Source organism: Cnephaeus nilssonii, assembly GCF_951640355.1.
Source record: "Cnephaeus nilssonii genome assembly, chromosome: X".
NCBI lineage: Eukaryota > Metazoa > Chordata > Mammalia > Chiroptera > Vespertilionidae > Cnephaeus > Cnephaeus nilssonii.
Genome location: NC_137071.1, coordinates 75260530 through 75332618, shown reverse-complemented (window position 1 = coordinate 75332618; position 72089 = coordinate 75260530). Strand labels below are relative to the sequence as shown.

Below are 72089 nucleotides of genomic sequence, written 5' to 3'. Positions count from 1 at the left end.
TAAAAATCATCAGTGTTTTATTGTTATTAGTATCATAGGTGAAAATTGTTGTTTTAATCTGTATTTCTCTAATGAGGTCAAACCTTTATTCATAGGTATACTGGCCTAATTGGTGTTCCTTTAGCTGTGAATTGCCTGTTTGTGGCCTTAGAGCATTTTTCCATTGAGTTATCTTTTTTAAAAAACAGTTTTATTTATTTCAGAGAGGAAAGGAGAGAGAGAGAGAGAGAAAAAAAAAAAACATCAATGATGAGAGAGAATCATTGATTGGCTGCCTCCTGCATGCCCCCTATTGGGGATCAAGCCCGAAACCCAGGCATGTGCCCTTGACCGGAATCAAACCTGGGACCCTTCAGTCCGCAAGCCGACGCTCTATCCATTGAGCCAAACCAGCCAGGGCGAGTTATCTTTTAATATTGTAGAAATTTATAGTTTATGAATCTGGTATATACATCATAAATACTTTCTTTCAGTCCATCACTTTTAAAAAATTATCTCCTTACCAGAGGGAAATGGGGGTGGGGGAGGCAGAAGAGGATAAAGGGGGGTTAAATGATGATGTGAAGAGACATGACTTGGGGTAGTGAACACACAATAAAATATATAGATGACATATTATAGTACATCTTAAACCTATATAATTTTATTAACCAATGTCATCCCAATAAATTCAATAAAAATAACATTTTAAAAGTATGTTTTTTACCATAAAGAATTTTGCATTTTGTTGTAATTAAATCTAGCAACTTTTTTATTTTGTAGCTTCTGAGTTTCATATCTTCCCTAAGAAAGCCTTTCCCAATCCAAGACTATAGAAGTACCATTATATATTATCATATCATTATATTCTTTCTAATGCTTCTATAATTATGTCCTGACTTTCAGTTAGGGCAACTTTGTCCTTCCATTGCTCAGGCCAAAAGTCTTGTGTTATCCTTGACTCTTCTCCTTCTCTCATGTACCACATTTAATTAATTCATCAGCAAATTCTTTGGGGTTTGTGTTCAAAATATATCCAGACTCTGACCACTTTCTCACTTCACTGCTAACACCCTGGTTTGAGCCACCAGCATCAGTTGCCTAGATCATTGAAATAGTTTCCTAACTGGTCTCTGTGCTTCCTCCATCTTCCCTTACAGTCTATTATTACAGCAGCCAGAATGATCCTTTTATATATAAGTCAGATAACATCTCACTTTTGCTCAAGATCCTCCAATAGTTCCCAATTCCTCTCAGAGTAAAAGCCACAAAGTCTTTAAAATATCTTAGAAGACCCTAAAATAATATGCCTCACCCACTCCACCACCTCTCTAGCCTCACCTCCTACCATTCTTCCCCTTCTCACTCAGCTCCAGCCACACTATTCTTGTAGATCCTTGAACTAACCAGTCATGCTCCCACTTTTTAATGCATTTGCACTGGCAGTTGCTTCTGTTTGTGACACTTTAACCCCAGATATCAATAGGGCCAACTCCCTCATCTTCCTCAAGTCTTTGCTTAAATGTCAGTTTTCAACTACACCTCCCTTGTTCACACATTTTAAAACAGCAGCTTTCTTTACTCCAGTCTTACCTTTCTCATTTTCCGTAGTACATATTACCTTATAACATATACAGTTTACTCATTGTTTAGTTTTTCACTAGAATGAAGTTTCAAGGGGGCAGATATTTCTGTTTGTTTTATTCTCAGTTCATTCTAAGGGCCTAGAATAGTGCCTTTCACATAGCAGGTGCTTAATAAATATTTGTTAAGTGAATAAACTTGTGAATCTGGAATTGATTTATTTGGAATTTTTTTTGTATTGTATGAGATAGGGTGAAGTGCTTTTTAATGTTCTAATGTCCTAAATAAGGAGAAAATTATTACCCATTGAGGGAATCTGCTCTTTGGAAATAACGAGGTCATTCATGGCTCATTCTAATGAATAAGATAGGTGATTAAGTTCAGTAATGCTCTTTTGTGGTCAAGAAATGAGGCATAATTATAAAGTAATGAGCCTGCTGTCTTTGTGTGGCTTGGGAGCTGGCTCAGAAGGCAGTCTTGGGTTTCCAAGAGACAGGCCAAGGCTATTCTTATGGCACCAGAATCAGAGAGAGAGAGAGAGAGAGAGAGAGAGAGAGAGAGAGAGAGAGATATGAAGATCGACACAAAGATCTGGGAGTAATGCTTTTCATATGCAGTTTTTGATCATTGAAGTAGTCATCATGGAAAATCAGAATTTATTAGAATTCTTTATACATATTTGTATGATCTTTAAATTTTTGAATTACATATAGGATGGTGCAATATAGTCGGTACTTAGAGTCTAAAGATTTTAATTAATTCTTGTTGGAATGGTTCCAAAGAAGGTATTTCAAAAGTTCTCTGTACAATCATAGAACCATTCGAGGTTCATTGATTTTCCCAACTGCCTGCCTGGCATATTCACTTATATCTCTGTCTCTAAACCTGTGCTTCCAACCTCTGTTGCTCATGTCCCTATTATAATTCTTCACTGGGGTATTCTTGATTCCTACTTTTATTCACCCTGCCATGCCACTAGCATAAAATCCTACTGAAAGCTTCTCTTCAGTCCCTATTCTCCTTTCTATCTCCTGCCATACTTTTATTCACCCTGCCATTCCACTAGCATATAATCCTACTGAAAGCTTCTCTTCAGTCCCTATTCTCCTTTCTATCTCCTGCCATAAATAGGGGTTAATAGAGACTAGTTCAGTCTCTATTAACTCCTATTTAGATGGTTTCAGCAGCATGCTAGTCTCCCTCCTGGCCTCCAATATTCCTCTCCCTCAGTTCGTTTAGAACCCTGCCATATACATTTTCCTAAAGTTCAATTTAATTGTGTCATTCTCATACTCAAAATGTTTCAATGACTTCCCATCACTTTTGGCTTACACATAAGCATTTTTATCTGGCATTCAATAAGCAACCAACCTACCTTTCCTGTCTATTTTTTGTTATTTGTAACACCAAAGAATGCCAGAGCTGGCTGAAGTTTTACAAGTGGTCAACAAACAAAACTGAATATTCCCTGTTCCCTGAACATATGCCTCACTTTTTCACCCCTGTGCTTTTACAAGGATATCCCCTCCTCCTAGATTGCCCACCCCACCAAGTCTAATTGTCCAAAATCTACTCAATTGTGGGAGCCTTGTCACAAAACTAAATCCTTCATATATTGTCTCCTAATTCTCACATAATATGATCTCACTTTTACAGCTTCAGTTACAAAATACCTTTTTCACAGCACTTAAAGGATAACATAGCTATTTATATACCGGTCCTCTTCATGCCTCAAAGAATGCAAGCTCTTAAGGAGAATAAGTACTATGTTTAGGTGGAGAGAGAGAGAGAGACTGAGAGACACTTAATCCTCTTCACAGCCTGATGAGGTAGGTAGTATTATTATTCCCATTTCATAGGTGAAGAAACAGAAGCACAGGGAAAGTAAGCAATTTGCACAAATCTCATGTATAGCAATAGTAGACTCAGGACTCATATTCTCACCTCTCTCAGTTAACTTCAAATATTTCTATTGTATAAGCCACATCCTATTTCCATGCACAATTAGGTCGTTTTTCATTTTCTTTAGCGGCAGTACCTGTTGGCTCCTGCTCCTCCTCCCTGTCCTTGATTGCCACATTTAGTGAGCAGCCATTTTTATTTTGCTTTACCATTTTCTTATTGGGAAATGACTGCCAGTGATCTTTTTCACAAGTAAGGCTGTTGCTGATCAAAGCCTCAGTCCCTGGTAACCACCTTATGGCTAAAAATTAGGCTCAGAGAGACTTTTTTGGAAGATCACATAAATGCCAGAAACAGGACCTCAGCCCAAGTCAGCTGGCACCAGGACATGTGCACTTAATTTATGGTATACTGTGACTTTAAGGACATGGCCTAATAATGTTTGGTGAATTCCCTTTTTCAAGTTCATGGTATAGCAAAGTGACTATTTGAAAGGGTAACACTTATTTGAATATGCATTACCTGGTATATTTATTGAAAATCAAACCTAGAATAGCATTATCATCATAATCAACAACCAATTTCCTTATACCTAGTTATAACCAAGTTGCCTTGGAAGCAATAAAAAGAAGTGGCACAGCCTGGCCGGTGTAGCTCAATAGTTGTGCATCAACCTATGAACCAGGAGGTCATGGTTCAATTCCAGGTCAGGGCACATGCCCGGGTTTGGGGGCGGGGGGCATGCAAGAGGAGCCAATCAATGATTCTCTCTCATCATTAATGTTTCTCTCTCTCTCCCTCTCCCTTCCTCTCTGAAATCAATAAAAATATATTTTAAGAAAAGAAGTGGCACATAATTCTACAATTCTATAACCCAAAAGGCTGGGACTTCCAGACTAGGGATTCTAGAATAAGAAACTCTCAAGTGAACTCTGTGATGAGCTTGTGCAGTGAAAAACTCTCCCTTCTCCCTCCCATCCCCATGTGTAAGAACTGGAATTTCTCCTGGAGACTAACCTGGTGTGAACACAAAGTCCCTAAATGTGCTGGACACCTTACTGGTATTCCTTCAGAATCTTCCAGAGAACTGCCGGAAGTGGCCTCCAGTAAGGCTGTGAAGCAAAGACACTTCAGAAGTATATTTGGATAGAGCCATGGAGGTTTCTGTCCTCTTGAATTTTGGAAATGTTTGTTTCCTGTCCTGGAAGGAAGAATCATGCAGAAAGTCTCTTTTGAGAAGTCGTGTTTTAACACTAAGTATGAGTCAGCTTGTGTTAAGTAGCCTGGGATTGCTTACCTAGCGATAGTAGGGAGACTGGAAAGGGTTAGTACCAGGAACTTCATGTTAACCGATAGTGTGACTCAACCTACTGTGTACATTAAAATGTTTGAGGAAGCCTACCCCTAGGCAATTTGTGTTGACGCACTGTACAAACACATGTCATAGATTCTGCTTTGAAAAAACACATATGTGCAGGCACAAGCATGTGCATATGTACATGAGCATGCCCACATGCACACACACACGTACATACCTATTTCACCCGAAGAGGTTCTAGACTCTCTAATTTTTTCTAATTGGGAGAAGCCAAACTTGATTTGAAGGGGGAACAATCACATTCTAATTGTATACGTGCAGGGCTCTGTATTTTTTTTCAGCCAGTCCTATTTGACATGTCTGAAAATGTCATACCCGAGTGAAATTAATCATAAAAACCAGAGATCCTTTTGGATCCAAGAGATTGAAGAATTTCACAGCTATTGAGCTGATTGATGGTACCTGTGACATAGTAATAAAAGCTGCCAAATGCTGAAGGCTCACTAAATGACAGGCCCTAGGTTAAGCATTTTATACGCATTATGTCTCATAATAATCCTATTAAAGAGGTATTAGTTATACTCCTCATTTTACATATGAAGAAAAAGTTCAAAGAATTAAAATTTGTTTTTATTGGTCACACAGTTTGTAAGTGGTGGAGGCAGGGCTTGGACCCAAGTGTGACTGCTTCAAAGCCCATGCCCTTGCAGATTACGTGATGTGACCTCTCGGCACTGAACAAAGGACAGTAAAATACATAGTCAACACAGTCCCAGCTTTCCTGGCTCACACTCTTGCTGTGAAGAAAAGACAAATACACACATATCAGGGATTAATATTAAGAAATATCTATACTAATAACAGACTAGGGCTGTCACAACCAGACTGACAACTGGTCACCATGAGGAGACCCACCTGGATCGAGGGTGTGGCCTGCCTTCAAACCGCCGGTGGCCTCTAGCCCAGGCTGGCCTAGCACCCCAGAGGGGATCCCCGCCAAGATTGTGGGTACTACCGGCCTGCAAACCGCTGGCGGCCCCTCACCCAGGCTGGGGCAGCGCTGGGGGCCAGGCATATGTGGTGCAGTCTTTTAAAAATAAAGAAAGGGCAGTTTCTTGAAATGCAGTCAATGAGACGCAGCTCCAAGCAGGGGCACTGGGCCCACCTCCAGGCACAGGAACGCGGAGTCCAGGCAGGAGGATCCGAGTGCCTGTGGCCGGGCGGCCTCAGAGGGCCATGCAGATGGATGGACCACGCTGGACGGACTGCACTGGATGGCGCCGATGGGCTGCGCAGAGGGCAGCAGAGTTATGGAGCTGTTAGGGCAGTGACCCGGGGGGTTAGCGAGGCTGGCGTGCCAGGTGGGCCCCAGGTCCTTGAGTGCTGGAGCGCCAGCTTGGCATCCCACACAGCCAGATGCCACCAGGAATCACAGAAATTCCAAAGCCCCAAAGTACCCCGCCGCGAAACAGACCCCAGTTCACATACTTGAGCAGAAACAAGAAAACAGTGGCACCTGTTGGACCTCAGCTGGGACTGTGCCCGCGGGTCTGTCTGCAGGGTTCCTGCACCCTGGCCATGGCCCTATGGCCGAGGAAGCTCTGAAAGTCTTGATTCTGGAGTTACTGATCTTAGCAAGTAGAGAGGTTCACAAAGGTGGAGTCAAAAATAGCAAGGTTAGACTGTGTGTGAGTGTGTGCATTTATACACATACTAGAGGCCCGGTGCACGAAATTCGTGCACGGGGGTGTGTGTCTCTCAGCCCAGCCTGCACCCTCTCCAATCTGGGACCACTTGAGGGATGTCTGACTGTCCGTTTAGGCCCGGTAGGATCAGGCCTAAATGGGCAGTCGGACACCCCTCTCACAATCCAGGACTGCTGGCTCCCAACTGCTTGCCTGCCTGCCTTCCTGATTGCCCCTAACCGCTTCTGCCTGCCAGCCTGATCACCCCCTAACCACTCCCCTGCCAGCCTGATTGCCCCTAACTGCCCTCCCCTGCAGGCCTGGTCACCTCTAACTGCCCTCCCCTGCAGGCCTGGTCACCCCTAACTGCCCTCCCCTGCAGGCTTGGTCCCCCCCAACTGCTCTCCCCTGCAGGCCTGGGTCCCCCGCAACTGCCCTCCCTTGCAGGCCCGGTCGCCCCCAACTTCCCTCCCTTGCAGGCCTGGTCCTTCCCAACTGCCCTCCCCTGCTGGCCTGATCGCTCACAACTGCCCTCCCCTGCTGGCCATCTTGTGGTGGCCATCTTGTGTCCACATGGGGGCAGCCATCTTGTGTGTTGGAGTGATGGTCAATTTGCATATTACTCTTTTATCAGATAGGATATGCCCATTTCCCCCAGTCTTTTTCTGAGCTGTTTGAGAGCATGCTCTACACATGGCAGGATGCCTGGATACTCCCTTGTGTATTTCCCAAAAGCAGAAACTCCTACATAACAATTCTCCACCCAACCACGTGAGGAAATCTCCATTTCAATGGTATTAAGGTTCAATCGGCAGACCCCATTTGAATTCTGACAACTATGTCAACAATGTTCCCCACTCCCCACCCCCAGGATCCCATCCACCTAGGATGGGTCCTCTGTCATTCTTATCCCTGACAGTGTTTCAGTTTTAATTAAAAATCATAGACTTTTGCCCTAAAAGAAAATTAAATAAATAAAAATAAAGACCCGCTGGCACTCTGAGTTAGGAGCCAGCGGTCCCGAATTGTGAGAGGGATGTCCGACTGCTGGTTTAGGCCTGATCCCACAGTCAGACTTCCCCTGATGGGTCCCAGATTGGAGAGGGTGCAGGCAGGACTGAGGAATACCCCCCCCCCCGTGCACGAATTTCATGCCCCAGGCCACTAGTATGATTATAAAAGGCTGCCTTATGCAACACAGAAAACAAATAAATACATATACATAAAGGGGAATGTGGGCCATTGCAAGGCATGGCTATGAGCCCCAAAATCCTCATTGCAGAATGAGTTTCATGCACGGGTTCCAAATGGCAGAAGAGAGGGGTTCTGGGAGGATTGGGGCAGGATTTTTTAAGGTAAAGCTCTAAAATGGACAATAAAAAGAGAGAGGTAGTATTTCAGAGGGCAAGAATGACACAAGGCAAAGCATCCAGGTTGCTTTATAGAAGGGCTGGAAAGAAATCAGTGTTGGGAATATCTACAAAAGAGCATCATTAAAATGGGGGTCAGGTTTGAAGGAGTTTGTCTCCATAAAAGCAGGAGAAAATGTCAAAGGTGGAAAATTCTGTTGAATTTTGGTTTAAAACAAGGGAAGCATGCAAAAGACCTGTTTTATGTTTGCTTGTCTGCTTGGTTTTTGTCCTGTGCTTGGTTTTGTGTGTGCTTTGCTTTTGCTTTTTTTTTGTGTGCTAGTTAGCTAGGGTTTTTTTATGTTTTTTAAAAAATTATTTTAGAGAGAAGGAAGGAAGAGAGAGAGGTAGAAACATTGATGAAAGAGAAACATTGATCTACTGCCTCCTCCAGACCCCTACTTTTTGGATCAGCCTTCAACCCCAGCATGTGCCCTGACCAGGAATCGAACCAGCCTTCCTCTTGGTGCATGGGTCAATGCTCAACCACTGAGCCACGCTGGCTGAGCTCGTTAGCTAGTTTTAATGAGGCAGCACAGCATACTGACAAAGATCATTGACTACAATCAGTAAGCCTGGCTCTATAAACCAGGAGGTCACGGTTAGATTTCGGGTCAGGGCACATGGCCAGGTTGCAGGCTTGTCCCCCAGCGGGGGATGTGCAGGAGGCAGCCAATCAATGATTCTCTCTCATCATTGATGTTTCTATCTCTCTCTCCCTCTCCCTTCCTATCTGAAATCAATAAAAATGTATTTTTAAAAGAATTAGGTAAGTTAATTATTTGCAAAGTGCTTAGAGTAGTCCCTTCACATAGTAAGCACAATAGACATGCTTGTTGTATAAATACAAATGTAATTCATCAGCATTGAAACATGGGAAATTTCTAAAATCATTGTGTAAAGATCTTTCTCTTAAAAATATCTGGTGGTGCCCTAGCCAGTTGGTTCAGTGGATAGTGCATTGGCCTTCAAACCAAAGGGTCCCAGGTTCAATTCTGGTCAAGGCTCCTCCCCGGCCTAAGCCCTGGTTGGGGTTTGTGCAGGAAGCAACCAATCGATGTGTTTCTCTCACATTGATATTTCTCTCTGTCTGTCCCTCTCTCTAAAAATAAATGGAAAAATATCCTCAGGTAAGGTTTAAAACAAACAAACAAACTGGTGGATGGGGCCATCCAGGCAGATTGAAGCATGGCAGGAATTGAGGAGAGCTGAGGAGGGGTTGTTGCCTTCAAATGGGGTGTGTACCTTCTTGCTGCCACAGTCCTCACCACCCCTTGCTGCTTACTACTGGCTCACTTACCTTGATCTTGTGATTACTAGTTTTTTTAAAAAAGGTACATCCTGGTTCCTAATATGCCCCTCTATTTACAAAGAGAACTCATAAAAAAGCGATTTGGGCTTGGAAGCCAGACCTGACTGAGCTCACAGCATGCACTAAGTTTTAGAGTCTAAGGCAAGTATTTGTCCTCTTCCCTCACTCGGAGTCCCTCTTTGGTTCTCGGTGCTGGGTCACTGGGCTGCACCAGGACTCATTGTCCCCAAAGTATCCTCCACTCCCTCAAGTTGTCCTGTTCAGTTCACTACTTATGATGGGAAAGAGGACTTAGGGCTCCCATAAACCTCTGCAGCAGTAGCTCTGGGGGAAGCACAGACCTAAGATCAGCAAAGCAGGAATGTGCAGGCTTTCCCTGAGTTTTCAGGCCTTGAAAAATTGTGTCCTCCTCCTCTTGCACATTTAGGAGATTAAACAATGCCTTAAGGTCTGAAAACTCCACAGCTGAGGAAGAATTTGCACAGCAGTTAGCCCAAAACTAAGCTGTGAGATCAACTAAGTTTCTCTTAAGAGCCACCATCCATAACAACATTCCCAGGCACTGAGCTTCCTAATTGCCCCTGGGTCTTTGTGCTCTGGAGCTGCTCAGGGCCACTCAGTAGTGAACCTGCCTGAATCTCCCCTGGCAGTTTTCTGACAGTCTCAGAACCTGTTTGTATGTCTCTCAGAAAAGATATTCTTTCTTTCTGTTTTCCAGGAAGATGATGAAGTCCTGCTTGGGTGCGATGGGTGTGTGGGCCTGCTGGCTCCTAGATGTCACCCTTGGTGACGGCCTTTCACCTTTGCTCATGAGAAATGATTAATGGAATAGCAGGTAAAGGAGAAGCTGTGGGGGTGGAAACATTGGGAGAAGAGACCATGGGGCTTCAGTCAAAACCTATCCTGATCACTGTTCTGAATAAGCAACATAGCTATACTCACACCTGGGTGCAGCTATGTGAAGAGAGCCATAAAAGGCCCACTTCACATTTAGAAAGCAGAAGGCCCATCACACAGAAAGAGTCAAGACAGGCATGGTGTGACAGTGCTAAAACATCAAGTCCAAATTCTTCATTTTCAGGGCACCAAATTTGTCCTGGGTCTCACAACTCATTTTAGAGGTGTAGCAGAGTAGAGCATAGTTCTGACTCCTTTGGTATGCTTTCTTAGAACAGGAAAAAGTGTAGAGGTAATAAACTCAAGACTAGTTCTAAATAGCAGTGTATCTGATGAATAACAGCTCCAGAGTTCTTTCCAACTGGGTGGAGGTATGCAGCCTGGTCCCAGCCCCAACCAGCAGGAAATAAGTTTGACCAATCTCCATTAGTTCATGACCCTCCCAAGACAAACAGTGCCTGGTCTCCAGTAGGACCTGCATCTGAGAGCCTTGTGGTAACAACTCTGGATAGAGAGAGCACTAAAAGAAGCATATATATGTGTGGAAAGCTGTTTTGCCCTATGCATATCTTCCTGGCACTGCCATCACAGATCTTAGTAGGGCTGAACTTTCTTACCCCATTTTTCAACTAGGCTTTGCATTCAATGGGTGGTTGGGGGAGGAGGGTGATGATAACATGGTCTAGCCCTTCATTATCTCTCTGATCTCATCTCTCACCACTCTCCCCTTTGCTCATTCCTCTGTAGCTATTCTGGCCTCCCTGCCATTTCTCAAACATTCCCATTATGCTCCCACCTAAGGACCTTTACAATTACTATTCCTGCTATGCTCTTCTCCAGGTATCTGTATGGTTTGCTCCCTCCTTTCCACAAATCTTTGCTCAAATGTCACCTTCCCCAAATATACTATCTGAAAATGCACTTGTCATTCTATAAGCCCTACCTACTTTTATTTTCTCCTCATAGCATTTGTCACCATCCTACATTATATTACATATCTTTATTGTCGTCTCACACTAAAACATGAGATATGTGAAGACAAGGACTTTGTCTGGCATGTTTATTCTTTTATGTCCATCACCTAGAAGAGCCCCTGATACATAATAGGTTCTGAACAAATATTTGCTGGATAAATGGATGAGTGGATAGAGAAGGGGACTTCTATATTTTTCTTGGTGCATTATTCAATATAGCAAGTGGCAGTGTAAACATATATTCATTCTGTTTATTCATTTACCAAACAAATCTTTTTTGCATGCCCTTATGTCCCAGGCATAGTATATTCCAACTAGTGGAAAAGTAGACAGGGAATGACAATACAGTATAGTAAGTACTACCCAGGGGTTTTGGAATCACAGAGAAGGAGTTAGTGAAGGCTTCTCAAAAGAGATGGCTCTTAAAGAATAGGAGATGCTAGTCAGGAGAAGATAATTGAATTGAGGATGTGGAGAAGGGCACTTAAATAACACGTTTACAAACAGAGGCTCCTCTAGGCAACAATTTTATAGTGTTGGGCCAAAAATTGGCAGGGAAGGAGAGACATAGGGAGAAACAAGGCTGGAGATGAAGCAGAGGTGCTAGATGGAGGGTCTTGACTACTGTAATAAGTACAAAGTTAAGACAGTAAGCCAGAGGAGACAAACATGTCAAGTGCAGAGAGAACCAGCCAACAGATGTGTATAATTTGACCTATAAACTTATTCTTTGAAATTTAGTGGCTAATACTTTAAAAATTAAAACACTTCACATAAAATCCAGAATTTTAGCTTTTCTTGAAACATCAGAATATCACACCTGACTAACCCACTAGGCTATGACTACCAGCATCTGAGCACAAGTGTTTCCCTTAAACAGGGCTTTTGCTCTCCAATCCATTAGTCTCCACTCAGACTATTTCATTGATTATGTTATGTCTGATCCCCAACCCCAAGTATGGCCAGGAAGTGGCAAGGCTTGGAGTTTGAGTCTTTGTTCTCAAAACCCATACTCTTACCCAGTCAGTGCCTGACAACGTTTGGCACAAATAAGGCCCTTCATAATACTTTATTTGAAAAATGAACAAATTCAATACTATTGTTTCCTACTGGAAGGTCTTTCCTTCTCTTTCTGCCCAGACAGATCCTGTCCAATCTATCAAGGCCCAGCTCAGATGCAGCCTCCCTCATGAAGCCTTCTCTGATTTCATGCTCTGCATCCAACAGATATGACCTCTCCTGTGACTATGGGATGAAGGATATGAAAGCAACAAAATTGGGGTGAAGAGGAGCACTGAGGGAAGCACTAGAATAATTAGAAATGGGTAGAGGGGAAACTCCAAGATTTGAACTTGAGAATTTGTGTACCTGAATGGAGAGTGCATAAATGGTGGAAGCTGAGAACAACTGTAAAATAATTAAATAGACACCAGATTTTCCTTGCTTGGAATATTGTCTTCTTTTTGTTTTCCTTCTTTTCTAGCTCTATCCCCTGTACCTTAACTGGAATTAAACAGTTAACAAACAACCCACAGGCTTACAGAGATAGCTTTCAGAAGAGCTGTTCTGAGAGCAGCCAAAATGAGATTGCACCAACAATCCTGAGAGAGTTGTGATAAGCTGAAATAATTCTGACTGCAAGTTGTGCAGCATTTACAAATAAAGAAAACTGCAATTGAGACAAGACCATAGTCCTGTACCTCTCTCTTCTCTTTGTTCTATAAAAGACCCAGTCCTGCTTCGGCTCAAGGAGTTGCATATCGATGTGCTCCCAGAGCGCGTCACCTGAATAAAGCCTGTAACCTCTATTTGAGTCACTTTAACTGTTTCTGTCTTTGACAATCTGGCACTATGACTCAGACTGGGTCTGGAGAAGCCCTCTAGCTTACTAAGGTTTCAGATAAGGACAGAGCAAGTCCAGAAACCATTTCCTCCCTTCTTGGAGGCTCCTATTGGATCAAGTAGTAACTCTGGATGTGCTCCAGCTCTTTGTTGAAGCACACAAGTTGCAGGCTTTGCTTCTTTGAAAGGGTTAAATCTTTTGTCAGATTGAAATCATTGCCTCTATTTCCTTTTTGTCTTTTGGGGTTCTCTGGACTTTCAGGTTCTCTGAGACCAGAGAATGAGATGACAATTCTAAGGTAAACAGAGTCCTGTCTCCCTTCCTCTATGTTGGATTTCTTATATTATGGGCTATTATGGGCTAAGTGGAGTGATTTTTGAGGTAGGCAACTTTGCTTTTTTAAAAATCTTTACTGTGGAGAGTATTACAGATGTCCTCCTTTACTCCCCGCATTGCCCCTGTCACCTGAACTCAGCACTCTAGATGTGCCCCTGTGTGGGCTGTGTGCACAGTATTGTTGTAGTTGAGCCTTGATTGCTGTTGGTGTGAATGGGAGGAGTTGACCTCTAGGCCAATTGGCTGTAAAGAGTAGCTGGTGCTAGTGCCCGGGTCTTGGGCCTCTTATTGATAGGTATGGGGCACCCTGATGCCAGCTGCTGCTTGTTTGAGAGATTTTAGGAAAGTCTGAAGCCTAAACCAGGACAGGCCATTCATATGGGAAAACTGATGCAAACAGCTTGGGTAGGTCTGCAAATTGGATGGGGCGGGGTCTCAGGGAATCACCAGGGTGGAGCAAACAGTGTGAGCCAGGCTGATAGAAACGCAGATGTGGCTGTTAGTCAGCTCTGCAACAGGGGAGGTCCCAGCACAGGAACAATGAACCCTGAGAGTACCTCCATCTCAGAGAAAGCTGCCCCTGTGTTCCTGCCCAAATGCCAGACAATCCAGTTCCTCCTTGTATATTCAATGCTGCTGCCCAGTGTTGGAGCTCAGAGGGAGTGAGCCCATTTAAGTTCATGCACCAGTACTTTAAGAGTAACTCACTGCAACTCCAGCAGCCTCGGTGTCACTCAGCCACAATCCCCACTGTTTTTTACAGCCCAAAGTTACAGGGACATCTTTTCCCAGCACTGGAACCCTGGATCAAGGAGTCTGGTGTGAGGGTCAGACCCCTTGCTTCTCAATGAGGCCTCTGCAGTGGAGCTATCCCTCCCAATTAAAAAAAAAAAAAAGGCACACTTGGGTGTCAGGCAAGCCCATTCAGCGCCTCTGCACCACCTACCAGTCTCAATGTACTTTCTTCTTTACTTCTCTATGTGTAGGACTTCCATTCAGCCAGATTTCAGGTGTTCTGAATGATGGTTTTTCTGTATTTTAGTTGTAATTTTGATGTGGTTGTGGGAGGCAGCGAGTACTGTGTTTACCTACGCCGCTAACTTGGTTCTCCAAATCACTTGAGAAAGACAATTTTGAATTGCAGTGGTCCATTTGAGACTCTTGGGACATGTCAAGACATATGCCTTAGAACAAAAAGGAAATAATATGGCTACCTAACAATGGACAACTTTAACTGGTATGGAGAAGATGAGAAAATAAACATTTCAAAAAGATTTCAATCTATTGAGTCCTCTCTTAAAACAACCTCATCCTTCTCCTTCCCTAAAGACTTCCTCCTTTCTAACTCTGTGTCTGCCCCTTACAATTAGATTCGGTCCTGGCCTTCTTTCTCTCCTGTTCTCTGTCCTCTGCTATGTCCTCTTTCTCCTTATTTTCCCCTTTCTTAGCTCCCTCTCACCTTTAGATCCCTACCTTTATCTATCTCTGGATACACAGCCATAGAGATAGGAGAAAGTATCTTCAAAGTAATCCCTGAAGTTTTTTTCCTCTTCCATTGATTGAGGAATAATCCAAACCTGTTAACAAGGGTATGATGAATCTGTCTCTAAATTTAGGGACTGATTAGAAACCACTTTAAAGTAGTACTCAGGGTTGGCCAAAACAATCTGGATATTTTTTGTTAATGGCCTTAGCCTGAAACATCAGGTGCTATTCTGAAGCATAACATAGGTTGGCAGATCATACCCTTTCATGAGTTACAACATTTGGAGTCCAGACTTTTTAGTCTAGCATTTTGTGGAGAGAATAGTAAACAAGAGAAAACCACACACCACAAATTTGTCATTAATAACTTAAGCAGCTTGAAGGAAATATGAGACCCTCCACAAATACAACACAAAAAGATATGGATACTGGCAGATACTGCAGAGAACATGATACTGAGTTTGCAATTGTCCTGCTTTGGCCAGGCAACAACACTCAACTAGGGTTGCCAGATTTAGCAATATATATATACTAGAAGCCCAGTGCACGAAATTCGTGCACGGCGGGGGGTTGTCCCTCAACCCAGCCTGTACCCTCTCCAATCTGGGACTCCTGGAGGGATGTCCGACTGCCCGTTTAGGCCCGATCCCCCCAGGATCGGGCCTAAACGGGCAGTCGGACATCCCTCTCACAATCCAGGACTGCTGGCTCCCAACTGCTTGCCTGCCTGCCTTCCTGATTGCCCCTAACCGCTTCTGCCTGCCAGCCTGATCACCCCCTAACCACTCCCCTGCCAGCCTGGTTGATGCCTAACTGCTCCCCTGCCAGCCTGTTTGCCCCCAACTTCCCTCCTCTGCCAGCCTGGTCACCCCTAACTGCCCTCTCCTGCAGGGTTGATCACCTCCAACTGCCCTCCCTTGCAAGCCTGGTCCCTCTGAACTGCCCTCCCTTGCAGGCCGGGTGCCTCCCAACTGCCCTCCCCTGCCGGCCATCTTGTGGTGGCCATCTTGTGTCCACATGGGGGCAGGATCTTTGACCACATGGGGGCAGCTATATTGTGTGTTGCAGTGATGATCAATCTGTATATTACTCTTTTATTAGATAAGATAGAGGCCTGGTGCACGGTTGGGGGCCAGCTGGTTTGCCCTGAAGGGTGTCACAGATAAGGGTGGGGGTTCCCTTGGGGTGTGGGGCAGCCTGAGCGAGGGGCCTGTGGTGGTTTGCAGGCCGGCCACGCCTCCTGGCAACCCAAGGGGAGGCCCTGGTATCTGGGATTTATTTTCCTTCTACAATTGAAACTTTGTAGCCTGGGGCGGCAGCCATTTCTGGGGCGGCAGCCATTTCTGTGGCAGTTAATTCACCTTCTACAATTGAAACTTTGTAGCCTTAAGCGGGTGAGCCCCGCCAGGGTGTGCGGAAAGCTTTGCTTCCCCTGTTGCCGCCGGCAACCCTGGCCTGCTCTCTAAAGCTCCATTCTGCTGCCATTTGTTTGAATTTGTTTACCTTCTATAATTGAAACTTTGTAGCTTGAGTGGAGGCTTAGGCCTGCAACGGCTATGGAAAGCTTGGCTTGCTCTGTTACCTGGGAAACCTTGTTCTCTGTGGCTGTAGCCATCTTGGATTGGGGTTAATTTGCATACTCGCCCTGATTGGTTGGTGGGCATGGCTTGGCTGGTGGGCGTGGCTTATGTAGTGGAGTGATGGTTAATTTGCATATTACCATTTTATTAGAGAGGATATAAATTTTTTTTTCTGCAATATAAATTTTAATAACTGAATAGTATACATTATATGGCCACCCCACAATCTATCCATCAATCTCCTACTGTTGGACATTTTTTTAAATAAATCTTTATTGTTCAGATTATTACAATTGTTTCTCCTTTTTTCCCCCATATCTCCCCATCACCCGGTACCCTCCCCCCCATTGTCCTCATCCATAGGTGTATGATTTTTGTCCAGTCTCTTCCCATAACCCCCACACAGACACCCCTGGGAATTATCAATCCACTCCCATTCTATGCCTCTGATTCTATTATGTTCACTAGTTTATTCTGTTCCTTAGATTTTGAATTCACTTGATTTTTAGAATCACTTGTTGATAGATATGTATTTGTTGTTCATAATTTTTATCTTTACTTTTTTCTTCTTTTTCCTCTTTTTAAAGAATACCTTTCAGCATTTCATATAGTACTGGTTTGGTGGTGATGAACTCCTTTTTCTTATCTGTGAAGCTCTTTATCTGCCCTTCAATTCTGAATGATAACTTTGCTGGGTAGAGTAGTCTTGGTTGTAGGTTCTTGCTATTCATCACTTTGAATATTTCTTGCCATTCCCGTCTGGCCTGCATAGTTTCTGTTGAGAAATCAGCTGACAGTCGTATGGGTGCTCCCTTGTAGGTAACTAACTGTTTTTCTCTTGCTGCTTGTAAGATTCTCTCTTTGTCTTTTGCCCTTGGCATTTTAATTATGATGTGTCTTGGTGTGGTCCTCTTTGGATTCCTCTTGCCTGGGGTTCTGTGCGCTTCCTGAACCTGCAAGTCCATTTCTTTCACCAGGTGGGGGAAGTTTTCTGTCATTATGCCTTAGCCTTAAAAATTTTGAATTTAGATAAACAAGTAAGGCTAAGGCATAGTATAGTTCATAAAATATGTGGGACAGACACTAAAATATCATTCATTGCTTATTTAACATTGAAATGTAACTGAACTTCCTGTATTTTTATCTGGCAACCCTTTAAAGTTGCTCAATCAGGAACAAAATTATTCCCTTCTTCCAAAAAAGGCATCCTACAATATTCCCAATTACCTTTGGATCAGTAAGGAGAGAAAACTATCTATATATGTATAAAAGCCCAGCAACCAAACGGTGAAACAACCAGAACAACCGATCGACCAGTCGCTATGATGCGCACTGACCGTCAGGGGACAGATGCTCAACACAGGACTACCCCCTGGTGGTCAGTGCACTCCCACAGTGGGAGCGCTGCTCGGCTGATCAGGATGAGCGGCGCTCCCACAGCAGGCCAATTCCCGCAGGCCATGCACCCCCATCAATGCACGAATTTGTGCACCGGGCCTCTAGTTTATTCATAAATGGTCATCTAATCTCATTTTTAGTAGACACCAGAGTCACACTATCTACCATTAATTCCTTCTAGTTTCCTACCACCTTCCTTCAAGAATCTAAAAAAAATCACAGTGGTGGAACTTACCAATTGAATAAACACATCCTCTTCTTTTCTTCTAACACTTTGTCTCTGTGGATCCTTAACTTCTCAAAATATATTTCTCTTCAGTCCTTCCACCCTCCCTAACCTATTCAGATGGGACCTTTCAGCTCAATGGTAAACTACTAGTAGATGTATACCTAAATGACTTTTTCTCAATCTCTTAGACTCTGATAACCCAGTATGCCATATTATGGTGATTTCCTTCAACTACGTGGGTAATACCCCTCAGAAATACTCCTGAATCCTCCAGTCACTTCCCCCTTAAAATTCCCTTATTTTTTTCTGACTTAATTTCTTCAGTACCCAATGTCCTCTGGGCCTCCTCATCTACAGGCATGGGAAAAATAAAGGACATAGAACCCTTTACAAGTCAATATTGACTCCCCAATTACTTGCCTAAATTGGTCAGTATTCCCTAAAACCTGAAGCACATTTCATAGTTAAAGGCTTAATCATTCCTTGTGCTAGTGCCTTCAACACTCCTATCCATTCAGCAAAAACATCCTAATGGACATAGGTACTACTTTTATAAGATGTAAGGGTTATAAAATCATATAGTATGCCCACATTTCCCTGTGGTCCTCTACCCAAACATTATCCTGGTTTCTATACCTCCACATTCAACTAACTTCACAGTAGTAGATGTCTGTACAGCAAGCATGTCAAACTCAAAGGCTAACACGGGCCAAATAAACAAGGTTTAAGTTTATGTGGGCCGCAAAAAAACAAAAGCTTCAATTTTCATAGAAATGTAGATTTATTTCGATAGAGACATGCTGAATACAAAAGGCTGAAATAAATGAGTAATTGTTAGCATAAAAGAACATTTTAATAAAAATTAATATTTTTCTTGAACATTAACTTACCAGACACTGAATAACTGCACAAATAAGCATAACACAAAGAAACCTATTTTTCTTGTTCTTTGAAAATGAAATATTTCCTGTTGCACACACCAAACAAGTCAGTCTGAGACTAATGATGTGGCAATCAGCTGCTAAAATATTTGCTGCTAGTATTAGTGGAGAGAAATGGTGCACCAGCGCATAAGGCGCGTAAGGGAAATGAATGCAACACGATTATAGTAATCAGTCATTAGCGAATATTGTAGTTCATTATGAATAATTATGTATAACAGGATACTGTAAAAATTAAGTTACAAAATTTTTATTAAAACGTTTCTTACATACTGTTATATTGGCTGGGCTGCAAAAATATTAGTTGTGGGCCACGTGCAGCCCACGGGCTGTGAGTTTGACATGCTTGCTGTACAGCCTTCTTTAATATTTCCTTACATCCTGATTTCCAACACCTTTTTACTCAACATGGGAAAATAAACAATACCCCTGGACTGGATGCAACAAGGCCTCACTGACACCCCTTCATACTTATCTCAGGTTTTCAGTCATAATCTCCAAGACTTAAAATTTCTTTTTTCCTCTACCTTGACCTAATACGCAGGTAAGTTGCTCTTATATTCACCTGATTTAACCTCTTCTCAAGAAGGCTTTATTTATTTCTTGGGAACTTTAGCTATAAAATACAAGCATTTTATAAAGACCCTATTTAATAAAAAGAGAATATGCTAATTGACCCCCACACCATCACAAATATGGTTGCACTCACAGCCAATAAGGAGGGACTATGCTAATTGACTGACATGCCCTCAAAGATGGCAGTGCCCACAGCCATAAGATGGTGGCGCCCAGTCCCCTCAGCTCCACGCGCCTGCCTCCGGAGGTCCCCAGTCCCCTAAGCCCCCCAGCTGCCCAGAGCTGGCCCGAGGCACAGGCAAACTTTGGATGGTGGCTGTCTAGCCACCCAGGGCCGGCCCAAGGCACAGGTAACCAGGGACAGCTGAGGCTTGCACTGTTGGCAGTGGCAGCAGCAGAGGTGTGATGGGGCATCGCCTTCCCCTGATTTCCAGGTCGCCTCCTGCCCCTGAGGGCTCCTGGACTGTGAGAGGAGGCAGGCCAGGCTGAGGGACCTCCCTCCAGTGCATGAATTTTCATGCACCAGGCCTCTAGTCTATATATATAAAAGCCAAACGATCAGAATGCTGGAACAACTGGAATGACCAGTCACTATGAAGCACACTGTGGCCGGCCAACTGGCCCGATTGAGGGGCGACCCCTCCCCTGGGCCTGCCCTGGATGGATCGTGGGCGGGGCCAGCCAGCCAACTGCCCACGGCCCCTCCCCCTGGCTGGCCCCACTCCCAATAGCCCCACCAATCGGGGGCGGGGCTGGCCAGCCAACTGACCACAGCCCCTCCCCCAGCCAGCATGGCCCGATCGGTCCCCATTGGGGTGGGCCAGCTGGACCCCACCCATGCCCCAATTCATGCACCAGGCCTCTAGTAAATTATAATTTGTTAGACTCAGGTTTACAATCTAAGCTATAATTTATCCTAAGAAGGCAAAACCCCCTAATCAGATAGAAATAGTTATTCAAAAATGTCTTTTACTTATTACCAAAGATTCCTTAGTGGATTCACACCTTTTCTGCTGTAACCTTTTATGATATAACTAAAAATGGGATTCCTGAATCTTTGCCTTCAGAGGTCACTATAGAGTTATCCTTTGACCAACTCAAGGTTATTATCCACAGCCCTACCATTCTGGGTCACCTCCAAATTATACTAAGCCTTTCCCCCCTGGTTATACATAAAAGGGAATGGTCAAGTTCTTGGAGTTTTATCTCACAAACATAATGGAAATCAGAGACTCATTGGTTATTACAATCACTCTCTCTACCAAGTAGCTAAACATATCCTTCTTGTATAAGAGGAGTAGCTACAGCTGCATTTAATGTAGGGGTCACCTTTTGACCTAATGGTACTTCATACAATTAAAACTTTCTCAACAAAAGCACCCAATGTTTCTTTCTTTATCTTTGCTTACACTTTTTTATCTTTATTTAATTTCTTGGGATGACATCCTATCTAACAAAGAGGGAATGTGCTAATTGACCCTCATGCCGTCGCACAGATGGCAGCACCCACAGCCAATAAGGAGGGAATATACTAATTGACTGCCATGCCCTCAAAGATGGTGGCGCCCACAGCCACAAGATGGCAGCGCCTAGTCCCCTCAGCCCCGCCGGGGCGGCAGGCGCACAGCAAGGCCAGGCTCACCCACAAGCAGACCTGGCCGCTCTGTGCACCTGCCTCTGGAGTACCCCACTCCCCTCAGCCCCCCAGCCACCCAGGGCCGGCCCAAGGAGCAGGCAAGCCTCGGATGGTGGCTACCCAGCCACCCAGAGCCCCCCGAGGCTCAGGTAACCAGGGCTGGCCGAGGCTTGCACTGCCAGTAGTGGCAGCAGCAGAGGTATGATGGGGCATCACCTTCCACTGATCGCCGGGTCGCCTCCCGCCCTGAAGCCTCCTGGACTATGAGAGGGGGCAGGCCAGGCTGAGGAACCCCCCCCTCCAGTGCATGTGCACTGGGCCTCTAGTCCTATATAATAAAGATGTAATATGCAAATGGTTGTTACACCGTGAAGCGTAATGACCGACCGCGTAATGACCACATCATGGATCAGCAGGAGGGTGGGGCAGCGAGCTACAAGCAGGTGGCGGAGAGCTATAGGAGGGGCCACGGCAGCAAGCTATAAGGAGGGCAGGGGGGCAGAGAAAGCTACAGGAGGGCGGGACAGTGGGCAGAGAGCTACAGGAGGGCGGCAGCAACCTACTGGCTACAAGTGGGCGGCAGAGAGCTATAGGAGGGGGCAGGGCAGCAAGATATGAGTGGAGGTGGGGGGGAGAGGGGCGAGGGGAGCTACAGGAGGGTGGGGCAGCAGGCGGAGAGCTACTGGAGGGCAGCAGAGAGCTACTGGCAAGCTACTGGTGCATGGACTTGTGTGCAGGGCTACTAATTGGTTAATAAAATTATATAGGTTTCAGGTATACAATTCTACAATACATAATCTGTATATTGTATTGTGTGTTTACCACCCCAAGTCAAGTCTCCTTGCATCTCCCTTTATCCCTCCCTACCCCCATTCCCTCTGGTAATCACCATACTGTTGTCTGTGTCTATAGTAGATGAGTGGAAGCTGTGGTACATTTACACAATGGAATACTACTCAGCCATAAAAAAGAAGGAAATTTTACTTTCTGCCATAACATGGATGGACCTGGAGAGCATTATTCTAAGTAAAATAAGCCATTAAGAGAAAGATAAGTACCATATGATTGCACCCAACATTTCTTTGCATTTAAACTCATTCCCTATAAAATGCTGCTTCTGTCCCCAGCTCATATTACCGTCTACAGAAGTCACACTCTTTTTTTTTTAACTGAGATATAAATCACCATAAAATGTATGCTTTTATAGTGTGCAATTCAGTGGTTTCTAATACATTTGCAGAGCTGTGCAACTACTATCTAATTCCCAAAGATTTTCAACATCCCACAAAGCAAAGCTGCACCCATTAGCAGTCACCTCTGAGTCCCTCTTCCCCCTTCCAGCTATGGTCAAACATTAATACACCTTTTATTTCTATAGATTTGCATGTTCTGGATTTTTTATGTCAATAGAATAATACAATATGTGGCCTTTTGTGTCTGGTTTCTTCACTTAGTATGTTTTAAAGTCATTTGTGTTATAGCATGCATCAGTATTTCATTACTTTTCTTGCTACATAATATTCCATTGTATGCTTATACTACCTTTTATTTAGCAGTTACTCAAAAAGTTAAACATAGAGTTAACATAGGACCCAGAAATTCCACTCCAATGTATATACTTATGAGAATTAAAAGCTAATGCTCAAATAATCTATGCACAAATGTTTATACAAACATTATTCATAATAACTAGTCATTTTTCAAAATTGGATACTAGCTAATTGTCTATAAACTGATAATTGGATACATAAAAGTGGTATATCCATATGATGGAATATTAGCCAGCCATGTAAAGGAATTAAGTGCTGATATGTGCTACAACATAGCTGGCCCTTGAAAACCATATGCTAAATGAAATAAGCCATACACAAAAGAACACATATTATATTATTTCATTTATATGAAATGTATATAATAGGCAAATCCATAGAGACAGAAAGCAGATTAGTGATTGCTAATGGGAGTTGGGAGCACCCGCTTAATGGATATGGCATTTATCTTTGGGGTAATGAAAATGTTTAGAATTAGATGGTGGTATTCGTATAATATTGTGAATATTCTAAAACCACTGAATTGTCCACTTTAAAATGGTTGAAATAGTGAAATTTATCTCAAAAAATAATCTAATTTTATAAATAGAAAAATGACGCATTTACAAGAGTCTTTACACCTAAAAGGCATATGTAGATGTAACAAAATAAGTTTTCTTTTAAAATGTTGTGGGGAAAGTTAAGAGCAGCTTTTCAATTATATACACAGACTTCTAAAAAGGAACAGAAAATCTTCTGAAAATGTAAGGTACACTTCCTATTGACCAAATGCGGCATGTTGGTTTACCCTTTCTTCTTCCATTATCAAGGTCTGGTAGAATGAAGACTACCAATTGGCTGTTGACTCGTCCACTTATCTTCTTTCAGGATTCTATCAATGCACCTAGCCTAGCAAGGCCTTTGTCCAATATTTCCAGGGCTAGGTAGCATCTCATCCACCTTGGAAAAGGTGGTCACACCAGATCCCAAGACCTGTGTGGGTCCATGTTCTGAAGCTAAGGTGGCCCCATCTGGCCTGCCACCCTTCTTATTGCCCCACCAAGCCTACCACCCAAAACAGCCACAGCATTGGCAGCCAGTGTAGGCCAAGAGTAAATTAGCTGCAACTGCAGTCAGGTCCCAGGGAGACTACAGCACCCATCAGAGCACAGGGTGGGAGTGGGTTGGGTTGCTACTGCCTCAGGGCCAGGACTGGTTCCCAGGGCAAGGTTTCCAGATCACTGAAGTACTGAAGCCATTGGACACCATGAGCATGGATGAGACCACCCAGGGACAAGGCATATAGAATCAGAAGAGAACAAGTCACAGGACAGAATCCTAGAGATCACTGACATTTAAAGGGGTACCTGAAATGAGAATTCAGAGAAGTAGAAATAATAATTCTACTAATGATACTATCATTTACTACCACTTGCCATGTGCCAATGCCTGTGCTAAGTGCTTCACAAGCATCATCTCATTTAATCCTGAACAAAAGTTTATGAAGTAATCATTACCATTCTCATTTTCCTGAGAAGGAAATTGAGGCTCAGAGACATTAAGGTAGATTGCCCAAGTTTATGTTGATAGTTAGTGGGAGAGCTAGGATTCAAACCCATATTTGCCTGCCTTTTCAGTTATCCCCTTGCTGCTAGCAATCGTAGGAAAGTGTGTGGTCATGGGACCCAAGAAATAAAGGAGCATAAGGAAGAACAGAATGATCCATAGTATAGTATCAAATCCAGTCAAACAACTAGGGCAGGTCAGATAAGTACAGAAAATGTCCAGTAGATTAGCAACAAGGATGTCATGGACGACCTTGGTGAGAATGGTTTCAGTAGGTGGTGGGAACTCAGGCCCAAATGCAGACATTTGAGGAGGGACTTGGGGAGAAGTGTAAACAGTGAATAGAGACTATTCAGAAGTTTAGAGTTAAAGGAAAGAAAAGGGATAAAGTGGTAATAACAGGAAGGGGACAATCTGGTTCCTGGAGAAGTTGTGTGTTTTTTTCTTGTTACAAAAGTTATGTTTAATGTAGAAGATTTAGAAGATATTGGTGAATCAAAAGGTATCCCACAAATCAGAGTTAATCAAGGGTAACATTTTAGCATTTGTCTTTCTGGCCATTCGCTGTTCTATACACACATTTTTTTTTTTGCCAAAAATGTATCAAATCATTTATATTGTTTTGTTACTTGTTTTTCAATTAAAATACATTGGGAACACTTTGCCATGATAATAAATGTGCAGTGTAAGCATCATTTCAATAGCTTCTGATATTCCTACAGGCCATATTGAAACAATTTCTTTCACTGTCAGCATCCATCCTCTCCTCTCTTCTCCTGTCCCTCCCCTCCCCTCCTGTCCCATTCTCTCCCATTCTCTTCCCTCCCCCCACCCCCCATAAGCTATTGTCTACCAGGTGTGGAAGTATAATTAATTCAGTCAAAATAGACTTAATATTGAAGAAAGTGTAGACAATATCAGAGAAATACTTGTTTAAAAAAGGAATTTCTTTTAAGCTGAATGATACTTGAGCATTTTTATACCTAGCAGTGTGTGTGTGTGTGTGTGTGTGTGTGTGTGTGTGTGTGAGAGAGAGAGAGAGAGAGAGAGAGAGAGAGAGAGAGAGAGAGAGACTAGTGGAGAGGGAATGGTTGAAGATACTGGGGAACTAGAAGGAGTGATGTCAGTGAATCAAGGTTCTAGGAAAGAGAGAGGATACAGAGCATATATGCCATGATTAATCTCAGACAGGCGCCTATAAGTCTGTGAGGGGTGTATCAGGTTGGATGGCAGGAAGATGAGGCTATTTCTGGCTTCTGTCTTTATGATAAAGTGGGAGTCCAAGATATGTGCTGAGACACAGGGGAAAGGGGGCTTAAGAAAACTGGTGAAGAGCTGAACTGGCTTCCTAGGTAAATGAGAGAGAATGTTGAAGAAGAGTACACAAAGGATCCATGGCAGTGTGCAAAGCCATGTTGAGACTGAAGCCAATGCCCAGGCATAGGAGGAGCACATTTAAGGTTGGTCTAGGTGTGGGGTTCTGCTACTATGCAAGTACAATGGATGGGCCAGCTGTAAGGCAGTTTGAAAATATTGGTGAGAAAGTTGTCTGCAGTGGAAATGAAGGAGAGCTGCTAGATTGCATGGGAAATAATGGAGGGAACAAATAAACAGAGGATTAAATGAGTTAGAAGAATAACTGTAGTAACAATACAGACAAAGACTAGAGAGACAGAAGGTTTTGGTAAGAGAAGTGGAACTCTAGCCACCAGGGATGCCACAACTCCAGGCCACAAGGATTGAGACTGAAGCCAGCGCTTTTGGGACCAATGCCAGTCCAAGCCATGCCAGTGAAGAAACTATAACCTCTGAGTTTGCCACTTTGTTAATCCATATAGGCAGATACTCTATAGGGTGGGGCAAAAGTTAGGTTACAGTTGTGAGTATATGAAAGAGAGTTTATTCTTGTATTGTTATTATTTTCCATACGAACAACTGCAAACCTACTTTTGCCCTACCCTGTAGATGCAAGGCTGAAGGAACTCTGGTTATTAGGCCTAGTTTCTACTTTCCTCTAATATCTGTTGAGACTAAATTCACAAGGCTCTAATCCTGGTTGTCATCACTCCTCCTCCCCTGGTATCTATTCTACCACCATCCCCATAATGTTATGTACTTCGTTACCCTGATTCAGCACTCCACACTTCTCCCACCTATTGGCTGTTGACTACTCCATTTACCTTCTTTCAGAAATTTATGTAAGTACAGAAATTTTCCTCTGTAATTATGTAACTGCCTTACCATACTCAGCAAACACTCCTACCAGCATATCCTCAGACTCTTCATTCCTTGATGTTAACTGAAACCTGGTGGCCACCAGTGTAGCCCTCTGGATTAGGGCTACACTGTCCTCCAAGCAAAATTAAGGATGGTATTAATGTCTGCTTGCTTCCCATTTCTGCTTTCAAACCATTACTTTCTTATGCTCCTGAAACAAACAAAAAAACTATAAAACACAAATTCTATCCTTTAAGGCCACTTAATTATATGCCTCTTCTCTTCCTTGTCACTCATTTAATTACTTTCCGGTCACTCCTCTTTATTTACCAATGCCTTTGGCCCCTGTCCAGTCTTTCTTCCTACTTCAAGCTCTGGCACTGTCCTGAGTAATTTCAACATCCCCAGGGATAACCCATCTGACAGCTCCATTTCTTAATCTCCTCATCTCAAAAGATCTCTTTCAACTTAGTTCTCTCTCTCTCTCTCTCTCTCTCTCTCACACACACACAAACTATAGCCATACACCAGATCTTGTTATTACCTGACACATGACACAGCTTCATTTCCAAAGTCATGATCGCAAGTACCCCAATCTCTAACCACAACCTCCTATTCCCAGTTTTTCAACTAGCACCATGATCGTTCTTTAGCTCCTGAAGTCTGTGGATTCTCCTTCCTCCCAATCTATCAGGGCTCTTCTTTTTTATTTCCTTCATTATTTAGTTCAGATGTCATGGTTCATCATTTCAGTAACATTATGACAGTACTAAGCTTCCTTGCCTTGATCTTGTTTTATAAACCTTACCCTGCTAAACCCAACTCTGTTTTCTCTGTACCTGCATATGAGCACTGCTAGAGAAATTCACACAACAGAGCATAATGGTTTACACAGGAACTTCAATATCATCAATCCTGCATGGGCCCACAACACTATCAGATGATCCTAATAAATATTTTTGGTAAACCCATCCTCCAGAACAAATTTTCAAACCTTCAGTCTCCTTAAATCCTAGTTCTCCCTCATATAACTCCCTCCTCCCTCACATACCTCCCTCCTCCCTCACATCTACCCCTGCTCTCAGCAGTTCTTCCTGCATCACAGAGGAAACAGTTCTTCTATCATCATTTTATTCTCTCCTGTTACATTATAAAAAGCTGTTACACTTCTCTCTAAGACAATCCCTCTCTGTGTATTTTTTTAAATTGTTGGCTCCCTCTGTGTACACTTTTGATCCCATTGTCTGCTATCTTTCAGAAGCCTAACACTGTTGATGATCCCTTATCTTTTCTGTTTGTTCAAATTTTTCCTCTCTGTTGGATCCTTCCCAACAGGTTTAAATATAAAGAGTCTCCATTAAAAAAAAATCAAGCAAACAAAAAACATTGCTTTACTCCACACTTCACTCAAGCTACTACTTTCCCCTTCACAGCCAAACACTTCTTGACTGAATTGTCTCTTCTTACTATCATTTTTTCTTTGCCTCCTGTTTACACCTTAGTCTACTTCTGTTTTACAGCCCCCCCCCCCCCCCTGACTACAGCAAAACAGTTTCTGCTCATGTCACAATAATCTTCCTATTGTCAAAATGAATGAGCATTTGTCACTCACCTTTCTAGATGTGTTGGCAGAATTTGATCAGTTAATCAACTCCTCCTTCTTGAAATGTTCACCTCCTTGTCCTTTTTAAATTAAACTTACTATTCTGAGGTAATTGTAGATTCACATGCAGACATGCAGTTGTCAGAATATAGAGAGATTTTAGATATGCTTCATCCAATTTTTCCCAACAGTAACATCCTATAAAACTATAGTATATCATAACCAGAATATTGACATTGAAACAGCCAAAATACAGAACAGTTCCATCACCACAAGGATCTGTTGTGGTGCCCATTTATAGCCACACCCACTTCTCTCCCGGATCCTTGATTTTCCACATCCCACTCTGAACAAGGAATCTGTCCTCTGCTTCTAAATTTTGTCATTTGAAGAATCTTATATAAGTGGAATCATAAATTATACAACCCTTTGAGATTGGCTTTTTTCACTCAGCATAATTCTCTGAAGGTTCATCCAAGTCATTGTCTATATTAATATTTCATTTTGTTTTATTGCTGAGTAGTATTCCAGGGTATGGATTTACTATAGTTTGTTTAACCTGCACTCTGCACCTGTTGAATAATATTGTTTCCAGTTTAGAGCTATTATAAAAACGCCAATGAACATGGACATAGAACGTTTTGTGTGAACATAAATTTCCCTTTCTCTGGGATAAATGCCCAGGAATACAATTACTGGACCATATAGTAGTTATATGTTTTGTTTTATAAGTCACTGCCTAACTGTTTTCCAGAGTGGCTGTGCCATTTAATATTCCTACCAGCAATGTATGAGTGACTGTGTCTCTGCATCATTATCAGCATTTGGTGTTATTATTGTTGTTTGTTTGCTTGCAATTCTAATAGGTGTGTAGTGGTATTTTATTGTGGCTCTATTTGTATTTCTTTAGTGGATAATGATAATATTATTCATTGTTTATTTGGCATCTGTGTATTCTCTTCAACGAAATGTCTGTTTATAGGTTTTTGCCCATTTTTTAATTAGATTGTCTTTTTTTTTTTACTGTTGAATTTTCAGTTATTTATGTATTTTAGATATGAGTCCTTTGGTAGGTTTGTAGTTTGTCTTTCATCTTCTTGATGGTCTTTTACAAAGCAAAAGCTTTTAATTAAGTTTTACTTTTTGCCTAGCTCTAAATCACAGACTTTTCTCCCATGTTTTCCTAAAGTTTTATCGTTTTTACATTACATTTGTGATTCACTTAAATTCTTATATAAATTTCATATTGGGGGGACACCTATGAATGTCTAATTGTTCCTCCATTGAACTGCTTTGTAAAAAACAGTTGGGTGTATTTGGGTGGGTAAATTTCAAGGTTCTCCATTCTGTTTCAATGATCTATGTGTCTATCCCTCTTCCACTGTCTTGATTACTATAGCTGTACACTGAGTGGCCAGATTATTATGATCTCTGAACGCATAATAATCTGGCCACTCAGTATATATATATTAGAGGCCTGGTGCATGAATTCGTGCATGGGTGGGGTCCAGCCAGCCTGGCCAGGGGGAGGGGACATGGGCAGTTGGCCGGCCTGCTTGCTGGTCGAACTCCTGGTCGAGGGGGCAATTTGCATATTAGCCTTTTATTATATAGAATATACACTGAGTGGCCAGATTATTATGCGTTCAGAGATCATAATAATCTGGCCACTCAGTGTATAATAAGCCTTAGTAAATGATGTCTGTTTTGTTCATCATTGTATTCTCAACTCCTTAAACAGTGCCTAGCAAGTTGTAGATACACAACACACTTTAAAATATTTTTGAGGTACAACAGTGTCATGAAAATTTTCTCTATCTGTGTTATCTAATATGGTAGCGAATTGCCCCATGTAATTATTCAGCACTTCAAATGTGGCTAGTGAAACAGATGAGCTGATTTTAATTTTTTTATTTAATTCTAGTTAATTTAAATGTCAATAACCACCTGTAGATAATGGCTACTGTATTGGGCTACACAGGTTTAGAGGGTAGCCATGAAAGTGGGTGATTAAAATGGAGGCAGGTCAAGGTCATTAGGTTTTAAGAAGTCAATAACTGCTCAGCCAAAGTTTTGGATGAATAAACCAAGTGAACATTGAAGTCCCTCAGGACAATGAGTTGAATGTTGGAAAAGAAGGCTCTGTGTTAGAAGCTCAAAGGCCTGGATTACTTTGGGGGCATGATCAGTGTCTAGGCAACAAAGATGAGGTGTGGTAAGTGATTGATTTGGCTGTTTTGTGCCTAAAATGTTGTCTTTCCAGCAGGACAGAGAAACAATAGCCTGGAAGCTGCCTCAAAAAAGCAAGAGGACACAAGTCTCTCTTGCAGTCCCTATAAATGAGTGTCCTTGGTGAAATGCCAGAGTCAGGGCAATAAGGAGTGAAATAGCATTTGTTGACAAGGAGGAGCAATATAGGAGAGCTTGGTTATCAGACAGAAAAGAATTGAAGGGGCACAATAGAAATATTTGTGAGGAAGGGAGTCATGGAAAGAAGGGCTGGGGAGAAGAGGCACAAAATAGTGTGAGAGATGACTCAGCAAGGTGGCTCTCCAAAGCTGCTGAGGTGGTAGCAAAGTTAGTCTCAGAAAAAGGCACTGTTACCCTGATTATGAACTCTATTAATAGATTATTTAGCTTTTGAACCGTTTTTGCAGCAAAGTGACTTTCTGTAACCACAAGATATATATTAGACTTTGTAAAAGTGAACATTTTTTGTGTAATAAATGTTTTTATTGGGGAAAAATATACATAATATAAAATGTACTATTTAAATCATTTTAAAATATACAGTTCATTTGCACTTAGTACAGTCCTAATGAATAATTGTGGTTTTTTAAAGGGTGGTGGTGCACATTTATGGTGGAGGCTAATTATGGAACTACTAGAGGCCTGAAGCACGAAAATTCGTGCAAGAATAGGCCTTCCTTCCCCTGGCTGCCGGCACCGCCTTCGCTCTGGTGGGAGCCGCCTTTCCACCTTCATTCCGGCCCAGAGTTGCCTTCTGCCTCTTGCCTTGTTGCATCAATTTGCATATTCCCTCCTTATTGGCTGTGGGTGCCGCCATCTTTGTCACAGAGTTACGGTCAATTGCATATTCCAGCTTTATTAGATAGGATGGTGGCCTTCACTATTCTCAAGGTTCCAAATGCAATGAATGTACAGTGTCAAGCTGTTGCAGATAAGGTGCTGGCTGAGGTACATGTGATCTTGAAGTAGCTGTTGGCTCTAGTTTGCAGGCTCTGAGGTGGGTGCAGATATTTTAAAAATTCACTCAAAAAGGAACCCAGTAACACACTATTCTGAGCCATAGATGTTAATAAAGCCTTACTAGCCTCATTTCCTTATCTGTAAAATGTAGTAATAGTCCCAGGATTGTCATGAGGATTAAATACGTATAGAATGTATTATCATAGTACATAGTATGCCCTCAACAACTGGTAGCTATTATTATTATGCCATAGTCATGATTTAACTCTGCCTTTTGTTAGCACTATTGGAACAGTGGAGATATCCCCTCTGTTCAATTATAACTTCCTTAAGGGCAAGGACTATGCATACTTTTTAATGTCATATTTATTTATGTTTTATTTATTTTTACTTTTTAAAAAAATTCTTTATTGTTGAAACTTTTACATGTCTCTTTTTCCCCCCATTGACCTCTCCGCACCGGCTCCTACCCCGCAACACATGCCCCCACCCCTCTAGTGTCTTTGTCCATTGGTCATGCTCATATGCATGGATAGAAGTCTTTTGGTTGATCTCTTACCCCCCACACACCCTCCCTTGCCTTCTCTCTGAGGTTTGATGGTCTGATGCTTCTATGTCTATGGATCTATTTTTGTTCATCATTTTATGTTGTTCATTATATTCCACAAATGAGTGAGATCATGTGATATTTATCTTCCTTCAACTGGCTTATTTCACTTAGCATAATGCTCTCCAGGTCCATCCATACTGTTGCAAATGGTAAGAGTTCTTTCTTTTTTACAGCAGCATAGTATTCAATTTTGTAGATGTACCAGTTTTTTAATCCATTCATCTGCTGATGGCTGTTTCCAAATCTTAGCAATTGTAAATTGAACATAGGGGTGCATATATTCTTTCTGATTGGTGTTTCTGATTTCTTGGGATATAATGGACTATGCATACTTTTTATATCCCATCAGCCTGGCATATAGTAGGAAGTTCACACACTTTTGTTGAATGAAATAATTCCTTTTTTTATGTCTACTTCCTTCTTCCTCCAGCCCTAGCTAGAGTCTACATGAAGTGGTATTGTTGTTCAGAGCACAGGTTTTCCAGTTAGATAGGTATGGATTTTGGCTCTGCCACTTACTACCCGCATGCCCTCTGACAAATTACTTGAAAAATATGCATCTCACATATAACATGAAAATAAATATCTACTTTGTAAAATTGTGAGAAATTACAGCACAGCACAATGCCTGTCACAACTAAGTGCTTGAACAGTAATAATTACCACCACTACTTCTACTACCACCATTATTATGATGCTGTTTCTTTAGAAAAAGGAGGCATGCCTCCTGAACTCCCCAAGGTTAAGGAGTGACTTGGTAAGAGAGAGTGTGATACATTCACACTAGTGAATAAAACTTTTTAAAGGAAGACTTGTTAGAGTTGGAAAAGCAAGAAAGAGACAAGTAAGCAAGAGAAACTGAATCAGCCATAAATAAAACTGGGAAGTGGGTGACATTTGTTTGTGGTGTGCCCCATCCATGCTTAGGCCATACCTCTCTCTCCAATTTAGGCTCTTAACTAGTGTGCCAAGTTGTCTCTTCCATGTTGTCTGCCAATGCTCCAGAACTTTTCCCTATCTTCTTCTCACTTGTTCTGTATATTCTAAACTCTTGGTAAATAGTCAGGAAGTAATTTACTAATCTAAGGTCAGATGTTAATGGTCTGCTAATAGTTTTGTTTCCTCAATCCATAGTTACTGAGTACCTTAACTCATGAGAGAGTCTGACTTGTGAAAATTGCAGGTCTGGTTGGTGGTGTGGGAAAGAGGAGCCAGGTCTTTGGACAGAAAGAACCTTCCCATAGTAAGCATCTGCCTACTCAGCCCTTCGGTGGAATGAGGTTTGAACAGAAGTAATGGATATCTAAGTGGACTGAGAATGTATTTTCCAGTAAACTCCTTTGATGTCCTCAAAATGCTAAAAACCACAACAAACACCTCAAAGTTGCAGGCTTTAGTGTTCACATCATTATCACATTCATGGACAGTGTATCTTTTGATCCTTTCTCTTTCCAGGCTTTCCCAACCCCTGCCTGCCTCATATTCAGAGTCTGCTGCCACCTGCAGTTGCCACCAGCTAGTAGGCCAGACTGTAGCTTTCCACCATTTGGGGACCTCTGTTCCCATTGCAAGCCTGCCTCTCTACAATCATCTACCACCAATTAATATTTCTTGAGCACCTCCTCTGTAAGGTCCTGCCTTCCCTCCTGGATACTGCTGAGACTGTGTAATATTTGTGGCTTTATGCACAAATATGCCACTCTTATTTTCACAGGAGATATATTTGGGCTATTTTCCATAAAAGAAGAGAACTTTCAATTCATTTACCCACCTGGTTCCTTTTTTAACAAACAGTGCAAACACACTAGGGTGACCAACCATCCTGGTTTGCCCAAGACTAAGAAGTTTCCTGGGATGTTCAGAAAGCAAGAGAGTCTTGGACAAACCAGGATGGTTGGTTACCCTAAAACATTTATTGACTGTCCACTGTTTACCTAGCATAATTTTAGGCACTGATTGGGTTGCCTTCCAAGCTAGGGAAAAGTCTTAAATGAATGCCAGAGCAAAGTGATGCTTTAAGGTACAAATATACTGGCAAATACTTAACAACCAGCTCTCTGGGGAAGAAGGAAAAGCATCACTGATTTGTAGCATTTGCCAATTTCTGTGCTATAAACACTCTTACCATGGCCAATTTCAAGTTACCAATGTGATATCATTGAATGTGGAATAGAGAAAAGATGCAGAATAGAAAACATTTAACAAGTAGTGGCACGGTGCACGAAATTTGTGCATGGGGGGTGGCCCCAGCCCGGCCTGCACCCTCTCCAATCTGGGACCCCTTGGATGTACAACTGCCAGAAGATGTCCTTGTGGGATCAGGCCTAAACCAGCAGTTGGACATCCCTCTCGCAATATGGGACCGCTGGCTCCTAACCGCTCATCTGCCTGCCTGCCCAATCACCCCTAACCACTCTGCCTACTGGCCTGCTCACCCCCAACTGCACCTCCCCGCTGGCCTGCTCACCCCCAATTGCCTCCCCCCCCGCTGGCCTGATTGCCCCCAAATGCCCTCTCCTGCCAGCCTCATGCCCCCAACTGCCCTCCCCGGCCAGCCTCATGGTCCCCAACTGTCCTCCCCGGCCAGAGGCCCTCCCTCCGCGGCCGGGTGTGGAATGCTTGCCTTGTCACCGGGGCAACAACGCAAGTGTTTCTCAACCCCCCTACCCCCCCAGCTGCTCCATGCCCGCTACCCAGAGGCCCTCCGCGGCTGGGGTGGAACGCTTGCCTCATCGCTGCGGTGACGAAGCAAGCATTCTGCCAGGCTGCTCAAGCTGCCTGCTCTCAGTGGCCATCCCCCTCGGACTGGGGGACTCCGGCGGGGCTGAGAGGACTGGGTGCTGCCATCTTGTGGCTATGGGCACTACCATCTTTGTGATAAAGTGACTGTTAATTTGCATATTACCCTTTTATTATATAGGATATCACCAGATAAAATCCTACCTAATAATAGACAAATATGCAAATTGACCATACCTCCGACACACCCACAAGCCACACCCACCATCCAATCAGAGTGAGTATGCAAATTAACCCATCCAAGATGGCTACAGCCACAGAGAGCAAGGTTTCCCAGGCAACAGAGGGAAACAAGCTTTCTGCCAGCCGTTGCAGGCCTAAGCCTCCACTCAAGCTACAAAGTTTCAATTATAGAAGGTAAACAAATTCAAACAGAAATGGCATCAGAATGGAGCTTGAGAGAGCAGGCCAGGGTTGCCACCGGCAACAGGGGAAGCAAAGCTTTCCGCACACCCTGGCCGGGCCCACCCGCTTAAGGCAACAAAGTTTCAATTATAACCCCAACACAAATGGCTGCCGGCCTCGGAGGGAGCCCCAGGCTTGGCTCCGCTCCAGGCTACAAAGTTTCAATTGTAGAAGAAAAATAAATTCCAGATAAGAGGGCCTCAGTTTGGGTTGCCAGGGGGCATGGCCGGCCTGCAAACCACCACAGGCCCCTCGCTCAGGCCGCCCCACGCCCCAAGGGAACCCCACCCTGATCAGGGACACCCTCAGGGCAAACCAGCTGGCCCCCACCCATGCACCAGGCCTCTATCCTATCTAATAAAAGAGTAATATGCAGATTGATCATCACTGCAACACACAATATAGCTGCCCCATGTGGTCAAAGATGCTGCCCCCATGTGGACACAAGATGGCCAGCAGGAGAGGGCAGTTGGGAGGCACCCGGCCTGCAAGGGAGGACAGTTGAGAAGGACCAGGCCTGCAAGGGAGGGCAGTTGGAGGTGACCAACTCTGCAGGAGAGGGCAGTTAGGGGTGACCAGGCCAGCAGAGGAGGGAAGTTGGGGGCAAACAGGCTGGCAGCGGAGTGGTTAGGGGGTGATCAGGCTGGCAGGCAGAAGCGGTTAGGGGCAATCAGGAAGGCAGTCAGGCAAGCAGTTGGGAGCCAGCAGTCCTAGAATGTGAGAGGGATGTCCGACTGCCCGTTTAGGCCCGATCCCATGCACCGGGCTTCTAGTAGATATAAATAACCTCAAGAGCACAGATAAGCCCTAGCCAGTTTGTCTCAGTAGATAGAGCGTCAGCCTATGGACTGAAGGGTCCCAGGTTTGATTCTGGTCAAGGGCACATGGCTGAGTTGGGGGCTCCATCCCCAGTAGGGGATGTGCAGGAGGCAGCCAATCAATGATTCTCTCTTATCATTGACTAGAGGCCCAGTGCACGAAGTTCGTGCACGAGGGGTGTGTGTCCCTCAGCCCAGCCTGCACCCTCTCCAATCTGGGACCCCTAGAGGGATGTCCAAATGCCCGTATAAGCCCGATCCAGGTAGGATCAGGCCTAAACAGACAGTTGGACATCCCTCTCACAATCCAGGACTGCTGGCTCCCAACTGCTCGCCTGTCTGCCTTCCTGATTGCCCCTAACTGCTTCTGCCTGCCAGCCTGATCACCCCATAACCACTCCCCTGCCAGCCTGATTGATGCCTAACTGCTCCCCTGCCAGCCTGATTGCCCCTAACTGCCCTCCCCTGCCAGCCTAATTGATGCCTAACTGCTCCCCTGCCAACCTGATTGCCCCTAACTACCCTCCCCTGTAGGCCTGGTCCCCCACAACTGCTCTCCCCTGCAGGCCTGGGTCCCTCCAACTTCCCTCCTCTGAGGGCCTGGTCACCCCTAACTGCCCTCCCCTGCAGGCTTGATCACCCCCAACTGCCCTCCCTTGCAGGCCTGGTCCCTCCCAACTGCCCTCCCCTGCTGGCCTGATCGCCCACAACTGCCCTCCCCTGCTGGCCATCTTGTGTCCACATGGGGGCAGTCATCTTTGACCACATGGGGACAGCCATCTTGTGTGTTGGAGTGATGGTCAATTTGCATATTACTCTTTTATTAGATAGGATAGAGGCCTGGAGCATGGGTGGGGGCCTGCTGGTTTGCCCTGAAGGGTGTCCCGGATCAGGGTGGTGGTTCCCTTGGGGCATGAGGCGACCTGGGTGAGTGGCTTGTGGTGGTTTGCAGGCCAGCCACGCCCCCCAGTGACCCAAGCTGAGGCCCTGGTATCTGGGATTTATTTATCTTCTATAATTGAAACTTTGTAGCCTTGAGTGGAGGCCTGGGCCTGCCAGGGTATGCGGAAAGCTTGGCTTCCCTCATTGCCGGGGAAACCCAAGCCGCCTGCTCACTCTGTGGCCTCAACCATCTTGTTTGGGTTAATTTGCATACCCGCTCCTGATTGGCTGGTGGGCATGGCTTGTGGGTGTAGCAGAGTGATGGTTAATTTGCATATTACCCTTTTATTAGATAGGATATTTCTATCTCTCTCTCCCTCTCCCTTCCTTTCTGAAATCAATAAATGTATTTTTTAAAAGAGCACAGATAATAGTAAAATGTAGTAAAATAATTAGGAAGTGATGACTTTAGAGTATTACCTTTATTTTAATAAAGTTTATTTATTTGCAAGTTTATATCATTTAATTTTTAATAATGGCTTGCAGAATTTCCAAAAATTTAACCATCAATTTTCATAAGTCAGTATGAGCCATTTCTAGCACATCACTGAGAGAACCCTAGAAGTCACCTGTTTTCATCATGCACATGTCTCTTTCCCACTGGCATGCCACAAAAGACTGAAAATCCATCATTTATAATCTATGCCTTTAATCTAATCTCTGCCTTCAGTATACTAAGATGAGAAAGACCAGAAATAAAGACACTTGTTCTAATCCAAGTCTGATCATAAACTGGCAGTGTGACCTTGACCTTGTTGACCCCAGATTCCTTATAATATGGGGTTATGGGGGTTAGACAACTAGAATTCTTAAATGACTCTTTCAGACATTAGTGTGTGTGTGTGTGTGTGTGTGTGTGTATTTACAGCCTGTTGAGGTATAATTCATACACAATAAAACTATTCTATCACACTTCCTACATGGAACATTCTCACAGGCCACTGGCTCCCCTCTTGTCTGCCTAATCGTGGCTGCCTTGGCTAAGAAGCACTGTCACAAGACACAAAGCATGGCACATTCCAGGCAAGGAGGCCCTCTCCACTGAGTAGGGCTGTGGTTGTACGGACACCGCCCCCCCCCCCATCCCCCGGATTTCTTGGCTTCTCTTGTTTTAGCAAGTAGACTTTTCTGAACATTGAAGAGGAAACATTAGCCACAAGCATATACAGGAAGACATTCCATTTCTGGGTAATGGAGGATTTTGAGGATTATAATCAGGAGAAAATATTTTTTCAGCAGTGATGTCTCAGAGTTTTGCCCTTCAGTCTCCTTGATTTGAAAAACCAGTCCTCCAAAGCCATGCTGGTTGTCAACCTTTTCCCACCCCAGCACCCCTGAGTGGCCTACCCCATGGGTAACAACCTCTGAGGATGCCAATGGAACTCAGGCTGGGGTATAATAATCTCAAGGGCAGGGTTAGCATGATTTTTTTTAAAGTCATTTTTTTCGGAGAAACCAAGATGGTGGCATAGGTAAACACCTAAACTGATGCCTCGCACAACAATATCAAAACTACAACTAAAAGACAAAACGGACACCATCCAGAACCACAGGAAAGCTTGCTGAGTGGAAATTCTACAACTAGAAGGAAAGAGGAAAGCACGTTGAGACTCAGAGGAGCTTCAAAAGGCTAAGGTATGGAGACGCACGCACGTGGAGAGGATGAGTGGCTGAGTGCACGGGCGGCTGAGTGTGCAGCTGGCTTTCTAAAGCGGGAGGGAGATGGAAGCTCCTGACTGCGCTGAACTCCAGTCCCGGGAGAGACTCTGGGAACCCAAACTCATTCGGGGGAAATCTGGACTGTCAGGAAAAGAGAAAGCACACTGAGACTCAGGGAAGCTGCGAAAGGCAGAGGTCTGGAGGCGCGCACGCAGAGAGGGTTGACTGCTGAGTGCATGGGCGGCTGAGTGTGCGGCTGGCTTTCTAAAGTGGGAGGGAGATGGAAGCTCCCAACTGTGCTGAATTCCAGTTCCGGGTGAGTTTCTGGGAAACCAGACTCATTCGGGGAGAAAATGGACTATCTGGCAGTGGGCGAAACTCGAGGGCGGCTTTCTCTCAGAGGTGCTTGCAGTGATTACCGAGGGACACTGAGACCCAGGGTCCTCATAGGGCAGGGCTGATGGGAAGCCAAGGCTGTCTGCTCCGCCCTGAGACTACGCCCCATCCAAGCTGAGCACAGAGGCTTTTGCAAGTCTTCTCCCATAAGGATGTCTCCAGCACAGAAGTTCTCCCAGCATAGACACAGCTGATCCTCACAGCCAATTGGCCTGGAGGTCAATTCCCCCCAGTGATACCAACAACAATCAAGACTTACCTACAACAAGGCTGTACACACAGTCCACAAAGGGGTACACCAAGAGTATCCACCTCAGGTAACTGGGGAAGGCTGAGCCACTGGGCTATAAAGGACACTTACCACACAAAGCTACTCTACCAATTCAGGGAAGCAGCGAAAATGTGGAGACAAAGAAACAGATCACAAACGAAAGAAATGGAGGAAAGCAAATGACCGGATATAGAGTTCAAAACCACGGTTATAAGGTTTTTCAAGAATTTCCTAGAAAAGGCTGATAAATTTAGCGAGACCCTCAAGGATATGAAAAAGGACCAACTAGAAATTAAACATACACTGACTGAAATAAAAAATATTATTCAGAGACTTAACAGCAGACTAAAGGATCACAAGAATCAAGTCAAAGATATGAAATACAAAGAAGCAAAAAACACTCAACTGGAAAAGAAAAAAGAAAAAAAGAAAAAAAAATTTTGAAGATAGTGTAAGGAGCCTCTGGGACAACCTCAAGCGTACCAACATCCGAATTATGGGGGTGCCAGAAGAAGAGAGAGAGCAAGATACTGAAAACCTATTTGAAGAAATAATGACCGAAAACTTCCCCCTCCTGGTGAAAGAAATAGACTTATAAGTCCAGGAAGCGCAGAGAACCCCAAACAAAAGGAATTCAAAGAGGACCACACCAAGACACATCATAATTAAAATGCCAAGAGCAAAAGACAAAGAAAGAATATTAAAAGCAGCAAGAGAAATACCGTTAATTACCTACAAGGGAGCACCTATACGATTGTCAGCTGATTTCTCAACAGAAACTATGCAGGCCAGACGGGAGTGGCAAGAAATATTCAAAGTGATGAATAGCAGGAACCTACAACCAAGATTACTCTACCCAGCAAAGCTATCATTCAGAATTGAAGGTCAGATAAAGAGCTTTCACAGATAAGAAAAAGCTAAAGGAGTTCATCAACACCAAACCAGTATTATATGAAATGCTGAAAGGTATTCTTTAAGAAGAGGAGGAAGAAGAAAAAGGTAAAGATAAAAATTATGAACAACAAATACATGTCTATCAACAAGTGAATCTAAAAATCAAGTGAATAAAAAATCTGATGAACAGAATAAACTGGTGAATATAATGGAATCAGGGGCATAGAAAGGGAGTGGACTGAAAATTCTTGGGGGGAAAAGGGTGTGGGGGGTGCGGGAAGAGACTGGACAAAAATCGTACACCTATGGATGAGGACAGTGGGGGGGAGGTAAGGGCAGAGGGTGGGGTGGGAACCGGGTGGAGGGGAGCTATGGGGGGGGGGGGGAAGAGGAACAATTGTAATAATCTGAACAATAAAGATTTATTAAATTTAAAAAAAGTCAGTTTTTTCATTTTACTCAGAGGGAAAGCATTTAAGGGTGTGTTTCCAAGGTACAGCTGCTTGTCTAATAACAACAATAATTACCTTCATATTCTTCAATAGGGGATTAGTGAAACAAATTAGGGGAAGCCCGGCTGGAATGGCTCAGTGGTTGAGTGTTGGTCAGGGCACATGCCTGGGTTGCAGGCTCGATCCCCAGTGTGGGGCGCGTGCTAGAGGCAACCAATCAATGATTCTCTCTCATCACTGATGTTTCTGTTTCTCTTCCCCTCTTCCTTCTTCTCTGAAATAAAAAAATATATATTTTAAAAAAACCAATTCACACAAAATAAGCTAGACATATTTAAATAATATGATTTAATTAATTTTGACTGAAACCATCACCACAAACAAAATAAAGAGCATTTCTATCTCCTGCAAATGTTTTCTCATAACCTTTTATAAATGAATCCCTTTTTCTCCCCAATGGTCACTAATATGCTGTCAGAAATTGTAATTCTAGAAATTATAAAATTTTCTATCTGGAGAGCATTATGCTAAGTGAAATAAACCAGTCAGAGAGATAAGTATATTATTTCATTCATATGTGGAATCTAATAAACAGAATAAACAAGGAGCAAAATAGAGACAGACTCCTAGAGAGCAAACTGACAGCTGTCAAGAGGGAGAAGTTGGGGGCTGGATAGGAGGGGTGGAGGGATTGAGCAAAAAAGAGAAAAAAACTCATGGACATGGACAACAGTGTGGTGATTGCCAGGGAGAGGAAATGGGGGTAGGTGAGAGGAGGGTACAGAGATGGTGATGGAAGGAGACTTGACTTTGGGTGGTGAACACACAATGCAGTGTGCGATAGGTATGATAGAATTCTACACCAGAAACCTACACTGAGTGGCCAGATTATTATGATCTCTGAACACATAATAATCTGGCCACTCAGTATATGTGTGTGTGTGTGTGTGTGTTTATTAGAGGCCTGGTGCATGAATTCGTGCATGGGTGGGGTCCGGCCAGCCTGGCCAGGGGGAGGGAACATGAGCAGTTGGCTGGCCTGTCTGCTGGTCGAACTTCTGGTGGAGGGGACAATTTGCATATTAGCCTTTTATTATATAGGACATACACTGAATGGCCAGATTATTATGCGTTCAGAGATCATAATAATCTGGCCACTCAGTGTATTCCACAACTTGATATGTATCATGTTTTCACTTTCACTCAGTTTAAAATATTTTCTAATTTCTTTTGAGACTTACTCTTGAGCCATGGAATATTTAGAAGTGTTATTTATTTTCCAATATTTCAAGGATTTTTTCATGTATCTCTTATTGATTTTTTAATTGATTTTTTTACTTCTCAATTACAGTTTACATTCAATATTACTCTGTATCAGTTTCAGAGTTTATTATTTTTTGTTCAAACTTCTATATTCTACTTATTTTTTTATCTCCTTGTTTTATCAACTACTGGGGTGTTATCATGCTATATGTTTTCCCTATCTTTTATGTTTAATCTATTTGTATTTTGATATTTAAAGTGGTTTTTCTATAAGCAGCATATGGTTGGGTATTTATAATTTTTTCCATTTTACCAATCTTAGCCTTTAATTGTGGTATTGCTGTGAGACCATTAACTTCAATAAGGTTATTGATATGGTTCTGTTAAAAGTACCATATTGCTATTTTTATTTGTCCCAACACTGCCTCTTATCCAATGTCTGGAAACTATTGTTTCATATATATTGCCCAGTTTTTTAGTTGTTAATGTGGGAGGGTAAATCCATTCACTGTTACTTCATATTGCTGGAAATAGAAATCTTCCATGTTCTGTTTTTCATACTGATTTATAATTTATATAATGGATATTAGCCTTGTCTTTATATATGTACCACATATGTGCTTCTAGTTTATCACTAGTCTTTTAATTATATTTATGTATTTTTTTCATAAAATGTTTTTAATTTTGATGTAAAATCATTCATTCTTTTCCTTTGGGCTTTTATGTCATACCTTCCCTATACTGTCCTCTAAATCATCATGTTTTAAAAAAAGAAAATAACGCCCCAGTATGGGTGAACTTTATTTTTAACATCAAGTTTATTAATTATAAATGTAATACATGCCCATTGTAAAAACACTAAGTAGAACAGAGGGCTATAGATAAAAATGAAAAGTTCTTTTCCTCTTCTCCTATTGCCCTCGCAAAATTCCTCTTGCCAGAAGTTAACTCCTGTTAGCAATTCTTGTGTATATCCTTCCATACATGTTCTGGACACATACATACACATGCATATTTATCCTTTTGTACACAAACGAGATTCACAACACAGTTCAGCACTTTTTTATTTAACATTGTATTTTGAGTTCTTAATGTGACTGAGTTTTATCAGATATTTAGCAGACTGACAGAGGGACCAGGATAATCAGAGAACATGGTGTAGAAGTACACAGGAAAAGGCATATTCATTTCTGTAAGGCCAACACTTAGTACAAAACCTGGCACATAATAAATGCGTAATAATAAGTGTTAAACAACTAAAGGGAAAGAACAACTTGAGAAAACTGAAAACTGCCATTTTGACTATTCTTCTCATGCCAGACCTGGTCTTAAGAGTTACCGTCTCTCAGCGCAGGAGGAAACAATACACAATGATGAAGACATAGAGCAGCTGGACCTCTCATAATAACTTCCCACTGGGTGTCTCTTCTCCCACTAGAATCACCACTTCCAGAAGACACATTTAGTTGAAATGCAGTTCATACTGACTACTCAGCAAAAATCTGGAAGCTCAAAGACTACAAGCTGAGTTATATTACCGGTACACACTCATACAAACACCTACCATTAATTGGTACCTACCATGGGGTAAGCATCATGTTGAAAACAACAGCTCTGCAAGCTTAATGTCAATCTATCCCCATTTTATAGATGAGAAAACTGAGGCTCCAAGAATACAAATGACTTATTCAGGGTCACACAGCTCATCAAGGATATACCTTAATCAAGTAAGCCTTTTTCCTGTCAATCCCATACCACATTCTCTCATATTTCTTGGACTTTGCTATTTTCCTAGCCTGGCATTTCTTTTCCCCACTTCTCTTATCTGGTGGTTTGTGGAAGCGAGGCAGAAATAGAAACATGGGGGTGTGCAGGATCCATGGTATGCTATACAATATGCTGTCAGAGATGAGGAGTGAGTCAGTCATAGGAGTCCATGAACAAGAACAAACATATGAGGGGGTGTTAAAAATTCAGAAAGGGGGTTACCTCCCACATGGCTCCAGTTGGGGCCGGGGATCAAACCTGCAACTCAGAACTAGAATGTGAAACAATGAAACAGGAGAATACTCGACTACAGAATATTGTTTGTAACCAGAAGTACTCAGTTGCAGACATTGAGGGAATAAATCATGAAAGAAATGAATTGTAGCAGACCATTAATAAATTAACCAAGGACCTGGAGTATGAACAGCAGCAATTGTGAAATAAGGAGTTAAAATATGCTAGAGGCAAAGAAGCGATTGAAACACAATTAGCAGAGTATCACAAGTTGGTTAGAAAATTAAAACTTATCCCTAAGGGTGCTGAGAATTCCAAAGGTTATGACTTTGAAATTAAGTTTTATCCTGAAGCTGGTGCCAACTGTCTTGTCGAATACAGAACTCAAGTTTATGGACCACTCAAGAAACTCTTGAACCAAACTGAAGAAGATAGTAATAAAGCTCTAAATTTTAAAAAAATGGGGTTAGATGATACTTTAGAACAATTAAATACAATGATAATGGAAAGCAGGAGAAGTGTAAGAACTCTAAAAGAAGAAATTCAAAAGCTGGATGATCTTTACCAACAAAAAGTGAAGGAAGCCGAGAAAGAGGACAACAAATGTGCCAATGAGCTGGAGTCCTTGGAGAAACACAAGCACATGCTGGAGAGTGCTGTTTATGAGGGCCTCAGTGAAACTATGAATGAATTATATTCTATTCAGTGGGAATACCTGCCAGTTGTACAGACCACAACCGAAGAAAGACGAAAAGTGGGAAATAACTTGCAGTCTTTTAGAGAAGGTTGCCACACATGTAGGCTCTGTGCAGAAACACCTTGAGGAGCATATTGCTAAAGTTGATAGAGTATGAAGAGCACGGATCTGAAGATCTCTTGGAAAATATTAGAGAGATTGGAGAAAAGTATAAGAAGAAAGCTGCTCTAATTAAATATCCTGATGAAAGAAGATAAAAATGTTGATTATCTAAGCAAGAACTTTATTAACATTGTAAATTTTGAAATGTCCTTTGTAGGTTTGAAAAATCTCTTACATATCCTATACCCATTCTTACAATGAAGTCTCATGACAACATCTTCCCATACCTGTGAAATATTTTGTAGCTTTTATAAATCTAGTTCAATAACTTAAAGTGTGTATAACCTGAAATTATAAAAATTGGTTGGTTTGTTGCTTTTAGATGTATCAGTTATATTATGTACCCAGAGTTAATAAAATGTTATCAGTAAAAAAAAAAATCAGAAAGGGGCTTAATCCTGGGAACTGCAGAGCACCCTCTGGAGCTTAGGATATGGATACTGTGGAAGCTCAAAAAATATATAATACAAACATGTCTCTCTCCATAGGTGCTTTTGGTGAGCTGTTCACAAATGCAGCCCTGTTGCCTGTAGTCTTATAGCCACTGATCTCTCTCCCTTTCATAATCCTACTCATTCTCAAGGCCCACATCATGTCTCATCTCTATGACGTCTTTCCCTGTAATTCAACTCATTTCCTATTTCTTTTGTGAATTACAGTTTTACTTAAAATCAGCATCATAAGATATAACATGTGTTTGCATACTCTCTTGCCCATTTGAAGGGTCTTGTTTCTTTAAGATGACTCGTTCACATGTTTTTATTCTATTATTTTCAGTGTTGTTTGTCTTATATACATTCTAACATTCAAAATTTATTTTAAGGTCAGTAAATGGTATCTATTCTATGTGTACATGTTCTTTATTTTGTATTCTGAGCTATTACTTCACAATGCTATCAACTTGTTGATTGACAAGTTGCAAGGTTTAAAGATTGGCCTGAAAACACAATGGACACACTCTGTTTAAAAGACAAAGAAATAGTGAGAGAAACAGAAAATAGCACAATTTACAACAAAAAATAATGGCATGCCATGACAAAATAATTTATTCTTCCTGTCATTGAGAATCTTTGCTGAAGCATACACACCATAGGTACTACCACATTAAATTACCGTATATATAAAGAAACATTAGGATTGATCACTGAGGTTATTTCAACCTGTTAACAGTATAGACTCCAGTCACCACTTTATAAGAATACCCTGGAGGTCCCTAAACCTGAGAATTATGTTGTGAATATTTTCCTCTCCCTGGGCAGTAATCATCCCACTCTTGAGCCTTTGAAACTAACAGACTTCACTTTGCTAGTAGAGAACCAGCTTTTGTTTCAGCCAGATTTGTAATTAGGATTTTAAGCTGTTTTCATTTACACTTCAATCCATCAAATTGGCTTTGGAATTTTTGCACTCGGCCTTTATTTTCAATTACACATTCCAATTCTGAATGCCATAAATGAATGGCCATTTGGTCACTGGTTAGTTGCCAACAGAGCATAGCTGTATCCCAATTAAGAATTACTATGGCCCTAGCCAGTTTGGATCAGTGGACAGAGCGTTGGTCTGTGGACTGAGGGGTCCCGGGTTTGATTCCAGTCAAGAGCACATGCCCAGGTTGTGGGCTCAATCCCCAGTAGGGGGCATGCAGGAGGCAGCCGATCAATGATTCTCTCTCATCATTGATGTTTCTGCCTCTCTCTCCCACTCCCTTCTTCTCTGAAGTCAATAAACATATATTTTTTAAAAAGCATTACTTTGTGTGTTATGCCAACTTACAGAGCTAGCAAATGGACATTGATCAGAAAAGGGAAAGACCTTCACTTTCTTTAATTGCATCACTATAGTATCATCCCCTTGAGTCTTAAAGACTCTCAGAATGTAAGCATTAAGCCTTCTAGCAGGCATTAAAGGAGGAAATGGAAAGGTCTATGAAGTACCTACTATGTGCCAAGGGTTGAACTAGGTTCATTCATAATTGACATCTCACTTCACTCAACCCCCATGCTAACACCAGGGAGTCAGGGACGCATATAGCTCCATTTTACAAGCAAGGATACTAAAGTTCAAAGAAGTTAAGTAAGCATGGTCATGCCATTAGTAGATGCTAGACCTAGTGCTTCAGCCAGACCTAGCAGAATCTAGATCCAGTGCTCTTTTGCCTACACATGTTGCTTCTCATAGCAGTGAGATCTAGTGCTGCCTGTTCATTGCCTCTTTCGCTGCCCCTGTGTCCAACGAGGAAGTCTGTTGGTAATTTCACTTACTTTGATATTTTGCCTAGGCATAGCCTACCCTCAGTTTTTCTTCTTTCCTCACTGAAATTGGCTATGATCAAATCCAACATGCCTGTCCTGACTCTGTCCCTCCCACTTCCCCCACCACAGAACTTACTAGAATGTCTGTAGTCTACATATTGGATGAATCAATACATCATAAAACATTTGCACTCCAAAATCCTTGAGGTCATTTCCACTTAAGTCTAAGAATGTTAGGTTCTCATTTCTGTTGAGGTTAGAGGCAAGGGCTCCACAGCACATATCTGTGAAGTGACATTTTGCTAACCTATGGGGGATTAGGGATTCAAGAAAGAAATCAGTCTTATCCCAAGTTCCACAATGACCCTATATTCCATATACAGCCTGGCAAAAAGAGCTCAGTGGCCAAAGAGTCCTTGTGCTACAGGAGGATGGCAGCGAGCTACTGGCTACAAGTGGGCAGTGGAGAGCTACAGGAGGGAGTAGGGCAGCAAGCTATGAGGGGGGACAGAGGGAGGGGGGGCCAGGGGAGCTACAGGAGGGCGGGGCAGTGGGCGGAGAGCTACTGGAGGGTGGCAGCGAGCTACTGATGAGCTACTGGCGCACGAATTCATGTGCAGGGCTACTTGTCTACCTAATAAAAGAGTAACATGCTAATTAACTGTACCTTAGCAACGCCCACCAGCCAATCAGGAGTGAGTATGCAAATTAACCCAACAAATATCGTGGGTAAATTTGCATACACAGGCGCGGAGTGGCTGGGGGTGGGGCGGGATGCAGGCATTCCACAACACCCCAGCCACTCCGGGGCTCTGGGCAGCATGGGAAGGTGGAAAGGTGGCTCCAGGCCAGAGTGAAGGCGTTGCCTGCATCCAGGGGAAGGAAGGCCCATTCTTGCATGAATCTTCATGCATTGGGCCTCTAGTATATTATAATGGTTAATTTTATGTGTCAAGTTGGCTAGGTCATGGTACCCAGATATTTGGTCAAACATTATTCTATACTAGATATCTGATGCACAAAATTCGTGCAAGAGTAGGCCTTCCTTTCCCTGACTGCTGGCACCAGCTTCCCTCTGGCACCTGGGACCCAGGCTTCCCTCCGGCACCTGGGACCCAGGCTTCCCCTGGCTGCTGGCAGGTGCCCTGGACCTGTGCTTCCCTTGAAGCCCTGGCTTCATCTGGAAGGTCATCCGGAAGGCCGTCTAATTAGCATATTACACTTTTATTATTATAGATGTTTCTGTGAAGGTAGTTTTTTGGTAAGATTAACATTTAAATCAGTAGACTCCGAGTAAAGTAAATTACCCTCTATAATGTGGGTGGGCCTCATGCAATCAGTTGAATGCTTTAATAGAAAAAGACTGGCATCCCCAGAAGAAATTCTACCAGCAGACTGTCTTTGGACTTGAATTGCAATATCATCTCTTCCCTGTGTCTCCAGACTGCTGGCCTACCATGCAGATATTGAACTTGACAGCCACCATAATCCATGAGCTGATTCCTTAAAATAAATCTCTCTATATATTTATATGCATCTTATTGATTCTGATTCTCTGGAGAACCCTTATTAATACACGTATGATAAACTTTTTATTAACTAAGGTCATTACCATAGACTTTGAAATCAGAAACATTTGAGTTTTGAATTCAGTCTTTTGACTTTGGGCATCTGTTTCCTACTGTGCTAAAATGGGGATAATAATCTGAACCTCTCAGAGCTACTGTGTTGATGAAAGGAAGTCATGTATACAACACTTTGAACAAAGTAATTATTTAAGAAGTCTTGGTTATTATTATTGTCATTGATGTTACTACCTCTTACAGTGAAAATTCTTCCTTAACTTGTTACATAGGAAAAACTTTAGGTAGTCACTTTTTAAAAAATATATATTTTTATTAATTTCAGAGAAGAAGAGAGAGGGTGACACATCAATGATGAGAGAGAATCATCGATAGGCTGCCTCCTGCACCCCCCCACTGGGGATCAACCCCACAACCCCAGCATGTGCTCTGACTGGTAATTGAACCTTGAGGTTTTGGTTCATAGGTTGATGCTCAACCACTAAGCCATGCTGGCTGGGCTAGTACTGTCACTTTTACCCTTCCTCTTTACGACTCCTTGAAATGTGTTATGACCACACAACATCCATCTTGAGTTGCATATTTAAACATTTTTCTTGCAGTATGTAAATTAATAGTTACTATTTACTTGAGCCTATATAATTTGAAATTTGGATATTTTAAGCCTTCACAGAGCAATTTCAAAGCTGAAGCATGCAGTTTTGTTTCGCTAAAATCCAGGTCAATGAGTGACCATCTGGTGCTGAGAACAACTGCTAACACCCCACAAGAAGCAGGAGAAATAAGGCATCCATAAAATCATCAGAAAACAGAAGAATGACCTCATTACCTTACTCATGCTCTCCCCCCAACACAAACAGAAATTGACAAAAATTATATGGACAGATAACAAATATTCCTGCTATCATTTACCTCAGTTCTGTAAGATACAGTTTGTCTGTGTTAATCCTTCACACAGAAGCTTCATTACTGAAACTTCCGGGGTATTTTTTTACAAATCCCAAATCTGTCAGATACTGGTTGGATTCAAATACTAAGGAGAGGTCTCTACTACAAGAAGCTGTGAGGTGGCAGTACATCAGTCTGTGTGGAGAAAAAGACATTTCAGAGAAGAAAGAAAATAGGATTCTCTTTAAAGGTACCTATTTGCACCTTACTGATGTAATGAATTATTTCAATTAATTCAACAAATTAACTTATTGGGTGCTTTCCACTGTTCTATATGCTGAAAACACAAATAATTATGCCCCAGACCCTGCCCTCAAGGAACATACAATTAATGAGGAAAAATTAGAAAATCGTGGATTATAATATAATGTGAAAAATACTGCAAATGGTATGGACAAAGTACCATGAAGACACAAAAAGGTGACACAATTCAGCCTAGCTTTGGATGGGTTTTAGAGGATCAAGAACACTTATTAGTGGAAGAAGTAATTGAGTGCTGTTATGAAAAGGAATGGCAATTAAACAGGAGTTAGGTGGATAAGAAGAATGGGAGTGGGGAGAGGGGCTGAGAGACAATCCACTCATGGAGAAACCTGTGCAAAGGTCAAGAGGTAAGAGAGAGGAGGCTTAATTTGAGAAACTGCCAATTATCTGCTATGGCCTATTTTAAAAGACTGAAAGGATATATATCAAGCTATTAGCAGTGGTTAGCTCCAAGACTGGGGGAAGGGTGGTGTTATAGGGAGACATTTACTTTCTAGGTAAATAAATATTATTTATATATACAATTACTATATACTTAAAAATTATAAAAAGTTATAAGAAAAATGTTTTGTATTTTGAAAAATATAATGTTTATTAATAAATTATTTTTATAATAGAGAAAATATAAAGAATAATATATATTTTTTAAATGTACTTTATTCCTATCTCACAGAGACAACCAATGTTATAAGTCTGGTGTATAGGAGTTGGAAAGATGGCTGCCTATGGGAAGGCAGACTGCAAGATAGTTTGTGAGTGAGAGAACAAAAAGAGAGTGTGTGGTCGCAGGGGGAGTGTATATTTGTGAGTTGAGGGACAGCCAAACTGCAAGGGACTGTTGGGGATTGCCGGACCAGGTTCCCCTGACCAGGCAGCCTCCACTGCTGCTGAAATCTCTCCTGGAGCAACTGGCTCTGATGCGGAGACCACGCCATCTTGAAGGGGAGAGTGACTGTTTTAGGAAGTCTAAAAATCTACAACAACAACACCCAGGGAACGGCTGTGAACCTAGGAACACCGGACCTCAAGCAGTGCGAATACGCGGACTCAGAGGAGTTTTGCACCTTCTCACAGAAAGGTCAAATTTTGCCTAGGAAAAGGAGAGAGAGAACTACATAACCAGATAACCGGAGAAGAGACATCATGGGGAGACAAAGAAACAGCCCGCATATAAAAGGAAAGAAGGCAACCTCAGAAAAGGAAGCAAACGAAATGGAGGCAAGCAATATGCCAGAGAAAGAATTCAGAGAAATGGTCATAAGGTCGCTGAAAAGAATGGAAGACAAATTGAACAATATGTGTAAGAACCAAGAGGAAATGAAGAAGAACCAAGAAAAAATGAAAAATGACATCGCTGCTATAAAAAACTCAATAGGAAGCATCAACAGTAGACCAGAAGAAGCAGAGGAGAGCTGCAGTGAACTAGAAGACAAGGTAGAAAAAAATACCCAAGCAGAGCAGCATCTAGTAAAAAAAAAAAACTTAAAAAACAAGAGGAGAGCCTAAGGGAACTTTGGGACAACACAAAACGAAACAACATCCACATAATAGGGGTGCCAGAAGGAGAGGAAACTGAGCAAGGAATAGAAAACCTGTTTGAAGAAATAATGACAGAAAACTTCCCTGATATAGGGAAGAAAAAACTCACACAAATCCAAGAAGCTCACAGAGTCCCAAACAAAATGAACCTCAAAAGACCGATGCCGAGGCACATTATAATTAAATTGGCAAACACCAACGACAAAGTAAGAATATTAAAAGTGGCCAAGAGAGACAGAAAGTTACCGACAAAGGATCCCCCATCAGATTAGCGACTGATTCTCAACAGAAGCACTCCAGGCCAGAAGGGAATGGAATGAAATATACAAAGTCATGCAAAGGAAGGGTCTGAATCCAAGAATACTGTACCCAGCAAGACTATCAATCAACATTGAGGGGGAGCCAAAACCGGTTTGGCTCAGTGGATAGAGCGTCGGCCTGCGGACTGAAAGGTCCCAGGTTCGATTCCGGTCAAGGGCATGTACCTTGGTTGCGGGCACATCCCCAGTAGGGGGTGTACAGGAGGCAGCTGATCGATGTTTCTCTCTCATCGATGTTTCTAACTCTCTATCCCTCTCCCTTCCTCTCTGTAAAAAAATCAATAAAATATATATTTAAAAAAATTGAGGGGGAAATCAGGAGCTTCACAGACAAAAAAGGACTAAGGGAGTTTATTACCACCAAACCAGCAATGCAAGAAATGCTAAAGGGTTTGCTGTAAAAAGAAGAAATAGGAAGTAAAGAAGGAACACAGGAATAAAGAATAAAAATGGCGACAAACAAGTACCTATCAATAATAACTTTAAATGTAAATGGATTAAATTCCCCAATTAAAAGACATAGGGTAGTTGAGTGGATAAGAAAACATGAACCATATATCTTCTGTCTACAGGAAACCCACATCAGAACAAAGGACTCACACAGACTGATGGTGAAGGGATGGAAAAAGGTTGTTCAGGGGAATGGATATGAAAAAAAAGCTGGGGTAGCAATACTTATATCTGACAAATTAGATCTCAAAGTGAAGGACATAAGAGATATGGAAGGCCACTTCATAATACTAAAGGGAGCAATTCAACAAGAAGATATAACTCTGGTAAACTTATATGTACCCAATAAGGAGCACTCAAATACATTAAAAAAAATTCCTTGAGGATATCAAGGGAGATATTGACAGCAATACAGTCATAGTAGGAGACTTTAATACCCCACTATCACCATTGGACAAATCCTCTAAACCAAAAATCAGCAAAGAAACATCAATCCTAAATGACTCACTAGCTCAGATGAAATTAATTGACATCTTCAGAACATTTAACCCCAAAGCCACAGAATATACATTCTTCTCAAGTGCACATGGGTCATATTCAAAGATAGACCATATATTGGATCACAGGCAAAGTCTCTTCAAATTCAAGAAGACAGAAATCATATCAAGCATCTTCTCAGATCACAATGGCATAAAACTAGAAATCAACTACAATAAAAACAATCAAAAGAATTCAAACACCTGGAGACTAAATAGCATGCTATTAAACAATGACTGTGTTACCAGAGAGATCAAAGAAGAAATAAAAATCATGTCAACAAACGACAATGAAAACACAACAATCCAAAATCTATGGGGCACAATGAAAGCAGTCTTGAGAGGGAAGTTCATAGCTCTACAAGCCTACAGCAAAAAAAGAAGAAGCAATGGTAATAAATTACCTAACCCTACAACTCAAAGAGTTAGAAAGGGAGCAACAAGAAAAGCCCAGTGTAAGCAGAAGGAAGGAAAAAATAAAGATCAGAGCAGAAATAAATGAAATAGAGACCAAAAAAAAAAACACAAAACCAATAGCTGGTTCTCTGAAAGGATATACAAGATTGATTAACCTCTAGCCAGGCTCACCAAGAAGCAAAGAGAGAGGACCCAAATAAACAAAATCAGAAATGAAAGAGGTGAAATAACAACCGATCCCACAGAAATACAAACAATTATGAAAAAATACTATGAACAACTCTATTCCAACAAAATGGACAACCTAGATGAAATGGACATATTCCTAGAAAAACACAAGCTCCCAAAACTCAACCAAGAAGAATCAAAAAACCTGAATAGGCTGGTAACTACCGAAGAAATAGAAACAGCGATCAAAAATTTTCCAGCAAACCAAAGCCCTGGTCCAAATGGCTTTACAGGGGAGTTGTTCCAAGGATTCAAAGAGAACTAAAACCTATCCTCCTCAGATTATTCCAAAAAATTCAAGAGGAAGGCACACTTCCAAGTTCTTTCTATGAAGCCAGCATTACCCTAATTCCAAAACCAGATAAAGATACCATAAAAAAAGAGAACTACAGGCCAATATCCTTGATGAACATAGGTGCTAAAATCCTCAACAAAATTCAAAATTCTAGCAAATGAGATTCAGTAATACATTAGAAAGATCATACACAATGACGAAGTAGGATTTATCCCGAGGATGCAAGGATGGTACAATATTCGCAATCAATAAACGTGATACATCACATAAACAAACTGAGAGACAAAAATCACATAATCATATCAATTGATGCAGAAAAAGCATTTGACAAAATCCAACACCTTTTCCTGATAAAACTCTCAGCAAATTGGGAATAGAGGGATCATACCTCAACATAATAAAAGCCCTATATGACAAACCTACAGCCAACATCATACTCAATGGGCAAAAACTAAACTCATTTCCCCCAAGAACAGGAACAAGACAGGGATGCCCACTTTCACCACTCCTATTCGACATAGTATTAGAAGTACTAGCAATAGCAATCAGACAAGCAGAAGAAATAAAAGGCATCCAAATTGGAAAAGAAGAAGTAAAACTGTTCTTATTCGCAAATGACATGATACTGTACATAGAAAACCCCAAAGACTCCATCAAAAAACTACTAGACCTAATAAATGAATTTGGCAATGTAGCAGGATACAAAATTAACGCACATAAATCTATGGCCTTTTTATACACCAATAATGAACTCACAGAAAGAGAAATGAAAAAAACAATCCCATTTACCATTGCACCAACAAAATTAAGGTACTTAGTTATAAACTTAACCAAGGACGTAAAAGACCTGTACTCAGAAAACTATAGGACATTGAAAAAAGAGATAGAGGAAGACATAAACAAATGGAAAAACATGCCATGTTCATGGATTGGTAGAATCAACATCATTAAAATGTCCATACTACCTAAAGCAATCTATAGATTCAATGCAATACCTACTAAAATACCAATGGCATATTTCAAAGATCTAGAACAAACTCTCCAAAAATTCATCCAGAACAAAAAAAGACCCCGAATAGCCATAGCTATCCCAAGAAAGAAGAACAAAGAAGAAGGGATCACAATACCAGACATAAAATTATATTACCAAGCCATAGTTCTCAAAACTGCCTGGTACTGGCAAAAGAAGAGACATATAGACCAATGGAACAGAATAGAGAACCCAGAAATGGACCCAAGCCATTATACTCAATTAATATTTGACAAAGGAGGCAAGAGCATACAATGGAGTCAAAACAGCCTATTTAATAAATGGTGCTGGGAAATCTGGTCAGATACATGCAAAAAAAAAATGAAACTAGATCACCAACTTACACCATACACAAAAACAAACTCAAAATGGCTAAAGGACTTGAACATAAGACAGGAAACAATAAAAATCCTACAAGATTACATAGGCAGCAAAATTGCAGACATATGTCATAGCGATATCTTTACAGACACAGATCCTAGGGCAAGAGAGACTAAGGAGAAAATAAACAAATGGGACTACATCAAAATAAAAAGCTTCTGCACAGCAAGAGAAACCATCAACAAAACAACAAGAAAGCCCACTGCATAGGAGAACATATTTGCCAATGTTATCTCCGATAAGGGTTTAATCTCCAACATTTACAGGGAACTCATACAACTTAACAAAAGAAAGATAAACAACCCAATCAAAAAATGGGCAAAGGACCTAAATAGACACTTTTCAAAAGAGGACATTCAGAAAGCCAAGAGACACATGAAAACGTGCTCAAAGTCACTAATCATACGAGAGATGCAAATCAAAACAACGAGGTACCACCTCACACCTGTCAGAATGGCTATCATCAACAAATCAACAAATGACAAGTGCTGGAGAGGATGTGGAGAAAAAGGAACCCTTCTTCACTGCTAGTGAGAATGCATACTGTTGCAGCTATTGTGGAAAACAGTATGGCGTTTCCTCAAAAATTAAAATATGGAACTGCCATTTGACCCAGTAATACCACTTCCAGGAATATATCCCAAGAAAACAGAAACACCAATCAGAAAGGATATATGCACCCCTATGTTCATAGCAGCACAATTCACCATAGCTAAGATTTGGAAACAGCCTAAATGCCCATCAGCAGATGAGTGGATTAGAAAACTATGGTACATCTACACAATGGAATACTATGCTGCTATAAAAAGAAGGAATTCTTACCAATTGCAGTAGCATGGATGGAACTGGAGAGCATTATGCTAAATGAAATAAGCCAGGCAGTGAAAGAAAAATACCACATGATCTCACTCATTTATCAATAATAAAGAACATTATAACCTGATGAACAAAAAGATAGATACAGAGGCAGAGAAGCATTGAACAGACTGTCAAATTACAGCGGTAAGGCTGGGGAGTGTTGTGGGGGGGTCCATAGGAGATCAACAGAAGGACTTGTATGCATACATATAAGCACAACCAATGTACACAAGACACTGGGGGTGGGGGGTGAGGGCATGTGCCAGGGGGTAGGGGAGACCAGGGGGAAGGTCAATGGGGGGAAAAAGGAGATATATATACTACTATTTGTAATACTTTAAACAATGAAAAAAATAGTTAAAGTGGTAATTTACAGATCACAATACTACTCAGCAATAAAAAATTAACTATTCAAAAGAAAAGTCTGGTGTATACCCTTCCTTCTTTTTCCAAGACACTTGTGCAAAGACACACACACACACACACACACACACACACACACACAGATTTATTTGTACATTTTATAAAAATGGAGTTATAGAAAACATTACATCAAGTTTACATGTGCTTGTCATTCAGTCCTATTGTAAGCCCATAGACAGAAACTGCGATCGGTTATAGCACAAGGTCATATAATAAGTAGCAAAGTAGGGCTCTACCTGGGTTCTGTCTGGTTTATCCCACAGGATTCAGAAAGCCATTGGAGGTTTAAAGAGACATGATCACCCATCTGATGATAAGGTAGGATAGAAGACAGACCTGATGTCAAATGGCTGCAGGAGTCCAGGGAAGAAATAGCAGGGGATGGGGGTGACGATGGTGGGGTGTTTGAATGGCGGCAGATTCCAGTCTCAGGAGTATATAAGGCTGGGATTTATGACCATTATAGTGACCACAGTGCTCAGTCCTGGGTCAGTGGGGGGTTAGGCTGTTCTCTGGCCCCAAACTCTTCCCCAGTGGGCACATGAGGCCACTGAGAGGATTGGGCTTGTCTGTGTTCTAGAAGATTCCATTTCTAGGAGGAGAGCGCCCCCTGGCATGGGACAAACCATTGTGGTGGTGAGAGAGGGTGAAGTTTTTTTATACATGATTACAAGTGCTTTGCATTCTTGGATCTAAGTCTTTTCTGACCACTCCTGTCTCTTCCACCTTCAAGAGCTTTCAACAGTATGGTGGGTCCTCTGAAGTCCTGGGGGTGGGAGGATGGGAAGGATATTCCTGGCACATTCGCTCCCACCCCTGCTATCTCTGGAAATTGGTACAGTCTCAGGGTATAAGGCTCCAGGGTTGGCGCTCAGCCTTCCTTACCCCCCCCCCCACCACCCCCCCCCCGCCCTGCCCCGGAGCCATTGCAAGGAAAGGTATCCTTTCTCTTTGGGCTTGAGGGGGGTGGGGGTGCAGTGCAGAGTCAGCGGGTGTGGCCAGTGGGTGTGGTCCGTGTATACTAAGGTGACCAGATTTTAACATTGGTAAAGCGGGACACCATTGACCGGAGGGGGGGGGGTGTTCTTTTTTAAAAAAATATATATATTTTATTGATATTTTACAGAGAGGAAGAGAGAGGGATAGAGTTAGAAACATCGATGAGAGAGAAACATCGATCAGCTGCCTCTTGCACACCCCCTACTGGGGATGTGCCTGCAACCAAGGTACATGCTCTTGACCGGAATCGAACCTGGGACCCTTGAGTCCGCAGGCCGAAGCTCTATCCACTGAGCCAAACCGGTTTCGGCTGGGGCAGGGGGGGGGGGGGGGTTCTTGATTAAAAATTTGGTTTATATTGTAATCGCTTTTCGTTTTTTTAATAAAAGGAAATTCACTTCTTAGATCATCGTTGAATTTGCATCCTCTTTTCTTACTCATTATGTTAAAAATCTAAAAAAAATAATTTAAAATTATATTATAAATTATTATATACATATTGCTTAAAAACACAGTAAGTAGGTACATAATTACATGAACATATTTTATTGTTAGTTTATAAATTAAATTAATCTGATTGTTATAAAGTAACTATATTTTAAAAATTATTTTAATCCTATATTTCTTTCTAAATAATAACAATACTAACTTGTATTATTTTTCCTCTGAATTTGCCGTAAAGTAAGTCGTAAGTGTCACTTTCAAGGCCGGCGCTAGACTTTTTGCCGCCACTATAAAATATAAATAATACGAGTACTGTCTGCTAAATTCAAGAAAATTTATGTATTTATGAAATAAATAAATAAATTACTTACCTAAATTATCTGAATAGCTGATTTGTAATGACATCACTTGTTTAACTAGCTTACTAGCACGCAGTACGATGTATATTGTCTGAGAGACAGTTACAAAATGTTTTCGTCGTTGCCAATCCCAAAAAATGCCATTGTTCATTAAGTCCAAACAATGGTGGTCGAATTCTAACAACTGATCAACAATGTGAACTTTGATAAGCAGTTCTCGATAATCAGTTCTTAACAATTATTTGTTATTATTAAAGTTAAATTAACATTATAAAATTAACAAAAATAATATAAAACTCATATCCTGGCTAAATAGCCACATGGCTGCCGAAAACCGTATATTCCCTTCCCGTTCTCCCGCTGTTCCCTAGCTTGTCGTGCATTCTTTCCAAAAATCGGGACTTTTTAAAAATGCTGCGGGATGCGGGACAAATTGTTAAAAATCGGGGCTGTCCTGCCAAAAGCGGGACTTCTGGTCACCTTAGTGTACACTTCCTTTGGTCAGCATCTGGAGAGAAAGCCTGGTGGGAGGTATCCTGTGTATGTGTAGGAGGGGATGTCTGAGGAGGAGGGGAGGGAAAGCAGATGGGAGGAGCCTTGGGGATGGGGCTAACTGCAGAGGCCCTAACAGAGGGAACGACTAGTTAATTCATCCCTGCAGTGCAGCCAGGCCCCTAAGGCCCTCTGCTATCATGGCCTTGAGACCCGAGGACACCTCTGATGGGTTCCAGCATGGCAATGTGGTGGCTTTCGTCAACGAGAAAATGGCCAGACACACAAAAGGCCCTGAGTTCTACCTGGAGAATATATCCCTGTCCTGGGCGGAGGTGGAAGACAAGCTCAGGGCCATCCTGGAGAACAGCGCAGTGACCAGTGAGGCCAAAGAAGCCTGTGCCTGGGGTAGCCTGGCCCTGGGTGTGCGCTGTGCCCGCAGGCAGGGCCGCCAGTTACACGCTTGCAGGCTGCAGTGGCTACAAGACTTCACCAAACTGCACAAATCGGCCTTACACGCCTTGGCCTCCAACATGAAGGAGCTTTCCTGCGAAGCACGAAATGGAGTGCAAAGAGGCAGCCTATCGGCTGCAGCTGACCCTGGCCAAACTGGCTGAGGTTCAGAAAGAGAAGGAACTGCGGAGGTGGAAGCTTCTCCGGGCTGTAAGATTACCACACTCGGTACTACCCCATCTTCCCTCCCAACCTCTCCAACCCCCAGAATGGGATTTAACCCTGCCCACTTCTCTACAGGAGATGGCGTCTTCCTGGGAATGGAAGCAGGTTCCACAGGAGCCAGGCCTGGCTACTACCAGTGTGTTTGGGGCAAAAGGAGCAGGTGAGGAGAAAACAAGGTGGAGGTTGCTGTTGCTGCTACTATTATTGCTACTGCTGCTGTAGGAGGAAGAGGAAGACAGAAGGATGCAGAGGGGGAATAGGGAGTGGAGGCCTCCTGCAGCTTTGTGGAGCAGAAAATGTACACCTATGGCAGGCAGAGGCAGGGACATCTCAGATCAGTAGAAACAGCTTTATTTTTCTGGGACTCTCAAGCCTAGGTCCACAGTCTCACAAGCAACCCTTCCTGTCCAGCTCCCTTCCTCATTCACATACCCTTCTAATGCCCCCCTATTCCCTTCCCAGAAGCACCCACACCATCCCTACCAGGGGCAGCCTTCACAGCAGGAGCTCCATCTCAGGCTGCCTACTGGGGCCCCTCTATGGTGGGGGCCCAGGGAACAGACCCTCAAGGACCCCAAAGAAACAAGAGAGCCTTTGAGCCCCAACAGCTGAGAAGACCTCCAGCATCTCACAGGCCCGGGGATTGGAACTGCCTTTGGTGTAATCTTGTGAATTTTTCAGGGAGGGAAATTTGCTACCACTGTGAGAGGGGCATCTGGTTACAGAACCCTTAAATTCAGAAATGTGAAATACAACAGAAACATATCCCAAAGGGATATCAAGTTTTGGTGGGGGGAGGGAATGAGTGGGAGAACAAGACTAGTGGAGTTGGAGGGAGGCAGGGTGGGAGGTGGGAGAGAAATGCTTTGATGATCCTCTTTGTGTTCCAGAGCAGCGGTTGCCAACTGGTGGTCCCCAGACCACTGGTAGTCCGTAAGGTCTGAAAGGTTGCCGACCGATTGTTTAAGGAAACCTTTGGAGTAGTGGTCACCAACCGGTGGTCCGTGAGGTCCGAAAGGTTGGCGACCGCTGTTCCAGAGCATAAGTATTAAACACCCCCACCCTAGTATCTGAGGGACCTGGGTACCCTCTCCGTCCCTACCTAGGATCTAGATTATTGCAGCAGGAGTGGACATTTGACCCATCCTGAGCCAAACAGATTCTCAAACTAGACAATCAGAAGAGAGGCAGATTTCATAGTCAGGATGGTGTTGGGCAGTGAAGCAGTGGGTCAGTTGGAGTTGGGGCCAAGGTCAGAGCCATGGACATGGAGGCCTCGGCCAAGGCCTGTCTCTAGTTAAGGGGAAAGCAGAGCCATGTGCTTTACAGAGGCCAAGTGTCTTAGAAGACACCAGTATGACATCCCAGAGAAAAGAGGCACAGAGAAGCAGGGGCAAGTTGGTCCTGAGACCCTGGAGATAAGAGAGTGGAGGCTCAACCATTTTTCCACTTCCTTCAATTGTGTTGTATAAAAATCCACTCTACCCAGATCCCCTTTTCTTTAAGCTAACTCGAGCGGCTTACTCTTCTATGGAACCAGATTATTTCAAAGTCAGAAATTGGCACCAGAAGAGCAGCAGCAAACCACGGACTGTCAAAGAAAATGTCAGAACTGGCCAGGGAGATACCTTTGTGACTGATGGGTAGTTGGGATTCCTGCTCCCCAAGAGTATCCGGGGATGAACTGAACAAGAAGCTCATTCATGTTCTGAGTGAGTTATATCAGAAGAAATAATCAAAACAGGCCTAGGTTAACCCCCCCTGCCCCCTGGGCTTATAACAGTAGAGATTTGACACCCCTAAGAGAATCCCTCAGGACTGTCTACAGAAGACACCACACCAGCTGCAGTCCAGGACTGCTATGACTATTCAGCCCATGACAAGAGAATCCTCCCCAGTTCCCAGTGAGCAGAACTGGGGACAATCAAATGTGAACATGGAACAAAAGCCACTGCCAAGGTGAGTCAGCAACTGTAGTGCACAGAGGGTTTGCTGGTCTATACCACTGACCAAAGTATGGTGCCATCCTGAGGGATCCTGTCCCCCAACCCACCACCAGGATAAATTTGGGAGGGGAATTTGGGTACAAACCCCTCAGTGAATTCAGAAATGTGGAATAGAACATATCCCAGTGGGAAATTAAATTCCAAAGCGAGGGGGTGATGGGAAAGAGGGAGGGGGAAGATGGTCTTCCTCTCTACCTTTCATGGCAATAAGCTTTGTTAGGAAGGACTAAGTGCATAGTTTAGCCCACAGGTGGAAGGATGGTGAGGAGTCACACCAGACTGAGACAACTGGAGGAGCCCAGGACATCACCTAGCCACTGTGGACCTAGAAACTGAAGTTATGGCCCTTGACATCTCTGCAGCAGCTAGATGTGACTTTGGGCTATTTCCTTTTGGGACAAGTGTGGATAACCATCAGAAATGGGGACAAGATACTTAGCTTGTACTTAATCAGAAATATCCTTGAGCTTGTTTATATCCTTCTAGGGCAGGGCTTCCCAAACTCAGCACTCTTGACATTTGGAGTTGGATAATTCTATGTTGCAAATGGCTGGTACACTGTAGGATGTTTGGCAGAATCTCTGGTTTCTACCCAGATGCCAGTATCACATCCCCCAAGTTATGACAACCAGAAATGTTTCGAGATATTGCCACATGTCCACTGGGGGGTAAAATTGCTCCTCACTGGCAACCATGAGGCAATGAAATACTTAAGAGTATTCAGAATAGGGTGAAGAGAGTTGCCAGGGGAGCAAGTCAGCAGTGCCCAGGGCTGCAGAGGGCCTCTAAGACAGGAGGTAAAAAGTATTCATTGGGTCTGGCATTCACTTTTGATCTTTGAGCAAATCTGGGTGGGGGAGAAGCAGAAGCCAAACTGACAGTACTGAGGAGAGTGGGAGCAGGAAGTAAGGAAGTACAGCCAGCGAAGGGGGCTCTTCAAGGACCCCTGGCTGTGAAGGGAAGGCGTGATGTAGATATAGAGCTGAGAGAGGGTTCTTTTGACTGGGAGAAACGAGCCATGGGGAAGGAGACAGCTGAAGAAAGCTTGAAAACACAAGAACTATATAAAAGAATGGGACAGCCGAAACCGGTTTGGCTCAGTGGATAGAGCGTCGGCCTGGGGACTCAAGGGTCCCAGGTTCGATTCCGGTCAAGGGCATGTACCTTGGTTGCGGGTACATCCCCAGTGGGGGGTGTGCAAGAGGCAGCTGATCGATGTTTCTCTCTCATCGATGTTTCTAACTCTCTATCCCTCTCTCTTCCTCTCTGTAAAAAATCAATAAAATATATTTTTTAAAAAAGAATGGGACAGATCCTGCCCTACTGTATTGGAAGAGTATCTGTTCTACTGTTCAAAAATATATGAAAGGTCAATTTTGTTTTTTTGTGAAACAAAACCCCCGAAAGTATTGTGTGTATATATGTATGCTATGTATATTAATAGATTTTTTGTGTGCCTTATGTTACAGATGTATATTTGAATAAGGAAAAAAAAAATTTAGCAAAGAAGGTATTACCTAGGGAGATTGGGATCAGTCAGGGGATGGAAAGTAGGAGTGGATGGGTGCGGGGGGGTATAGGGTGCAGTGGGGTTGGTTACAAGGTAGTAGGGTGGAGGGGTTGTATATCTTGTACTTCTGTGCTGTGTAAAATGAAATAAATGCTCACAAAAATACAGAAAAGGGAAATGAATTTATTGGCATGAGTAGGTTTAGAAAGGCCATCTCTTCCTTTGGGGCAAGAAGGAAGGAGAGCACACACTGATCTGTGTGGCGAGGTGATGGGAAACCAAGGGGGCTCATGCCTGTGTGCAAGTGACGTGGACAGATAACAAGACAAGGCACTTGAAAGTGAGTGAGGACAAAAGATCAGGGCAGAGGTGGAGGCTTCTGAGCAGTGGTACTTTGGGGAATAACTGCAGGGGAACGGTTCAGGGAGAGAAAAGGATTATCAAGTTGCATAGAGTTGGACAGGACACAACTGAAAGAAAACCAAGGGGGAAGACAGTGGGAGTCCCGAAGAAAAGGAAGTAAGTCCAGGACAGCAGCAGTCTCTTAGGCATTACAGATTGCCACCCACTCACTACAGCAAAAACAGGACATGCAAATGGGAAAAAGGCAGGAGGGGCTGGCAGGGATCTGTACCTCATTCCCTACTCCTAGGCTCACAGCACATCGTTTCTTTTGCTGTACTTCTATGGAGAAATTGAGCACTAGTTATACTTTGTTTTGAGGTCCGATCAGCTAGGAGTTGAACTCTAGACATCTAGTGTATACCTGCAAATACCTAAGAGTTTGAAGGAAATTTCAACTTACTTCAGGTCTTTGATTTTGCAGTATAGATTGCATAGTGCTTGGCAGAGCAAGTATAGCGGAGACACTGGCAAACTGTGCAGTTGGAAGCACCTAAAAGAGATGAGAAGGCAAAAATAATTAAAAAATAATAATGAAAACCAAAAATTTTAAATGGCTTATTTTTGCTTCTGTTACCATATTAGTACTAATCTACCTCTTGCAAAAATCTTAGGAGGTATTGACCCATTTTACAGATAAGGGAATTAAGGCACAAAAACTTAAGTAACTTGCCCAAAGTCACATAGGTAGGGAACAGAACACAGGTCAGTACTCAGGTCTGTCTGACGCCAAAGCCATGTCACTATGTGCCAGACACTGAGGTAACCACTTGACATACACAAATTAATTTTTCTGGTCCTTAACCCAATGACAGGCACTACAATCACCATTTTGCAGATGCTCAGACAGGTTAAGCTATCTTGGTTGTCAGTACTAGTAGAATTAATGGCAATAATTAAGAACTAGGACAGTTCAGTGGTAAATTCTCAGTCAACATGCTTGAGAAAGTATTTTGGATTACATTTTGAAGAGATAAAGGCAATATGGTAGGGGGTAGAACTCCATCTAAAGCTGATTTTCTGGAAACCCTGAGGGAACCAGAATCCTCTTTTTGTTTCCATCAGTGTTTAAAAATTAAATGTGTTTACTCATTATTTCACTTTAGAATATACAATTGGATTGAAGCTGTCATAAATTCGTCAAGATATTGTAGTCAAAGTCCTTCATAACTCCGAATCCATGTAACCTCTCCTACCCCTTCCCCTGTAGTTCCAAATTCTTGCTGCACTTCCCCTCTCCATGCTAATTTCTACCACTATGCTACTGCCCCTGAGGAAATATAACTCTCAGAAAAAAGACTCAGGTTAACTCTCCTCAAATAGAGACTTCTGCCTACTCATCTCCTTCTCAAGGTCACTGCCCCTCAGCTGGCTCCACACTAAAGGAGAGGCACTGTCAATCTTAAACTGGAGTACTGAGAACAAACTTAAGACCAATAGCATTTTCTATATAACACAGATTTATGTTTTTTTTGGATGCTTTACTCAATAAATCAGTAGAAATGTATTTCGTAGTATAGAATCTGTATTATATAAATACTAGAGACCCGGTGTATGAAAATTCATGCACTGGAGGGGGGGTCTCAGCCTGGCCTGACCCCTCTCACAGTCTGGGAGCCCTCAGGGGCAGGAGGCGACCCGGCAATCAGAAGGCAACGTCCCCATCACACTGCTGCTGCTGCTACTGCTGGCAGCGCAAGCCTCAGGCAGCCCTGGTTACCTGAGCCTCGGGTGGCCCTGGGTGGCTGGGGGACTGAGGGGACTGGGGGGACTCTGGAGGCACGCAGGGCTGAGGGACTGGTCATCACCATCTTGTGGCTGTGGGCGCCGCCATCTTTGAGGGCATGGCAGTCAATTAGCATATTCCCTCCTTATTGGCGTGGGCACCACCATCTTTGCGACGGTGTGAGGGTCAACTAGCATATTCCCTCTTTATTAGATAGGACTAGAGGCCCAATGCATGAAATTCATGCAAGAGTAGGCATTCCTTCCTCCGGCTGCTGGCACCGGCTTCCCTCTGGCACCCAGGACCCAGGCTTCCCTCCGGCCTCTAGCACCCAGGACCCAGGCCAGCCACCGGCACCCAGGACCTGGGCTTCCCTCTGGCCTCCAGCAGGAACCTGGGACCCGGGCTTCCTTCGCAGCCCAGGCTTCGTCTGGAAGGACATCTGCTCTAATTAGCATGTTTTTATTATTATAGACTAGAGGCCCAGCTCACAAAATTCATGCACAGGTACAGTCCCTAAGCCTAGCCTGTGATCAGGGCCACCATCCCCAGCTGCCCAAAGTTGGACCTGCCCCCCACTGCCACTCAGTTCCCCATTCGCCATTAGGTGATCAGAGCCTGACAGACAGGGGGAAGGACTGAGAGGACGACCGTTCCTGCCCACTTGCTGGCCCCATCCCTGCTATGGACCACCCCCTGTGTGTAGGTCGACTGGCAGGGCAGGGGCCTTGGCCTGGTGCCACCCACATCCCCCGCCACCCACCTCTGGTTCCCCGTTCACCATCGGGCAATTGGAGCCTGCCAACCAGAGAAAGAGACAAAGCAGTGGTCAGTGCGCCTCATAGTGAATGGTAGAGCAGTCATTCCGGTCATTCCACCATTATGGTCAATTTGCATATTACCCTTTTATTATATAGGTCTGAGGCCCAGTACACGAAATTTGTGCACGGGCGGGGGGTGGTCCCCTCAGGCCAGCCTGCACCCTCTCTAATACGGGACCCCTCAGGGGATGTCCGACTGCTGGTTTAGGCCTGATCCCAGGGACCGGGCCTAAACCAGCAGTAGGACATCCCTCTCACAATCCTGAACTGCTGGCTCCTAATCGCTCACCTGCCTGCTGGCCTGGTTGCCCCTAACTGCTCCCTGCTGCTGGCCTGGTCACCCCCAACTGCCCCCCCTGCTGGCCTGGTCACCCCCAACTGCCCTTCTCTGTCAGCCTGATCGCCCCTAACTGCGCCCCCTGCCGACCTGGTCATCCCTCATGGCCTCCCCCTGCTGGCCTGGTCACCCCATGCAGCCTGCTTGTTTGGTCGTTTGGTCGTCCCTCACTATCCCCCCTGACAGCCTGGTCGCTCCACACAGCCTACTTGTTCAGTCATTTGGTCATCTCTCACTAACTCCCCCCCCCACACACTGGCCTGGTCGCCCCACGCAGCCTGCTTGTTCAGTTGTTTGGTCATCCCTCACTAACCCCACTGCTGGCCTGGTCGTAGGCAGCCATCTTGTGAGGGTGTGAGGTCAATTTGTACATTACCTCTTTATTATATAGGATAGAGGCCTAGTGCACGGGTGGGGACCTACCGGCCTGCCCTGATGGGGGCTCTGGATCAGGGTGGGGGTCCCCACTGGGGGGGGAGGGGTCATGGAAGGTTTTCAGGCTGGCCACGCCCTCGAACAGGGTGAGGCTCCCTGCTGGGGGCAGGGCCTACTGGGGTAAGGGGCCATGGGAGGTTTGCAGGCTGGCCACACCCCAGATCAGGGTGGGGGTCCCTGCTGGGGGGCGGGGCAGGCTTGGGCGAGGGGCCGTGGGAGGTTTGCAGGCCAGCCACATCCCCAATTGGGGTTGGGGTTCCCGTTGGGGGTCGGGGCCAGCCGGGGCAAGGGCCACAGGCAGTTTGCAGGCTTCCATGCCCCCGATCAGGGTGGGGGTCCCCGCTGGGGGGCAGGGCCAACCAGGGCGAGAAGCCATGGTCATTCTGGTCTCTGGTCATTCCATTGTTTCAGTCGTTGGGCTTTTATTATATAGGATATATAAGCCTCTTTGAACTCCAGTTCTTGGCCCTCTGTGAAGGTGACAAGTCTAGTGGAAAGAGCCCAGGCAACATACACAAGAGTACAGAATGTAGAAATTATTTACTTTATTTATGGACAATGCTAGAAATGATCATGTGCCCAAATACATTAAAAACAACAACAACAACAAGGCCCATCATTTCTGAAGACCAAAACACTGGAGAAAAGACATTACTCACTTTTTAGGTATTAAGGCTGGTAGTATGAATGCTAAAGCTCATTCTTCCTCAAATACAAGTAAATGCTGACACTTCAGAGACACTGACAGGCAGGAGACTGTGACTGATTTTTACACAGAATGACATAGCCAGAATGTCATTTTTGTTTATTTTTTGTTAATCCACACCAGAGAATATTTTTCCATTGATTTTTTAGAGAGAGAGAGTGGAAGGAAGGGGGAGAGACACAGCAATTGATTGCTTCCCACACAGGTCCCGATGCGGGACCAGGGATTGAGCCTGCAACCGAGGTGCATTCCCTTGATTGGAATCGAACCCAGGACCCTTCAGTCCACGGACGTACGCTCTAACCATGGAGCCAAACCAGCTAGGGTGCTTTTGATACACTTGGAAAAATAGAACAGATACACATCACTCAGGGCCTGAAATGACTTCATAACAGTCATGTCACCATCTCCCTGTGACTGCAGGACACCGCAGACATCTAGGAGATGATGGGAAGAGAAGACATAATATCAAGGGCTTCATTTTCTTGCAGACCATAAAAGACCTTCGTTGTTGTATCAGCACCTGAAAACTGACTCAAGAAATATTTTCTCAATACGGGAAGGAAGAAACATGGTGGCCGGTAGGTCTGGAGTGAGGGAGAGAGTGTGAGTAAGAGAGTGAGTGTGTGTGGACGTGCACAAGTGTGTGTCAACGTGCACAAGTGTGTGTCTTTGTGTGTGTGAGGTAAAGTATGATCGATGGATCACCTAGGAGCCTTGGGGGCAGGCGATTTGGGCTCTCCTGGCCAAAAAGCCTCTGCTGCCGCCACAGCTACTCCCTGGGCACAGCACCAGCTTGGAGAGCATGCCACCTTGAAAGGTTTACAAGGTTGTCCTTAGGAGGAGGCTATGGAGAGCGGCAGCAGCTAGACACCAAGCTTTGCCACCATCTGGAATCACCTTGGCCTGGGCCGAAACCCACATATATCCTGCTCCGGTGCCCACAGAGGTTACAACTCAGAACTGCACATCTGCAACAGACACCAGTGAGGACTCTCTGCACCTGGCACACACTCAGCCAGCCTGAAACCGTGGACCTGACGGGACCCAGCCTAGACATTGTGCCACCACCATTTGACCACCACTGACCCAGCAGGGCTCTTCTCCCTGCTGTGTACTCAACAACTGCCACCGCTACTGTGCTGCCACCACTGCCCTGGAGTCCAGCTCCTCGGCTCCATCACCACAGCTCAGAGGCAGGAACTGTGCTGTAAGCTGGGAGGGGATGTAGCCTCCCCTGACATGGACCTATTAGAACTGAGGACCTGTGGAGACTAAAGAGAGAGGTGGCCTCAAGGGCACTGGCTGTGGAGACTGTAGAGTGGGTGCAGCAGTGGAAGCATGGGGCTGAAGTCCCTGGATAGAGTAGCACTAGCACCTGCCATAGTGCAGCCAGGGGGGCTCCTCCTGACCAGTGGGAAGGGCCATACAGTGGAGCTCAGAGCCAGCCTACACTGGAGGGGTCTAAAGGACACACCCAACATTGAATCTGGGGGGTCTTCTATTTCTTGGAGGAACTTGTGTGGGTGAGCAGAAAGGGGGCTGGACAGTAGGTCAGGAAGATCAGCCGTGCCCACCTGGAACACAGGGGAGGTCTCCTCTTTCCTACCAGCAAAACAGCTGCTTCTAACCCTAATCCTAACCCTAACCTTAAACTTAACATAATCCTGTAGCAACATGAGGCAAGGGGAAACACCCAGGGGCAGAAAATCTGTGCCCCTGCAGGTAACAGAGAGGAGGTGCCAGCAAACCAGACAGAAATAAGGCATTAGAAGGAGAGGAAGGGCCTGGCAACCCTCCCACAAGCCACTGGCACCACTCCCAACATGACTCTGATCAAGCCATCCACAGCCAAGACCAGGATATCCCCACAGAGCCCAGCTCCGAGGGGGAAGGAAGTACAGCTTAGAACAGAGACAATCAAAGTGTGACACTCAAGGCAGACCCAGCATCTGGGCTAAAGAGTCTGCGCCAACTGAACTACTAGGGGCTTCAGCTCAGACATCAATCAGGTTGCCCAGGGCCAGAAAGGGATAGTAACTCACATTGACCTGCACAAGAGAAGCTTTCAGGGAGCCCAGGATAGATACACCAAAGGACCAGATTCAGCAACATTAGAGCAAAATCCAGTGAGCTCCACAAATAGTGGACCCAAAGGTTTTTCAGTGTATGAGTGTGTGCAGTTTTGTTTTTTGGTCTATGTATGTATGAGTGGATTTTTTTGTTTTGTTTTTTTTTTTTGTCATTTGTCCCCCCCCCCCTTTTTTCCCTTTCTTTACATTTTTTTCTTGAATATCTCTATTTTTCTCTCTTTGATTCTATTCTACTTTTTTCTATTCTTACTGTTATTATTAATTTTCCTTACTTTATTTCCCCTTTTTCCATTTTACTATCTATATCTTATATCCATTATTAATACATTGTAAATTCATTATTATTGTTATACTTATTTCCAGCTTCATTTTCTTTTTACCTCCTCTACTAGTTTTTTTAAAAAATTCCTTCTTGCTCCATATAGCCATTTTTTTCATCTTCTTCTTTCTCCCTTTTTCTTTATAACCTTCTAAGTCTTTGGTCATGTATCTTTTAGTAGTCTGTTTATTTGTTTATTATTTTGCTTTGCTTTCTATTCTTTTTCCTTCTTAATCTTTCCTATTGTTGTTGCATTGAATATACGCACACAAGTGGCATTCCTAGAGCATTCAGATCAGGTGAACAAAGAGATTGCACCATTGGATCCCTCAAGACATTTTCTACATAAGGCGATCGAACAAAGACTGGTAGACATAACAGTTCTATCTAATTCATAGAAGCACATACAGAGAGGCAGCTAAAATAGGGAGACAAAGAAACAAACCCCAAATGAAGAAAAAGAAGGAATCTCCAGGAAAAGAACTAAATGAAATGGAGGCAAGCAGCCCATCAGACATAGAGTTCAAAGCAATGGTTATAGAGATGCTTAAAGAAATTAGTGCAAATGGACACAGACAATAGGGGGTGAGGGCATGAGTGGGGGGGATGGAGGGTAATGGGGGGATAAGGACACATATGTAATACCTTAATCAATAAAGAAATTTTTTAAAAAGAAATTAGTGCAAATTACAACAGTATGAAAAAGGAAATAGAGGCCATGAACAAGAACCAGACAAAAATGAAGAATGATATATTTGACATCAAGAACACACTAGACGGTATTAAAAGTAGATTGGACAAAGCAGAGGAGCGAATCAGCAATTTGGGGGACAAGGTAGAAATAAACACACAATGGAATATAAAAAATATTGAAAAACAGGAAGATAGCCCTAGCTGGTTTGGCTCAGTGGGTAGAGCATCAGCCTGAGGACCAAAGTGTCCCAGGTTTATTTCCAGACAAGGGCACATGCCTGGGGTTGCGGGCTTGATCCCCAGTAGGGGGTGTGCAGGAGGTAGCCAAGCACTGATTCTCTCTCTCTCATCATTGATGTTTCTATCTGCCTCTCCCTCTCCCTTCCTCTCTGAAATCAATAAAAATATTTTTTTAAAAAGCAAGAAGATAGCTTAAGGAAGCTCTAGGACACCACAAAACATAACAACATCTGCATTATAGGAATACCAAAAGGGGAAGGTGAGCAAGGAACAGAGAACCTGTTTAAAGAATAATGACAGAAAACTTCCCCAACCTGGTAAAGGACAATGTCTCACAAGTTCAGGAAGAATAGGGAGTCCAATTAAGAGGAACCCAAAGAGACCCATACCTAGACACATCCTAATAAAAATGGCAAATGTTAAAAATAAAGAATCTTAAAGGCAGCAAGAGAGAGATAGAAAAGTACCTACAAAGGAGTTCCAATTAGAATGTCAACTGACTTCTCAATAGAAACACATCAGGCCAGAAGGGAGTGGCATGAAGTAATCAGAGTAATGAAAAGCAAGGCCCTAAATCCAACACTACTGTATCCAGAAAGGCTATCATTTCAAATTGATGGTGAGTCCAGGAGGTCACTATTCAATTCCTGGTCAGGGCACATGCCCGAGTTGCAGGCTCAATCCCCAGTGTGGGGCGTGCAGGAGGCAGCCAATTGATGATTCTCTCTCATCATTGATGTTTCTATCTCTATCTCCCTCTCCCTTCTTCTTTGAAATCAACAAATATATATATATATATATATATATATATATATATATATATATATATATATATACTGGTATATATATATGTATGTATATATTAAATAAAACAAAATTGATAGTGAAATAAAAAGCTTTCCAGAAAAAAAAGGTTAAAGGAGTACATTAACACCAAACCAGCAATGCAAGAAATGTTAAAGGGACTGCTCTAAGAAGAAGAAAAGGAGAGAGGATCATAGCCATAAAGAAAATAAAAATGGCAATAAATAAAGACCTACAGAGAGAAACCAAGATGGCTGCATAGGTAAACACCTAAACTGCTGCCTCGCGCAACAATTTCAAAACTACAACTAAAAGACAAAACGAACATCATCCAGAACCACAGGAAAGCTGGCTGAGCGGAAATTCTACAAGTAGAAAGAAAGAGGAAAGCACACGGAGAATCAGAGGAGCTGCAAAAGGCTGAGGTACGAAGACACGCGCGTGGGCGGCTGAGTGCCTGGCTGGCTTCCTCTAGCAGGAAGGAGACAAAAGCTCCTGACTGCGCTGAACCCCAGTTCCGACTGCACTGAACCCCAGTTCTGGGCGAGGCCCTGGGGACCCAGGCTTATACAGGGGAAATCTGGACTGTCAGGCGGAAACGCAGGGGAGCCACGGAAGGCAGAGGTCTGGAGGCACGCGCGCGAGTGCGTGAAGAGAGGACTGACTGCTAAGTGCACCGCTGGCTTTCTCTAGTGGGAGGGAAACGGAAGCTCCCCACTGCGCTGAACCCCAGTTCCGGGTGAGAATCTGGGAATCCAGATTCATTGGGGGAGAAACTGGACTGTCTGGCAGCGTGGGAAACTCGAGGGTGGCTTACTCTTAGATGTGCTTGCAGCGATTACCGAGGGGCACTGAGACCCAGGGGCCTCATAGGGCAGGGCTGACGGGAAGGCAAGACTGTCTGCTCAGCCCTGAGACTCCAT

The 72089-nt window shown here is 43.3% G+C and overlaps 1 protein-coding gene and 1 pseudogene across 2 annotated transcripts; one reads left to right on the top strand and one right to left on the bottom strand.

The window, feature by feature from the left end:
* Nucleotides 1–46965: 46965 nt before the first annotated feature.
* Nucleotides 46966–68696, bottom strand: LOC307095339 (NACHT, LRR and PYD domains-containing protein 12-like; annotated as a pseudogene). The gene is made up of 7 exons: nucleotides 68667–68696; nucleotides 67314–67604; nucleotides 66971–67113; nucleotides 63396–63485; nucleotides 49326–49496; nucleotides 49042–49212; nucleotides 46966–47137 (listed from the first exon to the last, which is right to left on the bottom strand). The product of its transcript is annotated as an NACHT, LRR and PYD domains-containing protein 12-like (transcript).
* Nucleotides 58597–59808, top strand: TEX13B (testis expressed 13B; the record flags this gene model as incomplete). Its single annotated transcript, XM_079765623.1, is given in 6 exon segments — nucleotides 58597–58938; nucleotides 58940–59059; nucleotides 59150–59250; nucleotides 59355–59423; nucleotides 59425–59509; nucleotides 59515–59808. Coding segments are annotated over 6 exon segments (1011 nt in total).
* Nucleotides 68697–72089: the final 3393 nt, after the last annotated feature.